Below are 72,089 nucleotides of genomic sequence, written 5' to 3'. Positions count from 1 at the left end.
CATTCGTTTGAAAAATTTTATTCACACCTGACTGTACCCTTGTGGATGAATTAGCAATAGAATTTGACTTTGGTTTATAAAAACCTTTTGAACTATTACTTGAAGTACCTATGGAACTGGAACTAGAAGCATAGTGTGTAGTTTTCTTTTCAGTGTCAGATTTTCTTTTTGGTGTTTTCCAACGCTGTTGACAGTTAACAGCACAGTGACCCTTTTTCCCACATTTATTACAGTTTTGAGTTTCTTTTGTACGTGTTTTTGAACTCAGATGCTTATTGAGAAAAGACTGTTTCATGGGTGGCATAGGCTTCTCAACATGATGTTTCAAGCATGGTCGACGGTTAGGATGCACATATTTAGGCACATTGTTAGTATTAGGGCTCCTTTTATTAAATAGTTCTTCAGGTGCTTGTGTAAGAACATATTCTTTATCTAGGTTGAGTCCCTGCTGATACTTGACAGGTGTCTGAAATATTTTCTTTCCATTAGCGTTCCTAGAGTTTACTTGTTTTCTAGGTGTGGGTTGTCCGCTTTCACTAGCCTTACTAGCATTCAATGGATTTTTCAGGATAGTAATTGGTTTGGATTTTGGTGTCACAAACTCTGAAACTTTTTCATACACTGAATCAGATTTACTGTCCTCAGCTAAGTAGTCAACAATCGGCTTAGTGCTGTCTGATTTTTCATTCTCTACAGGCTTAACACTTAGGATTTCACTAAGGCAAGAATCAGAAGGTTTATTAATGTACTCATTCCTAAGAGGAGGAGGACACTCTTTATAACCTAAACCCTTTTTACCATCATTCTTGTTATAGACAGTATAGTCAATGACATATGACATTCGCTGCCAAGTGTCATTTCTAGCCTTTTCTGACTCATACTTAATCTTAAACTCTTCCTTTTCTCTCTTAGCGCATTCAAGTTGATTTAAGTACATCATTATGGCCTTTTGGTCACCTGAAATTGTAGCTCTTAAATCATGAACTTGATTTTCTAGAGTTTTGATTGTCTCCCTGAATTCCTTTTTATTGTTAAACTGAGTTAAAGTAGTCTCGTATAGGCCTTTTACCTCAAGATAAGCTGCTTTAATAATCCTAAGTTCCTGTTTTACTTCGGGACAATATATACATCCTAAGGGAATATCATTCAGTTTAGAAACTATGGATTCAAGTTTAGCAATTTCTAACTTATGATCAGCACAATCGTTACATACCAAAGGAAATTCAGTTTGTACCTTAGAGTCACTTGATGTGTTTGCCATGAACGCATACTGCTTTTCTTCAGTCTCTGATTCAGGTTCAGATTCTGAACTAGAACTGGAACAGTCAGAATTATTCAACTCAACTGAAATCTTGACATCATCTATTACAATAGTTTCTCCATCTGATGAAGACGAACTACTGTAATCCGTCCATACATCGCCATCATTATGCATTGCGTATTTGAACTTCTCATACACTCTCTTGTTAAGAACACCTCTTCTAACATATCTGATCATTGCATAAGTTCGCTCAATTCTTGCTTCCATCTTGCAGATGTAACACATGCATTCTTTCGCAGTACCAACACAACCAGCTTTCTCTCTTTCTTGTTTCTCACTTTCAGTTTCTCCTTCGGTCTTAGGCATTCTAACAACGTTAGCATGATTTTCATCATCAGCAAATACTGTCCAATCACAACCTTCGTCTGAATATGTTGCAATTAAGCCTTTTGCTTTATCATTTCTGATAGTATCACCGCTCGTTGTTTCAACTGGCACATTAACCTTTGTCTTATTATACTGATTGTGAAATGGGTTGTGAAAACTAGTTTTCTGTGGCCTGGTACATGTTCTTTTGAAGTGTCCTAACTCATTGCAATTAAAACATCTCACTTTTGACATATCAAAACCTAACTTAGTATCTCTAGTAACACCTAAGCTCTGTTGACCTGTCCTTTTCAGAAATTTCTTCGCTCGTCTAATCACACTACCCATAGCCCAGAGGATATCCATCTTTTCAAGTTCATCCTCATCAATCTGCTCATAATCTTCTGCTTCTAAATGAGCATTACCAATTTGACCACCAACCATTTCATTATAAGAATTAACTACCAAAGCAACTAAAGCCATATCTTCCTCTACAACTGAAAGGGGCCTAGTTCTTAAATTCTCAGTGTTGAGAACTACAGTTTTTGGCTCCTGTCTAATGGTGGACTGATTTGTATTACTAGGCTTATTTACTTGGGTTGGAAACATCACATTTTGAGCAGGTTGTGATCTATTTACAGCACTCTCATTAGAAACAAACGCTGTTTGTAGGGGAGCATGAACATTGCTCAATCCAGAAGTACCAGCTTTGTAAATTATAGGACTCTGTTGACCCTCAAGACGTTTCTTCTTGGTTTCCATATCCAAGTCCTTTACCATCAATTTTGATGTGAATTTATCTAGGGTCAGTGATTCACCAGCAGACGAAGCTCTGTCTTCTATCTGTTCAATAAACGCATCCCACTTGTGTGGTAAACCATCTGTTAATTGTTTGATAGCTTTCTGTTCTGTAACTTCTACACCTAAGTTACCCAATTCAGAGACAAGATGACGATAGCGAATGATTGTCTCTTCTAACGTTTCATGACTTAGAGCAGCAAACCTTTTCCATTCACTTTTGATTACTTTAGCTTTCTTTTCACGATACGCCTTATTTCCTTCGACACCTATCTTAATAGCATTCCAAAGAGAATATGAAGTTAAGTTTAACAACCGGTCCTAATCCTCCCAGACGAAGTCATCAACAGTTGGTCCCATCGCGATGATCGACACCAAGTAATGTCCTTATTATGAGCTAATGCACAGCGGAAGACTTAATACGTACCTGAGAATAACATGCTTTAAAATGTCAACATAAAGTTGGTGAGATATATAGGTTTGATGCTAGCAGAGTTATAACTATGGACCACAAGATTTCATATTTATACATAATACTCTCCTCGTGTATGGAAAAGACGTTGAGCACTTGGTAACCATACTTAACTATAAGTCACAGCAGCATACTCTTAAATAAACCCTACACCGTACCAAAGTGTAGTAACGAGAACGAAGTACTGTGCAACCGTTAAATGCTGGTCGTCCAGCCCGGTTGGGGATGTCATCCCGATAGATCTATCAACAGGATTCGCGTTTACGCTCCTCACGTAATTAGCAGTTACCAAGTATAAAGAGATATGCCATGGTACAACTCAACGTAGAATTTAGTTTGATCACTTGTGTCCATAACGTAAATCATTTATAAAAACAGCGCATGTATTCTCAGCCCAAAATATTTAGAGTTTAAAAGGGAACTATATACTCACCTAATGTATTTTGTAGTAAAAATACATATCACACCATTGGTAATTTATAAGGTTGGCCTTCGATTCACGAACCTATATCATTTATGTATATACTTAGTAATACACATAATCGCAATCAAATGAGTTGATATATATATATATCTTTGCAGTTATTTAAGATTTATCCTAAACTTCATCATATCTTAACTATATCTTAACTATATCTTAACTTATAGGTTATATAGAATATTATTTTTAATTATAGAAACTATAATAAGTATCTTTTACAATACAAATATTTATTTGTTAGAAATGGTAGTTTTGATAATATTAAGTTAATAATAATAATAATAATAATAATAGTAATAATGATATTGTTAAAAATAATACTTTTACCTAATTATAAGATTAATAATACTAATGGTTACAAAAGTGGCATTAATACTAATATTAATGAAAATGATGATAACTTGTGTTATTCAAATAATAATATTAATAATATTAATAATAATAGTAAATTGTAGTACTATAGTTATAATAATACTTAGTTTAACAATAGTAATATTAATATATAATTTTTTTTTAAAAAAAATCATAATGATAATAAAAATAATAATTACCACATGTATTAGTAATAATAATAACAATAACAATAATAATTAGTAAGGAAACTACCTTAAAATGGTTTTCTAAAAAGAAAGTCTCAAGCGGGAGTCGAACCCAAGACCTCCCACTCACACAAACACACTCTTAACCACCGCTCCAATCCTGACTTTCTGAAACATTTACTCAACTATATTCATTTAACCAAACTTCGCGTCTCATCATCTTCTCCATTATCATTAAAATCAATTGAATCAAAAATCAGTTCAATCTCAACCATAGTTATCAAAATCGTTTTTAACATTAATATAAATCGTATGTGTGGTTTATTGATAATATTTGGAAAAAGAAAAATAAAAAAAATAAAAAAAGGCAGACAAGCTGCGACGCTGCTTACTTTAAAAAAAAAATTGATTTTGATTTTTATCGCATCTTAGACTATGGTTATATCATGAAAAGGGTTCTAAGTTCTTCCTAGAAGCTTTGTGAATCATCAACTGATCCTAAAATGTTAGCTAGTTTTCCAATTTCTCAAAGATCAATCGGTTTGACTTTTTAAAATAAAATTTTGACTCTTGAAATTCGAGTTGGATACTATGAATTGAGATTTGAAACTTTACAGAGAGTTCGACTATCGGATTCCTAACAACGTTGCAATGTTAGTTTTTGAAGTTGAGTGAGAATTGGTGATATGGCGTTTTGAGTTCAAGAATAGAGGGAATGGGTTTTTTTTTTAATTGAGTTTCTGGTTTAATATCTTTGAATAATAAAAGCAGATGATATCAGTTCCTGAAGGGTCACGTAAAACTATATATAACCGATTTATTTGCTGTTTAGTGGCAAAGAATATGCCAAACCAAGTTCACGAGGAAACAGAAACATAGAAAAAGATAAAGATTAGAATCTTTTATTATTGCGTATAAAAATCTGTATCTAAGTTAATATAAATAATATATTTGTTAATTATATTTTAACGTATATATCTGTTTTCTTAATTTTTATAAACAAATATTTATTACCACTAGTGATAATTAATAGTTTGCAATAGTTTTGAATACTACAAAAAAATAATAATAATAATAATCTTAGTATAATCCAATAACAAAATGTCATAGATAAAATAATCATAGACTTTTAACAGAGATATTTAACACTAAGTAATTATATTAATAACTAATTATTCCTATTTTTAAGTACATTAGTTGTGATAATAATAAAAATACTAATAATAATAAAATTATTAATATTAAACAAATAGTTTGTATTATTTTCTCATAATAATAATTATCAGTAGTAACAATATTTGTAAAAAAAATCATCAATAACAACATATTTGTAATTACATTTAATTATAAATTTTACCTACTTATGATTACACATGTTGGATAATTATTAGGTATACATTTTACATATACATTACTATATAATCATAATTATCATTATTGATAATATTAATAATAATAATTATGAAATTTTATAACAATTATCCTTATGATAGTAGCCTTCATAATTTTTAATGTAACTATAACACTTTATATAATTACCAAATTTGTTACAAAGACACTAGTATTAAAGTACTAACAATATTACTATTACAACAATTATATTTAATATATTAGTATTGCATATTATAGATTATTTAATATAACTATGTAATATACCTAAATGTTCGTGAATCGTCCGGCATGGTCAAAGGGTAATGGATTATCCGAACATAGATTTCAAACTTTCTAGACTCAACATTACAGATTTTTGCTTATCGTGTCGGAGACATATAAAGGTTAAGGTTTAAATTTGGTCGGAAATTTCCGGGTTGTTACAGTACCCACCTGTTAAAGAAATTTCATCCTCGAAATTTGATCGAGATCGTCATGACTAACAAAAAAATGTTTTTATGACGAATATGAATTGATAACTAGAGTTTTATCACCATTTAGTAGTAGTGGTAAAACAATTCGATTATGTGAAGCGTACGAGTGAAGCTATCACAAAAGATTGAGATAGAGATTTATCTTTTTAACGTAGTCACAGGAAATTTCCGGAACTTAAGGGATTTAAAAGAAAATTTTGAAAATCTAAAAGATCTGATTCTTCGGCGAATAAGGAAATTATGATCTTCATTATTTTTCAAAGCTTCATGCTTTCATTTTCTCTTCCCGACTACGAGTCAAGTGAGTAGTGGTCCGGAATTTCGTAGGTATGAAATTTGGAATGAATATAGCTAATGCTTTTGGAAAGAAATGGTAATAGCACGATTTTGATTTGTCAAATTACCAGAATTTCCTGGAAAAGATAGAACTGTCAAGATGATATGTTCCTAATACGTTTGGAGATTGGATAGAATGTAAGAGCCGTGTAACATGGCACATGATGATGGTACTGTAAATCATCACATTCCATTAAAAACTCAACATGACTTACTGTAATATAATGAAGTTGACCAAGTTTCATTATATTATACTAATTCATGCATCAGTTCCCAACATTACTTCAAAACATTCATATTTCAATTTCGAAGGTTTCAGAATTTAGAAACTAACATAGTTTCTTTTATTTTATAACGCAGATAATCATGGATTTAATGAGTCAATAAGATATTAAACTCATTTGATTTATTGTTAATACTGGATTACATGATCTCTAAAACATTATAGATTTCATAATCACCATGTTGAACGAAGATATATGAGGTAGAACGTTACATAAAGCGAAGGTAATCGATGTAAAACGATATATAGAGCGAGGATTATACTTGAAGTACAGATGATGATATTGAGGCGTGTGATGTTGATATCTGAGATACAGATCGTGATGTTGTGATTTACGACGTGATTGTGGTTGGGTGTTAAGAGTATTGTCGGCGTTGATGATGATGATATAGATTATGCTACTGGTGCTGCTGCTGATGTTTGTAACCTTCGCACCGTGTTCTCCAAAGCCGTCACACGAGCACGAAGTTCGTTAATTTCTGCTAGTACACCAGGATGATTGGCGGTTGGGGTGAGCGAATGAACAAGATCCGAAATATGGGATAGGATATAATCGTGACGAGATACTCGAAAAATGAGAGAGAGAAAATGGTTTCTCGAACAGGTTCGCCGGTAAGTGCTTCAGGTTCGTCGTCAATAGGGCAATTCGGTGGGTGAAAGGGATCACCTTCTTCTTGTCTCCAATAATTTAGTACACTACGAACCCATCCCCAATTCATCCAGAATAGATGATGGGAAATTGGTTGATCCATTCCAGTGACGCTGCCTTCGGAGCCCGAATGAAAATCCATATCAGCGTAGCTGTCGGAGTCGGAGGAATTCGAACTGGACGCGGAGTTCATCTTGTATAGTCGGGGAATGAATTTTTGGTTTGGGATAAATTATAGGAGTTGGGTTTGATATTCTTCAATACATAACTTACATATGTATTTATAATACTTAAAATCCCGTGATTTGCGGAGAATCTTTGAAATTCGTCAGGCAATATCTTTAACAACAGATACGCTAGGATACGAATTTTGTCTATACACTATCGATGCACTAAATGCAGTAAGACGTGTCTAGACTTAAGAATACTAAGCAGGAAATTCCTAAGGATGATAAGCAGATGATTTCCGACTAAATATGATAAGCAAAACTTTTGACATATAGACACGGTCAAAGTCCAGACTCATTAATGTATTCTAACAACTACTAGTCAGACACACTAATGCAAGACCTGGTTCACTAAGACCAACGCTCTGATACCAACTTTAACAACCGGTCCTAATCCTCCCAGACGAAGTCATCAACAGTTGGTCCCATCGCGATGATCGACACCAAGTAATGTCCTTATTATGAGCTAATGCACAGCGGAAGACTTAATACGTACCTGAGAATAACATGCTTTAAAATGTCAACATAAAGTTGGTGAGATATATAGGTTTGATGCTAGCAGAGTTATAACTATGGACCACAAGATTTCATATTTATACATAATACACTCCTCGTGTATGGAAAAGACGTTGAGCACTTGGTAACCATACTTAACTATAAGTCACAGCAGCATACTCTTAAATAAACCCTACACCGTACCAAAGTGTAGTAACGAGAACGAAGTACTGTGCAACCGTTAAATGCTGGTCGTCCAGCCCGGTTGGGGATGTCAGCCCGATAGATCTATCAACAGGATTCGCGTTTACGCTCCTCACGTAATTAGCAGTTACCAAGTATAAAGAGATATGCCATGGTACAACTCAACGTAGAATTTAGTTTGATCACTTGTGTCCATAACGTAAATCATTTATAAAAACAGCGCATGTATTCTCAGCCCAAAATATTTAGAGTTTAAAAGGGAACTATATACTCACCTAATGTATTTTGTAGTAAAAATACATATCACACCATTGGTAATTTATAAGGTTGGCATTCGATTCACGAACCTATATCATTTATGTATATACTTAGTAATACACATAATCGCAATCAAATGAGTTGATATATATATATATATCTTTGCAGTTATTTAAGATTTATCCTAAACTTCATCATATCTTAACTATATCTTAACTATATCTTAACTTATAGGTTATATAGAATATTATTTTTAATTATAGAAACTATAATAAGTATCTTTTACAATACAAATATTTATTTGTTAGAAATGGTAGTTTTGATAATATTAAGTTAATAATAATAATAATAATAGTAATAATGATATTGTTAAAAATAATACTTTTACCTAATTATAAGATTAATAATACTAATGGTTACAAAAGTGGCATTAATACTAATATTAATGAAAATGATGATAACTTGTGTTATTCAAATAATAATATTAATAATATTAATAATAATAGTAAATTGTAGTACTATAGTTATAATAATACTTAGTTTAACAATAGTAATATTAATATATATTTTTTTTTTAAAAAAATCATAATGATAATAAAAATAATAATTACCACATGTATTAGTAATAATAATAACAATAACAATAATATTTAGTAAGGAAACTACCTTAAAATGGTTTTCTAAAAAGAAAGTCTCAAGCGGGAGTCGAACCCAAGACCTCCCACTCACACAAACACACTCTTAACCACCGCTCCAATCCTGACTTTCTGAAACATTTACTCAACTATATTCATTTAACCAAACTTCGCGTCTCATCATCTTCTCCATTATCATTAAAATCAATTGAATCAAAAATCAGTTCAATCTCAACCATAGTTATCAAAATCGTTTTTAACATTAATATAAATCGTATGTGTGGTTTATTGATAATATTTGGAAAAAAAAAAATAAAAAAAATAAAAAAAGGCAGACAAGCTGCGACGCTGCTTACTTTAAAACAAAAAATTGATTTTGATTTTTATCGCATCTTAGACTATGGTTATATCATGAAAAAGGTTCTAAGTTCTTCCTAGAAGCTTTGTGAATCATCAACTGATCCTAAAACGTTAGCTAGTTTTCCAATTTCTCAAAGATCAATCGGTTTGACTTTTTAAAATAAAATTTTGACTCTTGAAATTCGAGTTGGATACTATGAATTGAGATTTGAAACTTTACAGAGAGTTCGACTATCGGATTCCTAACAACGCTGCAATGTTAGTTTTTGAAGTTGAGTGAGAATTGGTGATATGGCGTTTTGAGTTCAAGAATAGAGGGAATGGGTTTTTTTTTTTAATTGAGTTTCTGGTTTAATATCTTTGAATAATAAAAGCAGATGATATCAGTTCCTGAAGGGTCACGTAAAACTATATAACCGATTTATTTGCTGTTTAGTGGCAAAGAATATGCCAAACCAAGTTCACGAGGAAACAGAAACATAGAAAAAGATAAAGATTAGAATCTTTTATTATTGCGTATAAAAATCTGTATCTAAGTTAATATAAATAATATATTTGTTAATTATATTTTAACGTATATATCTGTTTTCTTAATTTTTATAAACAAATATTTATTACCACTAGTGATAATTAATAGTTTGCAATAGTTTTGAATACTACAAAAAAATAATAATAATAATAATCTTAGTATAATCCAATAACAAAATGTCATAGATAAAATAATCATAGACTTTTAACAGAGATATTTAACACTAAGTAATTATATTAATAACTAATTATTCCTATTTTTAAGTACATTAGTTGTGATAATAATAAAAATACTAATAATAATAAAATTATTAATATTAAACAAATAGTTTGTATTATTTTCTCATAATAATAATTATCAGTAGTAACAATATTTGTAAAAAAAAAATCATCAATAACAACATATTTGTAATTACATTTAATTATAAATTTTACCTACTTATGATTACACATGTTGGATAATTATTAGGTATACATTTTACATATACATTACTATATAATCATAATTATCATTATTGATAATATTAATAATAATAATTATGAAATTTTATAACAATTATCCTTATGATAGTAGCCTTCATAATTTTTAATGTAACTATAACACTTTATATAATTACCAAATTTGTTACAAAGACACTAGTATTAAAGTACTAACAATATTACTATTACAACAATTATATTTAATATATTAGTATTGCATATTATAGATTATTTAATATAACTATGTAATATACCTAAATGTTCGTGAATCGTCCGGCATGGTCAAAGGGTAATGGATTATCCGAACATAGATTTCAAACTTTCTAGACTCAACATTACAGATTTTTGATTATCGTGTCGGAGACATATAAAGGTTAAGGTTTAAATTTGGTCGGAAATTTCCGGGTTGTTACATTAAGTGCATTTGATATTGATGATAAATATCACCGTCTAAACCCTGGGTCAATTGAGCATAACATCTACATTCTAAGGCATATGTTTCTTTTTCTGTCACGCTATAATCTTCATACTTTTTACTATTACCATCAGTACCTAAAGGCTCTTTATATTCATGTTGTATCAAATCCCACATTCTAGGATCAAGGCCTCTAATGTAATTCATGAACCTAGCCCTCCATCTAATGTAATCATTTGTATTATCAAGTCTAGGAGCACGATTGGCACTGCCTGATTCACTATCAGATAGTAAAATGTTTTGAACGCCAGAAGTAATTGCCATTGCCTGATCAGACATTTTAAATTTTGATTAAGGTTGAATCTGATCCTAAGTCGGTCGACTGTTGGTGACAGTCGGTCGATTAACAGATACAGTCGGTCGATGAACAACTACAGTCGGTCGACTGTCAATGATTACTTGGTCGAAGTTCTGTTTACATTTAGGCAAATGGTAGTACTTTTTCAATCGGTCGATGTTCCTTCAATCGGTCGGTTTAGTACTTAAGTCGGTCGGTTTACAACTTAAGTCGGTCGGTTTATTATATGTCGGTCGGTTTAAAGACTATCGGTCGAACTAATGACAATCGGTCGAAATACACGAAAATCGGTCGATTGTCTCCTAAGTCGGTCGACTGTACTTTCTTTCAGATCCAGAATCAAAACCGAAGGTTTAACGTAAAAGTATACAACATTCAATCCAAAACCAATTTTTTGACCCAAAAATATACCAAGAACTCGTTTAAAACAATTGATTCAGCAAGCCATAGCTCTGATACCACTTTGTAGACGCTGAGAGAGAGGATCTTAGAATCAACCTAACACGATCTAGAGGCGGAATAACAATAGAAAGAGCTTAAACGAATATCTATGGGTTTTCGGGTTCGTACAAGTCAAACCAAGACTAGATCTTGATAAACACGAAGCCTAGACTGACATTCTGTGGTATTTGGACATGAAGATTGAGAGAGACTCGACCCAGAAGAGTTTTTCGTGTGTGTGTAATGTGGTTTGTAGTTAGCCAAATTAATGAAGATTAATTAGGCTTAAATACCTCAGTTCCTATGTCGGTTGACAGTGAATGACAGTCGGTCGACTGACCATGTCAGTCGGCCGACTGTCGATTAATATTACGAAATATATTTAAACGTTTACAAAAATAAAGTAACACATCGACAATCAACGTTTAACAATATTACAGGTTACAACATGATCGAATAAAACGTTAAAGTTCATGAAACGGATTACAAAATATGCACTAACAAATACTAATGGTGTGTAGTTTTGCTAATAAACGGTTGTAATTTTTGTTGTTGTTAATTTCGCTCATTTATTTGTCGAGATGCGTATTTAATTATAAACTATGGAACAATGTTTAATATATAGAGTAAAACTGTGTTGTTGCATACAATTTCTCGTAACAACGTGCGAGCATGCCTTGCTAGTTAATAACTTTGACTAGACAAAATTAAAACAGTGACAAATATTCTACAAATATTCATATATAGAGCTAGGAAAATGAGACCAAACAACAAATATTCTACAAATATTCATATATAGAGCTAGGAAAATGAGACCAAACAACTAAGAGGATTATAATTATAATTTTTATTACACGAACTCTCATAGTTCCATTAGAACATGACTCATACTTTCGCGTGCTCTGCATCGAGCTTCTAGTGGTACCTCCTTGGGCATGGTCAGACCTTTACCTTCCGACAAGTCGACCAGTTCTTCATCAACCCTTTCCCATTCAAAGCATTGGATCAAAGCTGCTAACGCTAACCCAACAACCCTATTCGCCAGCCCTGAACCAGGACACTGTCGACGACCCATCCCAAATGGTATAAACTTATAACCCTCATTTCCCATTTTCTCAAACCTCTCAGGTTTGAAACTTAATGAGTCATCCCATATGGTTTGGTCCCTATGGATAGCCCATGCATTCACCAACACCATCGTTCCACGGGCTACATCAAACCCTCCAATGGTGCAGTCTTCTGATGATTCGTGAGGTACCAATAGTGGCCCAGCAGGGTACAGTCGCAATGTTTCGTTGACGATGCATTGGATGTATGGTAGATTTGGGAGATCAGTCTCTTGTACTAAACGTTCTTTTCCAATAAATTTATCTAGCTCTGTTCTAGCTTTTTCCAATACATCTGGATGATTTAGAAGAAGCGACATAGCCCATTCTATTGTCACTGATGAAGTGTCGGTACCCGCTTGTAGCAATGACTACACATAAGTACGTGTTAGGAAAAATGAATAAAAATCCTGATATTATTATTGAATTGAACCTATCAAGCGTTATATAGTGTTGTTTAAAGCATTACAAATTTTTGATAGATAAACAAATCTTCGTTTTAAGCATATAATATAAATATAACTACGAGCCAATAACCAACACTTTTTAAGGTTTATAAAGATCAATAGTCTTAATTAATTAGCACCATTTGTATAGACAGACAGGGGTGAGGATACATACCAATAGATTGCCTCTGATTAAATTATCAGTATAGTATTGCGGGTCGGATTCCTGCAAAGTAAGCATAGAGTCGATAAATGTCTTATCGTCTCCTTTGGGTGTAGAACTGGACCGTCTACTTCTAATTTCGTCTATCAGATTTTGCGAAAAGCCATCACTTTCACGTTGTAGTTTCAATAGCCACTTCTTATACCCCTTATAATCAATCCACCGTAAAACTGCAATGAAGTCTCCAGGATTTGATGCACCGCTAGCTTCAAATACATCTCTTATTATATTTTTGAATTTAGTAGCTTCTTCAAAATCTTCCACATCTGTCCCAAAATAGCGTTTATTGGCAACCATAATCATGACAATATTAAACGACACTGCTTGAATTCTAGACCTCATTTCTACTTTTGCAAAATCTTGAAAAGAAGAATCTTTAGCAAGATTCTTGATCAATGATCGAATTTCGTCTTCTCTGACACGTGTGTAAGATTTAAGTTTAGTTGTTGAAAATAGTACAAGGGACATGATACGACGAAGGTCTCGCCAGATTTGACCATACGGTGCACTACCAACTGTAACGCACTCAGAGTCAAGATACTTGGCACTCAAAAGGCGTGGTCTATTGGCTAATACGATGTCGTTTTTGGTAAAGCATTCTTCGGCGAGTGACGCTGAGCTTAATACAATAACGGGGCGTGAGCCGAACTGAAGAGCCATGACAGGACCATATTTAGAAGAAAGGTGTTGCAAGGCTCTATGAATTGATCCATTCAATAGATGAAGATGGCCAATTATTGGGATAGAAGGGGGACCTGGTGCAACGTTTCTCTTCTTTTTGTGACCAAACAAATTAAAAATAATAATAATGAAAGACACTAAAATAAAAAGAATGCTGAAGATATGAGTTTCATCCATAGTTTGAAAGTATGTATGTGGTTTAGGATGTTCTTGCAATTTATATGGTCATTTACATAGATATATATATATATATATATATATAGACAGATACATATGGGTTGTAAAGACGAACTTTGTCACAAAAATATCTCATGTCACAAAAATATCTTATGTCGTAATTCTTATGCAACGTGCAAGTTATGAAGATATTCAACTAAACCTACCGACATCCAAAATGGGTCAGTAAACTCAGATAAACCCATTCCTAAAATCTTGTTTATATTAATTATTAATTAATTATTAATATTAATTATTATTAATAATATATATTCTAAATGTTGTATTCTATTTGCAGTCTTATTGGCCAAATGTTCACATACAAAACACATTTTCTCATTTAAACTTTTTTTTTCTAAAAAATATTAAATTGTAATGCCTATGAAGTACAATATTAATTAAGGGTAGTAATAATAATATAGATTAATAAGCCAAACTTTCATTTATTTGTGTATTTAACTTGCAAACCTAATTGGCCAAATGTCCACATACAAAACACATTTTCTCATTTAAACTTCTTTTTAAAAAAATATTAAATTGTAATGCCTATGGTGTACAATATTAATTAAGGGTAGTAATAATAATATAGATTAACTAGTTAAAAAACTCGTGAATTTACGACTTTGTTTAAACCAAATACATAATAAAATTTAAAAGTAAAAAAATTGACTTTAGTGTATTCAATTTAGAGATTATAGCTAAAAGTGTTTATCATCGTATGTTTAGAGTATTAGTCCATGATTGAAATTGTTGAATACATAGAAAAATGAATAATCAAGAAGAAAGAAAAATGAAATTTTGGATATAATTTCTTTCACACATACAAATGAATGGTGTAGATTTAGAGTGGGATGAATTTGAAATGACAGCATTGAAAGGAATGAGACGTACAGAGAAATTTTCAAGAAACTATTCAAGAGCGTGTGTGTTTTTGGATGGTTGGTGATATATCCACCGTCATTTTTACTTTATCCATAAATCATGTATTAACATATTGTACTGTACAGTCTATTAATACACAGTTGTAGTGGATGGAGTAAAATTAATGTTGGATTTATCAATGCCCTGAATAGTGTAATACTTCGTATATTAATCTTAGTTAATTATTTGTACACATTATCAATTTTAAATTAATTAGGATTAATGACATCATGTAGGTGTCTTAGATTTAAAAAAATAAAATAAAAAATTGTGTGTTTTGCTTTGTTTAAATATACAAAATTAAATCATGTGAAATTTTAGTAGCTAAGCGCCGACGTTTGAAACTCGTTTTAAAACTAGTTACTATATACACTAATTTGCGTAATTGAGGTCCAATAGGGACCCGCCAAGTACCCCAAATTAACTGTTATACTCTAGTGCCCTTTTTTTTACTCACAAAACAGGTCAACCACCACATTTAATATCCATCCGCCACCACCGTACCAACCATCACCACCGTAGACAACCACCACCATCACCAATAGTGGCCATCATATGGCAACCACCACCATCACCAAGATCTGAAAAAAAACAATATATATATATATATATATATATATATATATATATATATATATATATATATATATATATATATATATATATATATATATATATATATATATATAAACATATGGAAAAAAAACAGATCTAAAAAAAGGATGTATCAAAAACAGATCTAAACATGAGATTTTGAGACCGTTAGCCACCACCGTTAAAAAGAGAGCTTTAGCCTCCTAAGATCTAACAATAATCACCACCTTTAGACCACCACTTATCAAAAAGCAACTTGTCCCCCCTTTTGTCCCCCCAAAGTCGACGGCCAAAGGGCCTCCCCACCCCTATAAATATCAAGCCATTTCATCACATTTCACACTTGATTTCATTCTCATTTTTCATATTTCTCTCCAGTCTTTCTCACTCTAAAACTTGTAAGTTTCTTGATTTTCTTCTTCTTCTTCCTCTCTTGGTCACGACATCATCATCATTGGAAGATCAAGCTCTTTAGCTTTTAGATCTTGTTTTATCTTGTAGATTCAAATTTGGATTTGAATCCTTCAAGAACTTGGAAGATTCAAGCTTCCTAGCTTTGAATCTTCACTTATTTTGTTAGATCTAAATCTTTTAGCTTATAATCTTTGTATTTTGTTGTAAAGATCCAAACTTGTGTTTGTGGTCTTCATGTAACTTGAAGATCTAGCTTCATGCTTCAAGGATCTCCAAGAACAACTAAGATTCAAGCTTTCTAGCTTTGAATCTTCATTTCTTTTGTTGGATCTAAGTTTTCTAACTTATGATCTCATTATTTTGTTATAAAGATCAAAACTTGTGTTTATGATCTTCATGTAACTTGAAGATCTAAGCTTTATGTTTCAAGATCTTCAAGAACACCAAAGATTCAAGCTTTCTAGCTTTGTAATCTCATAACTTGTGTGAAAAAGATCCAAGCTCTCTAGCTTGGGGTTCCATTACTTTATTTGATCAAGTTTGTGTTCATACTTATTTGATTGAAGGAAAGTTTGTAGCTTTAGTTGTAAATAGAACTTATATTTGTGTTAAGACTAAGAATATGATGTAACCTTGGTTCATCATCCTTCTAAAACTCTTAACTGAGTTGTATTCTTACTTGGTCTTAACATATTGTGTGTTGATGGTTGAATCTTGGTCAAAATGATGCTAACACATCAATGAGTTGTACACTTGAAGCTACAAGCATCAAGGATGAGAACCGTGATGAGCCTCAAGCACCAAGAATCCCACCGGAGCACTTGTTTACTGTTTTTCAGGGTCTGATCAGACTCTCTGGGCTTCTGTAAAGTTGATTTTCAGATAGTTCATTTCGAGTAGATAATTTTTCGTTTAAGACTCACCTAAATCCGATATACGGTTTAGGATTTATAGCCTTTTTAAAACCACTACGCCTTTGTAACGTTGTGCTGAAATTTCTGACCTACTCACACTTAAACCGTCGCCACGGTCAAACGAAGACGAGTTAGGTTCTGAAAATTGGTCAGTGGTTATAGGACTCACATACGGAGCAATGGCCACTGACTACGAGTCTTTTCGATTTGTATATAGGTCGTAACAGCTGTCCAAAGTCAGCCTTTTGTTTCGATCTCTATTCTTGTTAAACTTACTTTAGCTTTGATGATGATGATGATGATGATGACACTTAAACTTAATTTATGCACTTTTAAACTTATGGGTACAACATACTGACCTAGTGACCTTTGATTTAGGTTGACGACCTTTCGGACCGACTTACTACCTGCATACGTTTCATATCAACTTTTACTGCTTATTCACTTTGAGTTATAACATCCCTTTTTACTTTAACTATTTTTGGAACTAAGAATACATGCTCTTTTTACGTTTAACATACTAGACACGAGTACTTAAACTTTATATATGTGTGGGAACATAACGGCACAAAGATTCCCCTTAGCTCGGTAACGTTTAATCATTGGTTTCCTAACCGTGAACGCGAATCTTAGATATGGATCCATAGAGTTTGACATCCCCACTCGGGCTAGTCGCGCTAGCATTCAACGGGTGTTTAATACTTCGAGGACAAACGCACTCGCCAAGTGCACTTTTAGGGGGTGATAATGTGATATACATACGTTAAGTCTAGTTACCGGGTGCCCACGGTTAAGTATATACTTTTCATACTGATTTAAACTGCTGATTGAAGCACTGAAATCTCGTGGTCTACATTACTTTACTGATTACAAACTATAGCTCACCAACATTCATGTTGACTTTTAAGCATGTATTTCTCAGGTGCTTAGACGATATTGCTTCCGCTGTTAGACTTGCTGTCTTGGTGTTATAGACTTGCTGTTATGGACCTACTGTATTAGATTTCCGCTGCATTACTTAGAGATGTCTCAATCATGAAACTTTTATTTTGCATTCGTAACTTATGTTATTTTCAAACAATGGCTTTGTAACGACCTTTGGGTCACATACTTATGTAAACGCTTCTATTCATAGGAAGCACGTTATCTTTTGTAAAACGCTATCTTTTTATGAATGCAAAACTGGTTTCAAACAGCATATAGTGTTTGACCTTGTAATGATCCCTGTTGTTGATGAACCGTACACGATGGTTTTGTACGGGGCGTCACAAGGGTGTTTTGAAAAAAAATAAGGAGATTAAAGATTAGGATGGAGAAAAGAATTCAGATCTAGATCTGTATTAGAGAGGAAAGAGATATGAGAGAGTAGCTAGGAGAGAGAGCGTATCAAGCCCACAGTTTATATGGTTTCCTTTTTGATTTTTTATTTAATCAACATCAATCAAAATTCAATTTAAAAATAATGACACATTTATGTGGTTATACGGATTAGTTTGTAAGACAAAAGATAAGAACTAAACTTAAATTTTAGTTAGTATAATGACATACTACTATTTTTTAGAGATATTTTAATACAATTATACAGTTTTTAATTTCTTTTATAAAAAGTCATCATTTATTTACATTATTTTTCTCCTTTTTTGTTTGAAAAGTTTCATTTCTTAGACGCCTTTTTTTTTTTTTTTTTCATTTTTGTTCGAATTCTTACATTTTACTAAAATCAATCTATGCCGAAACGTGTGTGCTTACCGTCCCGCAATAACGTGCGGCCGACTTACTAAATTTTATTTTATTTTACTTTTTCTTATTCTTTTTTATATAACTTTTTTCCCCTTCCGCTTTTTATTCATTTATTTTTTTACGTTCGATTAGCCGATCATTAACCGACAAAAATCACCTCATTCGATTAACCGACCAAAAATCACTCCGCAGTGAAGCGCGAGATTTTTTTCCTAGTTTTGTCTAATTATTGTTAGTTGGTGACTTGAACCTTCCCATAGAGTTGGCTGGTTACCTCCTATTCAAGACATCTTCTAACTGTTGTTCTACTTTATAAATCAGATCCTCATTCCCTTTCTTAATCATCGAATTTCAAGATTAAACAATTTCAGGTTTCCAAAATTCAATTGTATAAAATCAAAGGAATATGGAACGTGAGGATGAATTGAAGCAAAAACTGCAAGAATTACAAAAATAGCTAGGGAAAAAACAAATGTTCGAAGAATCCGTTTCTTTAATCAGGGCTTTGCTTCATCAGTTTTATCCTTCTGCTTCACCTTCTCTTCATAAATTGGTAGTTTTTATTATTTATCATCATTTAATTCCGTGCATCTACAGCATACTTTGATATATATATATATATATATATATATATATATATATATATATATATATATATATATATATATATAATTTTATTTTATTAGTTTGTTGTAATAAGTTTGATTAATTAATTAAGTAATACATAATGTACCTCTTATCAATTTGAATCGTTCTTATAGGTTTAATTGTTTATTGCATAGCTTGATATACTAGAATATCAATAACATTCTCAACCTTAATCCTTTTATATCTAATTATACATAAAACAGTTACTCTGTATTTAAGGTATCCAAAAGAATCGTACCGCATCAACGAAAATGTAAAGCGTCAACTTATGCCTCTGCAAAGTAATGATTATTGTACCATCACAAAATTTGTTACTAAGTGTTATCTTGATGTGTTATTTATTGAATGAATTATGAATGACACAGTTTTTTACCATCATATCTCGTGTTGCAACCATATTAAAAACAAGATACACCTCACCTGGATTCTGGAGTGCTGGACTAGGGCTATTTCTGGAGGCTGAACAACTTGTATCTGAATCTTCTGAAAAGGAATATTTGAGGACATGCATAGTTAGAGCCCAAGAACAGTTGAGTGAAATTGAAAACTATGCAGATGAATCTCCACAAAACAGAAGAAATCAAGGTCTATAACGTAGCTCATGATGCTAAATGTGAAAGGACCCGTCCTAATCCATCTGGACGAATACATTACATTTGGTTACATCGTGAGGTACTTGACCTCTATATGATACATTTTACAAACATTGCATTCGCTTTTAAAAGACAAACTTTCATTTACATCGAAAGTTAACGGCATGCATACCATTCCATAATGTATCCAACTATAATTGACTTAGTAATAATCTTGATGAACTCAACGACTCGAATGCAACGTCTTTTGAAATATGTCATGAATGACTCCAAGTAATATCTCTAATATGAGCAAATGCACAGCGGAAGATTTCTTTAATACCTGAGAATAAACATGCTTTAAAGTGTCAACCAAAAGGTTTGTGAGTTCATTAGTTTATCATAATCATTCATTTTCATCATTTTAATAGATCACAAGAATTTCATTTCCAGTTCTCATAAATATACGTCCCATGCATAGAGACAAAAATCATTCATATGGTGAACACCTGGTAACCGACATTAACAAGATGCATATAAGAATATCCCCTATCATTCCGGGAAATCCTTCGAACATGATAAAAACGAATTCGAAGTACTAAAGCATCCGGTACTTTGGATGGGGTTCATTAGGCCCAATAGATCTATCTTTAGGATTCGCGTCAATTAGTAGATCGGTTTACTAATTCTTAGGTTACCAAGCAAAAAGGGGCATATTCGGCTTCGATCATTCACCCATATAATGTAGTTTCAATTACTTGTGTCTATTTCGTAAAACAGTTATAAAAGCGCATGTATTCTCAGTCCCAAAAATATATATTGCAAAAGCATTTAAAAAGGGAGCAAATGAAACTCACGATACGATATTTTGTAGTAAAAATATGCATACGACGAAACTGAACAATGCAGAGTTGACCTCGGATTCACGAACCTATATCATTTATATATATATTAACACATATAATAACAACTAACAAGTTTATATATGACATAATTTACATATCATATTACTAAATAAGTTATATTTATCCTATATACTTTAAGTAGTAATTATTTAGTTCTATAATTCATTTATTAATATTAATATAGTAAATAATTATTACAGTAGTTTAATAATATACTATTTATCATTTATCATAATCATAATATATTAAAAGTAGAAGTTCATTTCAATATTTATATATGATGAAAATATATATGTATATTTATATTATTGATATATTTTATATATAGTTTACTTAATATCATTTTAATAATAAAAACTTAGTAATATGTAATATTAATATATTTGTAATGTATTTTTGTAAAATAATATTTATTTGTAATAATAACAATAATAGTGGTAAAAATAATGATAGTACTAATAATAAGAGTAATAATAAATACTACCTCACAAGAAAAGCTCCAAAAAGAAGTAAACTGCCTCAGCCCGAGCTCGAACCCGAGACCTCTCGCTCACCAGACTCATCCCTTAACCATTGAACTATTTTCTGTTTTCCCTATTAAACTTACAGCATCAAATTATTTAACCCGTCTGCTTCATTTCGGCCCAACCAGATAATATCACATCTTTCGGCCCAAAACATAATATTGTGATATTCGGCCCAATGAAAGAAGATCCAATAACTTAAGAAGGATCTGGTTTCCATAATCCTTATTACCATAACTGTATTGTCTCCATTATTATAATCATCATCAAGTTAACACATAAAATCATGATTCTTATCATCATCGATTTCCTTCTTCTTTGCTATCAATTATCATCATAATATCTTTATCATTCGAAATCATGGTAAATAATAATCATCATCATCGTTATACTCATCTTCCTCGTCATCATTGTTCCTATTCGTGATCATTAATATCGCTATCACCATTAATACATCATCGTTGTGACAGCGAGTACATCATCAATGATAAATCGTCACATATGATCGTGATTTCATGCTTAAACCTCATCGTCAATCTATCATAATTATCATCTTGTTCAACCATCACCATCGACTAATTATTCTACGATCATCATTATGGCTCTCCGTAATTACCGGCCCAACTACTAAAATATTATAACTAATATCATTACGTGTTCTCACATGGGTCGGTCTTTTTTAAAAAAATAAGCAAGATGTCCCAATTTGGATATGTACAAGGATTAGTTTATTTGCAAGTTGGTTATTTGGTTTCCCTTTAATAATTTAGTGGGGGTTGGTTGCTTAATAATTTGTCGGTCCAAATGAAAAAGGAACGAAAATGAATAAAGTGATTTTGGAAAGGTTATTATCAAAGGAAATCAACATGTAGCAATCAAATCATGGTTTCTTCGCTTGGTTTATAACCGAGATACAATTGGGTTTTGGACAGGAAGTAGGAAGACAGAAAAACAGATACATTTGAACATAAATAGAAATAAATATTGTGTAGTAGACTTGGGGTGTTTGAAGTGGGTTTGTGGTTGTATGGGTCGAGCCGAAACAGAAACAAGTCAGATGCAACAGAATTTGTAGCATGTTAGACCAAAACAATTGAGTAAGTGCGTGAGTGGGGTACCGAGACTTCGTAGAAAAATGGAGTTATATATGTTGGAAACTTTTGGCTAAAAAGGTGAAGGATAATTGCGTATATAATCAGATTGTTGGTCCCAACAACACTCATTGTCATAACTTTAATCATCTTTACATATGAGTTTTTTTTTTTTTGGATGGTGTACGTGTACATAGAAACAAGGGGAAGTAAAAGGAGCAAAAGAGTAGTCTATTACTAACCCATGATGTTGTCTGTTTGTTTCAGCAAAGTAGAAACAGAAAATAATCGAGCATAAGCATTCATTATTTAAATCATTCTATACCTTTATCAACCAAGTGGGGTTTTATAATAATGAATGGAATTATGGCTTTTGCAAGTGGATTATGGGATGGATTTTTGGTTCGGTTTATTATATAACACATCATACTCCATTATCAATCAACTAGTAGGTTGTCTACACTTTAATAAAAGAGGCTTTGTATTATTATTTAAGTAGGGTTATCGGTATCCTCTTCTCCTCTATTATATGTTTTTGTTTATCTCCTTTATCAGAATATTCAATCTAGAGCACGGAAGGAACTGCAGTAGCAGTTGTGGGTTCTAAATAAAAAGAAACAGAAACAAATAATAGTGTAGTTGCAAAAGTAATACAAGAGTAATGAATGTGGTCGTTATGATGATGGGTTATCAGAGAAAAAGAAGAAAAGAGGGAAAAAAAATATGGAGGTGGTGATATGGGTTGTTGAGTTCGTGGTGGTGATTATCGTTCGTCCAAAACAGAAATATAATAAAGTGCAGTGATTGATGGGTGTTCGGTTGAAGTGAGGATCGATGGTGGAGTTTGATATCAAGAAGGTTATGTCTTATTTTCTTAGTGTGTTCAATACGCATATATATATATATATATATATATATATATATATATATATATATATATATATATATATATATATATATATATGATTTAGGGGAACGAATATAATAAAGCAGAAACAACTCGATTTAATATCTTCTCTTGGATCTGACACCAAGTTAACTTCTAGTGTATCGACATGGAAGAATCGAATCAAGAATGAAGCTAAGAGATTAAATTTAAAACTGGATAGTGACCTGCAACCGACTTCGTTCTGTACTGAGATTAATATTCCAAATTGGAGTAGACAGGAAAATAATGGATGAAACTGACTGCTAACAGATTCATGGATTTATTCAAGTGATTGGATTATGATTGGTACGAGCTTAGAGACAGAAACACAAATCAAATACAGTTAGATAACGATATGAAACAGATTTTGGACTCTACTTCTTATTTATCTGTATTTTATCATATATATATATATATATATATATATATATATATATATACATATATCTGCATTCTGTAAATATGTATGTATTTATATATAATCTGCATATCGATTTTCATATACCTGTATTTATATCCGAAGTTGTATATCTATTATATCTATTTATTTATTTTTATAGCTTATAAATTAATCTTATTAATAAATATAAATATGATAATAATACTCTTAATATTATAAATAATAGTAATACAAATGTAATAGTAATAATAATAATATTATTACTAATGATAATGATGATAATTACTATAAAATATATAACACTAATATTATTAATAACAATAATACTAATTATAATCATACTAATATTATTGATAATAACAATAATACTAATAATAATATCTCAATTTATATATATATATCAACTTTCCTATCTATATATTATCTATTGCTAATAATAATATATCTAACACTGATTTTAATAATGATAATAAAAATATTAATAATATTAATAGTACTAGTAATATTATCAGTTATAATAATATTAATTTCATTGATAATAATAATATTGACAATAATAATATAACAACTTATACTTATCAAATATATATATATATATATATATATATATATATATATATATATATATATATATATATATATATATATATGTATATATATATTGTATTAAAAATAATAATATTAATTATACAAATTTTAATATTGATAAAAGTAATGATAATAATATTAATATAACAATTATTTTAAATCTTGCATTTAAATGTAATATTATTTTATATAACGATATTTATTGAATTATATATATATATATATATATATATATATATATATATATATATCATTCATAGATTCATAATAACATATATTTATATATTTACATATTTATTTACACACAATTGTTCGTGAACCGTCGAGCATAGTCTAAGAGTAATTGATTATATGAATATAATTTCAAAATTTTCGAGGCTCAACATTACAGACTTTGCTTATCTTGTCGAATTCATATAAAGATCAAGTTTAAATTTGGTCGGAAATTTTCGGGTCGTCACAATACCTACCCGTTAAAGAAATTTCGTCCCGGAATTTGAGTGAGGTGGTTATGGTTAACAATAAAAATGTTTTCATGACGAATATGAGTTGATGAATAGAGTTTTATCATTATTGAGTAATACAGATAAAACAATTTGATTATTCGAAAAGCACAATTGAAGCTATCACAAAAGAGCAAAATGAATAAATAAAGTTTCGTCTTAACTGGTGACGTAGTCACGACTGATTTTCAGAAATCAAGGAAATTAGAGATAGTCTTCAAAATCTATATAAGATTTGACTCTTCGGTAATTAAGGAAATTAGGATCTGCTTTGATTAAATGTAATAATCTATTCCGATTGCTCTGTCGGATATTTTACTATAAATCCACTTTCTTCATTTCCTTTATACTTTGGAGTTCCATACTTTTGTTTTCTCTTCCCGACTTTAAGTCAAGCGAATAATGATCCAAAATTCGTAGGTGTGAAGTTCCGAATGAACATAACTAACGTTTTAAGAGAGTGATTTTAATAGCATGATCTTGATTGGTTAAATTTCCAGAATTCAAGAGAAAAGATAGAGTTATCAGAAAGACATGTTGTTGATATGTTTGAAGATTAGATAGAATGTAAGAGTCGTGTGACATGGCACATGATGATGTTATAATCTGTGAATCATCACGTTCCATCAGAAACTCGGCATGACTTATTGTAATATAATCACGTTGATCAAGTGTCATTATATTATACTAATTCATGCATCAATTTCCAACATTACTTCAATAACATTCATATTTTAAGTTCGAAAGTTTACAGAATATAGAAACTAACAGTTTCTATATGATGTAACAATGATAGCACGAAGATATTAATGATTTCAGATAAGAATAGTTATGAAAATATCTTCAGAAATATGGAGGATATTGTAATGACCCGCACTTTTTCGATCATTCTATACTTGTAAGATTAATATTTACATAAATTAAACCTTACCAACATGATAAGCAATCCAAATTGTTGAGATTTATGTTTTTGAAAAGAGTTTTACACAACGTTTGACCGTCTAGTTTGACCGATGATATCACGAACTATATAACATATGATAATTATACGTTTGTGTATATATATGTATATATACATATTTAACATGATCTAAGAATGTTTTAATATCTCATTTTGTATTAATAACAATAAGTTATATGTATATTTTGAAACTACTAACTTAAGTTTTCAAAACGATAACCATACGCAACGTTATTTGACTTAAATACTTATGACCTATAATGTTTATACATATATCGTATAAGTAATGAATTTAATCACTTTTAAGAACTTAAATACATAAAACCATATAAGTGTATTCACAAAAGATAGCTATATTTGAATCCTCATTCCATTTTTCACAAAATTTCTATACGTATATCTAGAGTATATGTACTCGTATCATACGCAGCTTCTAGATGTATTTACTATTGGTATATACCAATAAAAATCTGCTCCTTAGCAGCCTTAAATGATTAAGAAACATGTGGAACCAACCATTTGTCAAGTAGCATGAATTATTTAGCAAGAAAACAAAGTTAGGTATCTTTTTTTTTCCTTTATAACCTAAAAACGTTTTTATGCATGCACACCATTTCTTCACCCCATTTTCTCATACTTACACTTCCATTTCTCTCTCAAAATACTCTTAACTTCATACTTGATCATCTCCAAGCATTTTCTCCATCATTTAGCTTCAAAAACAACACTTAAATCTCATAAGAAAACCTTACAAAAACACTTCAAGAAATCCTTCCAAGAACACAAACTTACTTCCAATCTTTCATCCAATTCCATCACCCTTTTGGTTCTAGGTTCTTACTCCTCTTTTACAGAAACCTTGTCCAAGGAACTTGAGGTAGTATCTATGTTCATAACCTTATTCGATTCATATATATATAGCTATCATATTTTGTGGTATACAATTTTAACAACAAGAACATAGTTTGAATGTTTTCAAACTTGTTTGCAAACTAAATAGATCCTTCTAACTTAACTTTTAAAATACTTCAAGACCTGTAATATAACTTAAATATATGCTAATTTAACAAGGTATAACTTGGTTTTTCAAAGAACACCTTAAAAACTATTTTTACGACGTCAGAGTGTAACCGGGGGCTGTTTTGGGTTGGATAATTAAAAACCATCTTAAACTTTGAATTGAAGGTTTATGTTCTGGAAAAATGATTTTTACTATGAATATGGTAACACATAAAAATTTCATGATTTAATTCAAAGTATAAGTATTTTTAGAAAAATAATCATTTAAGGTTGCCTACATAAAGGAAAAGGTTTAACTTCATAAGTTTCACTAAAGTTTCACCTATGCCGTGTGATTTTGAATACAAACTAAGATATTTACAGTTCATAGTCTTAAAGAGGAACTCGATCCAAGGAGATGGCAAGTTGAATCAACGAAAACGGAGTTGTAACGAAGAAACTATGACCGAAACAAAATTGGCTATCCAAGACTAGTTTAACTTCGGGATTAATTGGAGAAAATTAAAATAAATCACATCTTTTTAAGATAACATGATATTTTATATATATGTACTCATAATTCAATTTTATATGGTTCAGGATCACCCGTAAACAACACGAGAAGATTAATCATAAGATCCCATGTTTGTACGCAACACGTCATTTGACAACACCGGTACTTTATGTACGCAACACGTCATTTGACAACACCGGTACCATGGGTCAAGATTAATCTCGACCAATACATATACGTTGGGGGTTTTATTTATTTCGTTGGGGGTTTATTAAACATCTAAATATGAACCATTAAAATTGAATTACTAACAACGAACTGCTAACTACGGACTAAGGAATTATAAAAAGTATTAAAAGTATAACAAGAATATATATGTGACGTTGTTTAAAAAGAAAAGGTATTGATATATTATATATGGATAGGTTCGTGATATCAACCGGGAGACCAAGTCAAAATATATATATCTTCAAGACGAAAGTGAGTATATAGTCCCACTTTTAAACTCTAAGTATTTCGGGATGAGAATACATGTATTTTATGTTTTACGTTATGGACACAAGTAACTGAAAAATATATTTTACGTTGAGTTGTACCACTGGCATACTTCCCTGTAGCTTGGTAACTGTTATTTACAGCGGTATTGTAAACGCGAATCCTGTTGATAGATCTATCGGGCCTGACAACCCCAACCGGACTGGACGACCAGTATTCAACGGTTGCACAGTACTTCGTTTTGTGACTACACTTGGTACGGTGTAGTAAGATTTCATAATAAAGGGAATATGCGACGTGATTAAATGTTAAGTATGGTTACCAAGTGCTCAACCACTTAGAATATTTTTATTAAAATGTTTATATATGAAATCTTGTGGTCTATATTTATATCGCTGCCGGCATTAAACCTATATCTCACCAACTTTATGTTGACGTTTTAAACATGTTTATTCTCAGGTGATAATTAGAAGTTTCCGCTGCATTATGTTGAATTTGAGCAGGATCTTGCGTACGCATATTTGTGTCAAAAATAAGACTGCATATCCAAGAACTTGTGTTGTAAAATATGCTAGAAATCGTGTTGTTATCATCATTTGTAAAGTTTGTAAGTCGAAGATTATCGCTAAACGATAATCATCTTTATTTCGTCCAAAGCTTGTATCAAAAATAAGAATCATGGTTTGTAATGTATAATATATGCAGTTTTTCTTTTAAAAATGTCGCATATAGAGGTCAATACCTCGCAATGAAATCATACGTTATCTAACACGTTCTTACGGTTAAGGACGGGTTATGACATGTGGTATCAGAGCGGTGGTCTTAGCGAACCAGGTTTGCATTAGTGTGTCTAACCGATAAGTCGTTAGGATACATTAGTAAGTCTGGACTTTGACCGGGTCTGATTTAAAAACCATTGCTTATCATTGTTGGTTAAAATTTATATGTAAATATTATGTAGTACTAATGGGTTAGTTGTTGTGTGATAGATGTCGGGCTCAAAACTTGTCATCACATTCAGCGACTCCGAACCAAAATCTTCAGATGGTGTTCCAGTCATTAACCTATCCGATGACGAAAATAATATCTTTGGGGAAGACTCACAAATTCCGGATGAACCGACTATAGAGAACCCGGAAAGTGAACCCGAGGAGGAAAGTGAACCCGAGGAGGAAAGTGAACCCGAGGAGGAAAGTGAACCCGAGGAAGAAATACAGGAAATTACAAAAGACGAGTTCGAACTAGGAAAGAAACGAAAGGCTAATGAATTAGAAAATTCAAATCCCGAGTTTAGTAAGGATGATGTGGCACCAACTCCACTAGACACTACCACCCCTATTCCCGCTATTCCTATTCGTTCTATCCCGGCATCCAGTTCTTCAGTCCCACGGCCAAAATATAGGCAGACAGCCAGGATAAGCGTTAAGCGATTCTTTGAACCTAAACATCCTAGAAAGTAGACCAAACGATGCGCTGCCGTATTAAACCATGGGATCATATAATGTTTTGTATAATATTATTAGTGTGGTTTGCTTAATGTTCGATGTAAGATAAGCATATGTAAAATAGTGAAGTGTGAAATGCAATAATTTTCCATGGTTAAGTATTATTTAGATGGTAGTAATTGATTCTGTACTAAGCTATTAAGTATGGACATTAACGGGTAGGTACTACCCTAGATATAATTATAAAACGCTAATAAGAAGAAAAGGCTTTTATAATAATACCTGGTTCATATTATTAATAAGCTATAATGTACTGTAAATATACACTACATCTATAATATTCCATGTGAATAATTATTTTCTTTTCATTCTTATAGAAGAATATGGCGCGATTGAACCGAATGACGGAACAAGAAATCCAGGAACTCATCAATCAGCGAGTGAACGACAGAATGTTATGGGTCGAGGCTGCAAGAGGTGCTGCAGTTAACCCAAATCCTCGTGTGGGGTGCACTTACAAAACTTTTCAAGCTTGCAAGCCCTCATCATTCAGTGGAACAGAAGGACCAATCGGTTTAACCCGGTGGATAGAAAAGATGGAAACTGTGTTCAAAATCAGTGGTTGTGTTGAAAAGGACATGACCAAATACGCATCGTGCACTTTACAAGATAGTGCACTCACGTGGTGGAAAAATTATGTGAAGGCTGTAGGAGGAGATGTAGCTTATGATACTCCGTGGGAAGAATTCAAAACAATGTTAATCAATGAATATTGTCCAAGGAACGAGGTTAGGAAGTTGGAAGATGAGTTACGAAGTCTGAAGGTTATTGGTACTGAAATCACCAACTACAATCAGCGATTCATGGAATTAGTTTTGCTATGTCCTGAATTGGTTCCAACCGAAGAACGGAAGATTGAAATGTACAAAGATGGTTTGCCCAAAAAGGTCAAGGTAAATGTTACAGCATCGAAACCTAAGACAATTCATGAAGCTATAACCATGGCAAACGAGCTAATGGATCAGGTCATCATGGATAAGAAAGTATCCAATACTGATGTGAAGGTATCAGGTAACAAAAGAAAGTGGAATGGAAATTATGATCGAGGTAACCAACAACAATCTTTTAAGAAACAAGAAAACACGCAAGGTATGGGTAGTGGTTTAAGCTTTGGTTATAAAGGACAAAATCCTTTATGCAACCGATGCCACAAACATCACTCTGGTTACTGTAATGTGGTATGCAACAAATGTAATCGAAAGGGTCATCTTGCTGAAGATTGTAGGGCTCTCGTTACAAATACAAATGGTACCAAGACTCCTGCCACCAATGCAAATAGAACTGCTTTGGCTACCATTACTTGTTATGGGTGTGGAAAACAAGGTCACTATAAGAGCCAGTGTCCGAATCCAGAGAAGAATAATGGATCTGCACGTGGAAGAGCATTTGTTATTAATGCTAGAGAGGCGTGTGAAGACCCGGAGCTTGTTACGGGTACGTTTACCATTAATAACTTATCCGCATCTATTATATTTGATACTGGTGCCGATAGAAGTTACGTGAGTAGAGGCTTTTACGCTAAATTGAATTGTTCATCATTACCTCTAGATGCTAAGTACATGATTGAGTTAGCTAATGGTAAACTAATTAAAGCCGATAAAATTTGCCGTGATTGTAAAATAAATTTAGCCGGAGAAACATTTAAAATTAACTTAATACCCGTAGAATTAGGAAGTTTTGATGTAATAGTCGGCATGGACTGGATGTCCAAAGTAGGAGCTGAAGTTATGTGTGCCAAGAAGGCAATTCGCATTCCTTGTAAGGATAGAATGCCGGTGATGATTTATGGAGAGAAGGGTAACTCAAAGCTAAAACTCATTAGTTATTTGAAAGCTCAAAAGTGCTTGAAGAAAGGGTGCTATGCTATCTTAGCACATGTTAATAAAGTCGAAAAGAAAGAAAAAGAGAAGTGCATCAACGACGTGCCTGTGGCAAGAGATTTTCCTGAAGTTTTTCCGAAAGAGTTGCCGGGATTACCTCCATTTAGATCTGTAGAATTTCAAATAGATTTAGTACCAGGAGCCGCACCAGTGGCTCGTGCTCCATATAGACTTGCACCGTCCGAGTTAAAAGAACTTCAGAGTCAGTTAAAAGAATTACTGGATCATGGATTCATACGACCAAGTACTTCACCGTGGGGAGCTCCGATTCTATTTGTTAAAAAGAAAGATGGATCTTTTAGGATGTGTATAGATTATCGTGAATTAAATAAGTTAACTATCAAGAATCGGTATCCACTACCGAGAATTGACGACTTATTTGATCAACTCCAAGGATCATGTGTGTACTCAAAAATTGACTTAAGGTCGGGCTATCATCAATTACGTGTCAAAGAAGAGGACATTCCGAAAAATGCTTTTCGGACACGTTATGGTCATTACGAATTTTTGGTCATGCCGTTTGGGTTGACAAATGCGCCAGCTGTATTCATGGACCTCATGAATCGAGTTTGTAGTCCATATTTAGATAAGTTTGTTATCGTTTTCATTGATGATATTCTTATCTATTCCAAGAGTGAGCAAGAGCATGAGCAGCATTTAAGGTTGATATTAGAGTTGTTGAGAAAAGAACAGCTATATGCTAAATTTTCTAAATGTGCTTTCTGGTTGAAAGAAGTGCAATTTCTTGGCCACGTTGTTAGTAGCAAAGGAATTCAGGTTGATCCAGCAAAAATTGAAGCCATTGAAAAATGGGAGACTCCTAAAACACCAATGCAGATACGCCAATTTTTGGGTTTAGCCGGTTATTATAGAAGGTTTATTCAAGATTTTTCCCGAATAGCTAAGCCGTTGACAGCATTAACGCAAAAAGGGAAGAAATACGAATGGACCTCGGAGCAGGAGAACGCATTTCAATTACTGAAGAAGAAGTTAACTACGGCGCCTATTTTATCGTTACCAGAAGGGAACGATGATTTTGAAATATATTGTGACGCTTCGCGACAAGGTTTTGGTTGCGTTCTTATGCAACGAAAGAAAGTTATTGCATACGCATCCCGACAATTGAAGATTCACGAGCGGAATTATACGACGCATGATCTAGAACTGGGAGCAGTCGTGTTTGCATTGAAGATATGGAGACACTACTTGTATGGGGTTAAATGCACTGTGTTTACTGATCATAAAAGCCTTCAACATATTTTTGATCAGAAACAGCTGAACATGAGACAACGTAGGTGGGTCGAGTTAATAAACGACTATGATTGTGAAATTCGTTATCATCCCGGGAAGGCGAACGTGGTGGCCAATGCTTTAAGCAGAAAGGAACGAGAACCAATTCGAGTACGAGCGATGAACATAAAAATTCGCATGAATCTCAACTCACAAATCAAAGAAGTTCAACGAGAAGCACTTACTAAAGAAAATATAGGAAATGAAATAATGAAGAAGTATGAGAAGCAACTCGTTATGCGGGAAGATGGAATTCGATATTTTGCAAATCGTATTTGGGTACCGAAGTTGGGTGGATTAAGGAAGTTGATATTAAATGAGGCACATAAGACAAGATACTCGATACATCCTGGAGTTGGAAAGATGTACCAAGATCTTAAGACACATTATTGGTGGCCTAATTTAAAGACAGACGTTGCAACATATGTTGGGGAATGTTTAACTTGTTCCAAAGTCAAAGCTGAACACCAGAAGCCGTCAGGGTTACTTCAACAACCAGAAATCCCAGAATGGAAATGGGATGGTATTACCATGGATTTCATCACGAAGTTACCAAAGACTGCCTGGGGATACGACACCATTTGGGTGATTGTTGATCGTCTCACCAAGTCTGCACACTTCTTGCCTATAAAGGAAACGGATAGAATGGAGAAACTATTACGATTGTATATAAAGGAAGTTGTTTCAAGGCATGGAATACCTATTTCCATTATATCCGATCGTGATAGTAGATTTACATCAAAGTTCTGGCAATCACTACAGGAGGCCCTAGGAACTCGTTTGGATATGAGTACCGCGTATCATCCGCAAACCGACGGGCAGAGTGAAAGAACAATTCAGACTCTTGAAGACATGCTCAGGGCATGTGTGATCGATTTTGGAAACGGATGGGATAAATATCTACCATTAGCAGAATTCTCGTATAATAATAGTTATCATGCGAGCATTAAAGCTGCGCCATTCGAAGCATTGTACGGAAGGAAGTGTAGATCTCCTATTTGTTGGAATGAAGTAGGAGATCGACAATTAACTGGTCCCGAGATCATACATGAAACGACTGAGAAGATAGTGCAAATCAAGGAGAGATTGAAAACAGCCCGTAGTCGCCAAAAGAGCTACGCCGATGTTCGAAGGAAACCATTAGAGTTTCAGATCGGTGACATGGTTATGTTAAAGGTGTCACCTTGGAAAGGTGTAATACGTTTTGGAAAAAGGGGTAAACTAAACCCAAGGTATGTAGGCCCGTTCAAGATCATCGAACGCATTGGACCGGTAGCTTATCGACTCGAGTTACCACAACAACTCGCCGGAGTACATAATACCTTTCACGTCTCAAACCTTAAGAAGTGTCTTGCAAAGGAAGACCTCACCATTCCTCTTGAAGAAATCCATGTCGACGAGAAACTACAATTCATCGAAGAACCAATCGAAATCATGGATCGTGAAGTTAAACGGCTCAAGCAGAGCAACATACCGATCGTTAAGGTTCGTTGGAATGCTCGTAGGGGTCCCGAGTTTACTTGGGAACGAGAGGATCAAATGAAACAAAAGTATCCACACTTGTTTCCCGATGACGCAAAATAGGTACAATTTTAAAATTTCGGGACGAAATTTATTTAACGGGTAGGTACTGTAATGACCCGCACTTTTTCGATCATTCTATACTTGTAAGATTAATATTTACATAAATTAAACCTTACCAACATGATAAGCAATCCAAATTGTTGAGATTTATGTTTTTGAAAAGAGTTTTACACAACGTTTGACCGTCTAGTTTGACCGATGATATCACGAACTATATAACATATGATAATTATACGTTTGTGTATATATATGTATATATACATATTTAACATGATCTAAGAATGTTTTAATATCTCATTTTGTATTAATAACAATAAGTTATATGTATATTTTGAAACTACTAACTTAAGTTTTCAAAACGATAACCATACGCAACGTTATTTGACTTAAATACTTATGACCTATAATGTTTATACATATATCGTATAAGTAATGAATTTAATCACTTTTAAGAACTTAAATACATAAAACCATATAAGTGTATTCACAAAAGATAGCTATATTTGAATCCTCATTCCATTTTTCACAAAATTTCTATACGTATATCTAGAGTATATGTACTCGTATCATACGCAGCTTCTAGATGTATTTACTATTGGTATATACCAATAAAAATCTGCTCCTTAGCAGCCTTAAATGATTAAGAAACATGTGGAACCAACCATTTGTCAAGTAGCATGAATTATTTAGCAAGAAAACAAAGTTAGGTATCTTTTTTTCCTTTATAACCTAAAAACGTTTTTATGCATGCACACCATTTCTTCACCCCATTTTCTCATACTTACACTTCCATTTCTCTCTCAAAATACTCTTAACTTCATACTTGATCATCTCCAAGCATTTTCTCCATCATTTAGCTTCAAAAACAACACTTAAATCTCATAAGAAAACCTTACAAAAACACTTCAAGAAATCCTTCCAAGAACACAAACTTACTTCCAATCTTTCATCCAATTCCATCACCCTTTTGGTTCTAGGTTCTTACTCCTCTTTTACAGAAACCTTGTCCAAGGAACTTGAGGTAGTATCTATGTTCATAACCTTATTCGATTCATATATATATAGCTATCATATTTTGTGGTATACAATTTTAACAACAAGAACATAGTTTGAATGTTTTCAAACTTGTTTGCAAACTAAATAGATCCTTCTAACTTAACTTTTAAAATACTTCAAGACCTGTAATATAACTTAAATATATGCTAATTTAACAAGGTATAACTTGGTTTTTCAAAGAACACCTTAAAAACTGTTTTTACGACGTCAGAGTGTAACCGGGGGCTGTTTTGGGTTGGATAATTAAAAACCATCTTAAACTTTGAATTGAAGGTTTATGTTCTGGAAAAATGATTTTTACTATGAATATGGTAACACATAAAAATTTCATGATTTAATTCAAAGTATAAGTATTTTTAGAAAAATAATCATTTAAGGTTGCCTACATAAAGGAAAAGGTTTAACTTCATAAGTTTCACTAAAGTTTCACCTATGCCGTGTGATTTTGAATACAAACTAAGATATTTACAGTTCATAGTCTTAAAGAGGAACTCGATCCAAGGAGATGGCAAGTTGAATCAACGAAAACGGAGTTGTAACGAAGAAACTATGACCGAAACAAAATTGGCTATCCAAGACTAGTTTAACTTCGGGATTAATTGGAGAAAATTAAAATAAATCACATCTTTTTAAGATAACATGATATTTTATATATATGTACTCATAATTCAATTTTATATGGTTCAGGATCACCCGTAAACAACACGAGAAGATTAATCATAAGATCTCATGTTTGTACGCAACACGTCATTTGACAACACCGGTACTTTATGTACGCAACACGTCATTTGACAACACCGGTACCATGGGTCAAGATTAATCTCGACCAATACATATACGTTGGGGGTTTTATTTATTTCGTTGGGGGTTTATTAAACATCTAAATATGAACCATTAAAATTGAATTACTAACAACGAACTGCTAACTACGGACTAAGGAATTATAAAAAGTATTAAAAGTATAACAAGAATATATATGTGACGTTGTTTAAAAAGAAAAGGTATTGATATATTATATATGGATAGGTTCGTGATATCAACCGGGAGACCAAGTCAAAATATATATATCTTCAAGACGAAAGTGAGTATATAGTCCCACTTTTAAACTCTAAGTATTTCGGGATGAGAATACATGTATTTTATGTTTTACGTTATGGACACAAGTAACTGAAAAATATATTCTACGTTGAGTTGTACCACTGGCATACTTCCCTGTAGCTTGGTAACTGTTATTTACAGCGGTATTGTAAACGCGAATCCTGTTGATAGATCTATCGGGCCTGACAACCCCAACCGGACTGGACGACCAGTATTCAACGGTTGCACAGTACTTCGTTTTGTGACTACACTTGGTACGGTGTAGTAAGATTTCATAATAAAGGGAATATGCGACGTGATTAAATGTTAAGTATGGTTACCAAGTGCTCAACCACTTAGAATATTTTTATTAAAATGTTTATATATGAAATCTTGTGGTCTATATTTATATCGCTGCCGGCATTAAACCTATATCTCACCAACTTTATGTTGACGTTTTAAACATGTTTATTCTCAGGTGATAATTAGAAGTTTCCGCTGCATTATGTTGAATTTGAGCAGGATCTTGCGTACGCATATTTGTGTCAAAAATAAGACTGCATATCCAAGAACTTGTGTTGTAAAATATGCTAGAAATCGTGTTGTTATCATCATTTGTAAAGTTTGTAAGTCGAAGATTATCGCTAAACGATAATCATCTTTATTTCGTCCAAAGCTTGTATCAAAAATAAGAATCATGGTTTGTAATGTATAATATATGCAGTTTTTCTTTTAAAAATGTCGCATATAGAGGTCAATACCTCGCAATGAAATCATACGTTATCTAACACGTTCTTACGGTTAAGGACGGGTTATGACAGATATTTATAATGAAAGATACGATGATATCTTGGAATTTCTAATATCGAAGGATGGTGAAGAAAATTTGTCCGCAAGAGTTTGGAGTCAGAAGCAAGGTATTCGCTAAAGATTTCATCAGAAATAGAATCATCAGGATTCTTAATGTACAAGTTTAGTCCTTGTAATTTGTTCAGAGACTCCTTCGTAGTTTGCTCAATCAGTTTTTCAGTTTCAAACTTTTTCTGAGCTTTGCCAACATACAATTCTTTATCATCAACTTTTGGCTGTTGAGGTTGTTTACAGTTTTTGTTGCTTCATTCAACTTTTCAAAATTCAGAGCATTAATTCGCAGACTGGTTGCTTTTCAGAATTTTAGAATGGAAGATCATAGTTCTAAGAGATAAATGTTATATGGATACATATAACTATTGGTGTGAAAACTTTGCGAGACTCACAATACAGATTTGCTGATTCCCGGTAATTGGTATGGCAATCTTGTTACAAGATGCGGATGAGTACATGATGAGACTTCAATAGACAAATATAGTGATTTGTCGAAGAGATTTAAGCCAAGGAGCAACGAGGTTGCAGGTATGTCTGCTGGTAATATGATGGAATATAAAAGGTTCCCCGGTAATAATAAAAAAGCACGCATATATATCAAGGTTATAATAAGGTTGTTTAGAACGAAAAGTCGAAGTTGACTTGTTGGAGCTGTGACAAAACTGGCTATCTCGAACAGAAATTGCAAAGTTATTTTCGGTAAAAATAATGCTAAATGAATTAACACAGCTTTGTGTTAAACGTTTACTCAGTTTTCGAGTGTTTTCAGGTGCATAACTGTATGCATAAATCTTTCCTTCCGTAGATGAAGTGCGGTTGATTCATCCTCCCGATTGAGGTGTTTTCAAGAATCATGAAAGGTTTGAATCGCAGATTGTAATCGTCAAGATACAAATGAGGTTTAAGATGAAATCAAGTGGCAAGCTTGAAGCATTGTTTAGTTTCATATGTTATAATCAGTATTTTAATTCATTTTAATTGTCTAATGTTATTAGTCCACAGTCGATAGTCCACAGTTAACAGTCCAATAATTCATATATAGTTTAATATATAATATTCGAATTAATTAATATGTATCGTGACCCGTGTACATGTCTCAGACTCGATCACAACTCAAAGTATATATATTATTATATAATCAACCTTAACCCTGTATAGCTAACTCGATCATTACTGCATATAGAGTGTCTATGGTTATTCCAAATAATATATATAGATGCGTCGATATGATATGTCAAAACCTTGTATACGTGTCCTGATATTTAAATGCGTAAATAATAGTATTTAAATAACGATAAATAAAGTGCGTAAAATAAATAACATAAATTAAATGACGATAAATAAAATTGCGAGAATATAAATTGCGATAAATAAACTGCGATAAATAAATTGTGATAATAAAATGTAATAAGGAATTAACAGTTAGCTAGGAACAGTTAGCTAGGATTTTGTTAGCGTGGATTCTTAACAAAATTTTCTCATGGTTAATTTGTTTGTTTCTAACAAATTTTATTTTTGTCCAATGTTTTATTCATTATGCCACTTGTTGGATTCTGATAGATCAAAATCCAAATATGAAATTGAATGAAAATGGTTATTCTGTGGTGAACGGATACATATATTGGTGGTTGTAATTAGGATAGTAAATGACTGTTGAATTAGATTTGAAAGAATGTACAGTGTATTTATTAATGTGAAATCTAAATATTCCTCGAGTATTACCTACCCGTTAAAATATTTTCACTATTAACAGTTTGTACAAAAGAATTTTTAATTACAATCTTTATGAAAACATATATACATATATATTTTCTTCAGATGTAATCATGGATTTAATGAGTTAACATGATATTAAACTCATTTGATCTACCGTTAGAATAAGAATATATAATCTCTAAAACATTAGAGATTACATAATCGCCATGTCGTACGAAGACAAATGATGTAGAACGTCATGTAGAACGAAGATAATCGATGTAGAACATCATGTAGTATGATGATTATGCTGTAGGTACAGACTGTGAGTTTGAGACGTGTAGTGTTGAGGCTTGTGCTGTGGATGTTGTTGTTGGTGGTCCTGGTGTTGCCGGTGCTGTTGTTGAAGCTGGTAATTTTTGCACCATATTCTCCAAATTGATTACTCGAGCGCGAAGTTCGTTGACTTGTTACTCCGGGATGATTGTCTGTAAGAACGAGCGAATGAATAAGGCTTAGAATCGGAGTTATGATATAGTCGTGGCGAGATATTCGGGAAATGAGGGTGAAAATGGTGTTACAAACAGGTTCGCCGGTAAGTGCTTCAGGTTCTTCATCAAGAGGTGAATTTGGTTAGTGTAAGGGATCGCCTTCTGCACGTCTCCATTGATTAAGTTGACTACGAACCCATCAGATGAATTGGGGATGGATGATTGGTTGATTCATTCTGGTGACACTGCTTTCGGAGCTTAGGTGAAACTCCATATTGGAATAGCTGTCGGAATTCGAGGAATTCGAACTGGTTGAGGGATTCATCTCGTACGATCAGATGAAGGATTTTCGATAAGAAATAGGTTATAGGATGTAGATTAGTACCCTGCAATACATAATTTACATATGCATATATGATACTAAAATCCCATAAGTTACGGATGAATCTACGGAAGCTGTTAGGTAAAGTCTATAGTAACATATACGCTAAGATATGAATTTTGTCTATACACTATTGATGCACTAACTGCAGTAAGACGTGTCTAGACTAAAAATGATAAGTATGTAATTTTTCTAAGGATGATAAGCAGATGATTTCCGACTATAAATGATAAGCAAAACTTTTGACATGCAGACACGGTCGAAGTCCAGACCCACTAATGCATCTAAACAACTATCAGTTAGACACACTAATGCAAGACCTGGTTCGTTAAGACCACCGCTCTGATACCAACTGAAAGGACCCGTCCTAATCCATCTGGACGAATACATTACATTTGGTTACATCGCGAGGTACTTGACCTCTATATGATACATTTTACAAACATTGCATTCGCTTTTAAAAGACAAACTTTCATTTACATCAAAAGTTAACGGCATGCATACCATTCCATAATGTATCCAACTATAATTGACTTAGTAATAATCTTGATGAACTCAACGACTCGAATGCAACGTCTTTTGAAATATGTCATGAATTACTCCAAGTAATATCTCTAATATGAGCAAATGCACAGCGGAAGATTTCTTTAATACCTGAGAATAAACATGCTTTAAAGTGTCAACTAAAAGGTTGGTGAGTTCATTAGTTTATCATAATCATTCATTTTCATCATTTTAATAGACCACAAGAATTTCATTTCCAGTTCTCATAAATATACGTCCCATGCATAGAGACAAAAATCATTCATATGGTGAACACCTGGTAACCGACATTAACAAGATGCATATAAGAATATCCCCTATCATTTCGGGAAATCCTTCGGAAATGATAAAAACGAATTCGAAGTATTAAAGCATCCGGTACTTTGGATGGGGTTCGTTAGGCCTAATAGATCTATCTTTAGGATTCGCGTCAATTAGTAGATCGGTTTACTAATTCTTAGGTTACCAAGCAAAAAGGGGCATATTCTGCTTCGATCATTCACCCATATAATGTAGTTTCAATTACTTGTGTCTATTTCGTAAAACAGTTATAAAAGCGCATGTATTCTCAGTCCCAAAAATATATATTGCAAAAGCATTTAAAAAGGGAGCAAATGAAACTCACGATACGATATTTTGTAGTAAAAATATGCATACGACGAAACTGAACAATGCAGAGTTGACCTCGGATTCACGAACCTATATCATTTATGTATATATTAACACATATAATAACAACTAACAAGTTTATATATGACATAATTTACATATCATATTAATAAATAAGTTATATTTATCCTATATACTTTAAGTAGTAATTATTTAGTTCTATAATTCATTTATTAATATTAATATAGTAAATAATTATTACAGTAGTTTAATAATATACTATTTATCATTTATCATAATCATAATATATTAAAAATAGAAGTTTATTTCAATATTTATATATGTTGAAAATATATATGTATATTTATATTATTGATATATTTTATATATAGTTTACTTAATATCATTTTAATAATAAAAACTTAGTAATATGTAATATTAATATATTTGTAATGTATTTTTGTAAAATAATATTTATTTGTCATAATAACAATAATAGTGGTAAAAATAATGATAGTACTAATAATAAGAGTAATAATAAATACTACCTCACAAAAAAAGCTCCAAAAAGAAGTAAACTGCCTCAGCTCGGGCTCAAACCCGAGACCTCTCGCTCACCAGAATCATCCCTTAACCATTAAACTGTTTTCTATTTTCCCTATTAAACTTACATCATCAAATTATTTAACCCATCTGCTTCATTTCCGCCCAACCAGATAATATCACATCTTTCGGCCCAAAACATAATATGGTGATATTCGGCCCAATGAAAGAAGATCCAGTAACTTAAGAAGGATCTGGTTTCCTTAATCCTTATTACCAAAACTGTATTGTCTCCATTATTATAATCATCATCAAGTTAACACATAAAATCATGATTCTTATCATCATCGATTTCCTTCTTCTTTGCTATCTATTATCATCATAATATCTTTATCATTCGAAATCATGGTAAATAATCATCATCATCATCATCATTATACTCATCTTCCTCGTCATCATTGTTCCTACTCGTGATCATTAATATCACTATCACCATTAATACATCATCGTTGTGACAGCGAGTACATCATCAATGATACATCGTCACATATTATCGTGATTTCATGCTTAAACCTCATCGTCAATCTATCATCAATATCATCTTGTTCATCCATCACCATCGACTAATTATTCTACGATCATCATTATGGCTCTCCGTAATTACTGGCCCAACTACTAAAATATTATAACTAAGTTCATTACGTGTTCTCACATGGGTCGGTCTTTTTAAAAAAAATAAGCAAGCTGTCCCAATTTGGATGCGTACAAGGATTAGTTTATTTGCAAGTTGGTTGTTTGGTTTCCCTTTAATAATTTAGTGGGGGTTGGTTGCTTAATAATTTGTCGGTCCAAATGTAAAAGGAACGAAAATGAATAAAGTGATTTTGGAAAGGTTATTATCAAAGGAAATCAACATGTAGCAATCAAATCATGGTTTCTTCGCTTGGTTTATAACCGAGATACAATTGGGTTTTGGACAGGAAGTAGGAAGACAGGAAAACAGATACGTTTGAACATAAATAGAAATAAATATCGTGTAGCAGACTTGGGGTGTTTGAAGTGGGTTTGTAGTTGTATGGGTCGAGCCGAAATAGAAAAAAGTCAGATGCAACAGAATTTGTAGCATGTTAGACCAAAACAATTGAGTAAGTGCGTGAGTGGGGTACCGATACTTTGTAGAAAAATGGAGTTATATATGTTGGAAACTTTCGGCTAAAAAGGTGAAGGATAATTGCGTATATAATCAGATTGTTGGTCCCAAGAACACTCATTATCATAACTTTAATCATCTTTACATATGAGTTTTTTTTGGATGGTGTACGTGTACATAGAAATAAGAGGAAGTAAAAGGAGCAAAAGAGTAGTCTATTACTAACCCATGATGTTGTCTGTTCGTTTCAGCAAAGTAGAAACAGAAAATAATCGAGCATAACCATTCATTATTTAAATCATTCTATACCTTTATCAACCAAGTGGGGTTTTATAATAATGAATAGAATTATGGCTTTTGCAAGTGGATTATGGGATGGATTTTTGGTTAGGTTTATTATATAACACATCATACTCCATTATCAATCAACTAGTAGGTTGTCTACACTTTAATAAAAGAGGCTTTGTATTATTATTTAAGTAGGGTTATCGGTATCCTCTTCTCCTCTATTAAATGTTTTTGTTTATCTCCTTTCTCAGAATATTCAATCTAGAGCACGAAAAGAAACTGCAGTAGCAGTTGTGGGTTCGAAATAAAAAGAAACAGAAACAAATAATAGTGTAGTTGCAAAAGTAATACAAGAGTAATGAATGTGGTCGTTATGATGATGGGTTATCAGAGAAAAAGAAGAAAAGAGGAAAAAAAAATATAGAGGTGGTGATATGGGTTGTTGAGTTCATGGTGGTGATTATCGTTCGTCCAAAACAGAAATATAATAAAGTGCAGCGATTGATAAGTGTTCGGTTGAAATGAGGATCGATGGTGGAGTTTGATATCAAGAAGGTTATGTCTTATTTTCTTAGTGTGTTCAATACGCATATATATATATATATATATATATATATATATATATATATATATATATATATATATATATATATATATATATATATATATATATATATATATATATATATATATATATATATTGATGTCGAACGAGGTGTATATAAAATAGTTATTATTTTACTAGAAAATACTATTAAATACGATACAATTTTACACAAGATATTTATTTATTTATAGAATGGATATACTTAAACCTTGCTACAACACTTATAGGCAGTGTACCTAATCGTACAGTAGTGTAGTTTTTAGTAAGTCCGGTTCGTTCCACAGGGAAATCTTTAAACAAAGCTCAACGCTATATTAGTTTACTTTTATAAAAATACAAATATATATATAAGTAATATTATTATTATAAAGGGGGGGTTTTTACCGTTTAATGACCGGTTTGTCGATTTTAAAACTTTAGTCGCAGTTAAAACCTAATGTAAAATATAAAATAAATACAAGACTTTAAATTAAAGCGTAAAGTAAATAACGATAATGAAATTGCGAATAATAAAAATGCGATAAAAATTAAATTGCGATAATTAAAAAGTACGATAATTAAAAGTGCGATAAAATGAAATAACAATAAATAAAAGTGCGATAATTAGAAGTGCAATTAAATATAAAATAAAGGAAATAAAATATGAAATAAAAGAATTATGCTTATTTAAACTTCCGTAATCATGATGTTTGACGTGTTGATTTTAGTTTTATGCCCATGGGTTAATTGTCCTTTGTCCTGGATTATTCAATATGTCCGTCTGGTTTTTGTCCATAACAGTCCATCAGTCATAAATATAAATTGCAAGTGTCCTTGTCAAATTATTATTATACCCGAAGATAAATATTCCAACTAATTGGGGATTCGAATTGTAACAAGGTTTTAATACTTTGTTTAATGAATACACCAGGTTATCGACTGCGTGTAAACCAAGGTTTTACTACTTTGTTAACAATTACACCAATTACCCTTGAATGTAATTTCACCCCTGTTTTAATTATTCTAGTGGCTATTAATCCATTCCCGTGTCCGGTTAAATGAACGATTATTCGTACATATAAATACCCCGCCCATCGTGTCCGATCGAGTGTATATGGTAATTTATAGGGACGCCCAATTGTAAATCTTTATATTAACATTAACAAACTTTCATTTAGTTAAACAAATATAAAGCCCATTAATAGCCCATAGCCTAGTTTCCACAAGTGTCGTTCTTTTGTCCAAACCCCAATTATGGTACAAAGCCCAATTACCCAATTTTAGTAATTAGCCCAACATCATGATTACTTCGTTTTAAACAAGCATAATAATAACTTAGCTACGAGACATTAATATAAAAAGGTTGAACATAACTTACAATGATTAAAAATAGCGTAGCGTTACACGGACAGAATTTCGACTTACACCCTTACAACATTTGCTAACATACCCTTCTTATTAGAATTATAATTAAAATTAAAATATAAATTATAAATATAAATATATTACGTATATATTGAGAGAGATTGAGAAAATAAGATGTTTAATTCGATCAGAATTCGGTTTGCTTTATAGCCAGATTTGGAATTTGGGGCTCCGCGACTCGCGGCAAAAAGCCCTTCAAACTCCGCGAGTCGCGGAGAGGCATTTTCATTTTACACCCTTGGAGTTTCCTGCTGCCGACGGTTTTAAATATATATATATAATATATATATAATTAATATAATTAATTATATATTATATTATATTTATATACATAGTTAACTTGTAATTTTTAGTCCGTTGCGTCGAGCGTTAAGAGTTGACTCTGGTCCCGGTTCCGGATTTTCGAACGTCCTCGCGTACAATTTAATATCTTGTACTTTGCGTTTTGAATCTTGTACTCTTGTGATTTCGAGACGTTTCTTATCAATAATTGGAACCTTTTTGATTGTCTTTTGTTCTTTTGAGCTTTTTGGTCGTTTGCGTCTTCAATTCGTCAAATCTGTCTTTTGTCTTCACCTTTTATTATTTAAACGAATATCACTTGTAAATAGAACAATTGCAACTAAAAGCTTGTCTTTCTTGAGGAATAATGCTATGAAATATATGTTCGTTTTTAGCATTATCAAATATTCCCACACTTGAGCGTTGCTTGTCCTCAAGCAATATTGTCTTGAAATACTAGAATCACTTCTTTATTCTTCACACTTTGTACATCAGTGATTTCTATACGGCGGTATAAACAATGGTAGTAACGATATGGTTTACAGTCCCACATGACTATAAAAATTTAGATCCATTAAGGAAATTGGATCTTTATGAAAACATTTGATCTTTTGAAAATTAAATCTAGTTTTTACCCTAGATAAGTTTTCCGGAATAACCCTTTACCGGTGTTTGCAAAATATTTTTGTGGGTTTGGTGGGTTTCAGATTTGAAAATTTTTAGCTCAAAACTTGCGGTTTTGTGTCACCCACTTGCTAACCTTGTATTTGGAAAGCAACACGTCCAGTTTACTTGTCCCGTATATTACCTTTCGGTAAACTACCGTCCGGTTGTAAAGGAAAGCGTTGAACAAGCAACTGTTAAGGCAATGTCCCGTGACATGCTTTTGTTTATGGTCTATAACGTGTCGGACGCAATTACTATCCTTGGTAGGAGCAATAGTAAAGCTCACCCTTATAATTTGTCGGTCTGGCACAAGGTCCTGTCTTTGACCATGCTATGCAACCACCGTTCTTACGGTTGACACCCGATTTGGTTCAGGTGACCTAATGAATTCCAGGTGAATTCCTAGGATTTTACGTTCAATGGTAATGAACGCATTGAAAATAGGGTTTTCAGAAAACAAATCGGTTTATAATTTTGATCAAAATATTTTCTCGTTCAAGCTCGAGTTTAGATATCATTGAATTCCATGAGTTTGAATTCTCAATCTTTAAGGTCAATCTCTAGGATTGAGTAATATCAGGCTTAAAAGCTGATTTTTGATCTTTAAGGAGATTATCCTTTCTGGGGATCTGATTCATTAGTCTTATCCAGCTAATTTGCATAGTGCCCCCCCATTGTACGAGATAAATCCTTCTCATGGTTAGGATAAATCTGACCACTTGGCGACCCTGTTTAATGCTGAGGTCCGTGGATTTCCTGCTGATTTTAGTGATGACTTTTCTAGATTTTTCGTCAACCTACAGCTGGTCTGGACGACAACTTCATGACCTAAATCAAGAAGCGCGTGTCTTTTTCGGAAGACTTTACTTCCTTTTAATGATGGAATTGATTCATCGTGTAGATCCATCTCTTCTTTTCTTTCATCGGGTAAAACAGTTTAGTTTAGTCCAAAGCAAAAGTATTTTCAGTTATTTGTTACAAATATATGTGGCATATGTTTAAAATAACTTGGTAAATTTTCCCACACTTGGCTTTTTATTTTTCTTTTTATCGTCCTCTATTCCATTTTAAATGAATTTTAACATTTTAGTTTGTTTCTCAATTTATGTCCTTTCCGAGGTAACAATAATTTCGGTGTTAAAACCTAGTTTTATCGTTCATAAATATGTATAAACATGATTTTAATTCATTTAATTGAAAATTTCGAAAAATTTTACTAGAATTGGGTAGTCAGTATATAAGACTAGGGCTGTTCTTTTTATCAGAGAGCACTAGATTCTAATACAACTACTGCTTTACTAGTATTTTTAATGGTAACCAAGTGTTTAATATAAAAATTTTAAAATCCGAAAGAATTTAATCCCTTCCCACACTTAAGATCTTGCAATGCCCTCATTTGCAAGAAATCAGTAACAATTTAAATTATTGAGGGTGATTTGTGTGAAAATGATTAAATTTTTACCAAAGTTTCCAAATATATTGGCGTTTGTTTGCTGAATGATAAATGGTGCACGTCATTTGTTCATTCCGTCTTGTTGTTATTTCACATGTATTTTGCATCATTGTCGTCAAAATTACTTGTTTTTGCTGAACTTAATGCCAGTCTTTGAAAATGCGTTGTTTTACCCTGTTGTGTACATAAGATAAACTGCAAACATATATACATATTTTTGAAGTTTGGTTTATTACCCCACATTCAAAAATTATTAAAATCTAAGAATAAAAGTTAGATAATTATAAAAATGATTACAATATTAACAAAAGTATTAAACATATCAATAAATACAAATTACAAAATAAAAATAAAAATAAAAAAAAAAAACTAAGGATGATATTGGTACCAATAGGGGTTCCACGCATAACCATAAGTGCTATAGAATGCCTCGGCAGGGTCATACGTAGGATATGGTGGCTGCATCTCTATCGACCAAGGAGGGAAGACGGGTTTCGGTGTAGGAATATAGTTTCTACCTATGTGTTGGCAATGCGCTATGATCTGGTTCTGATGAACTTGCCAATCTTCAAATGCTCTCTGTCTAGCATTTTCGTATTCCTGAGAAGCTATAAACCTATGAATTTCTTGCCCCCCTCCTACATTACCTTGTTCCTGGTTTCTCTCTACCTGTGGATGTCTACCATTGTATCGTACTGCGGCGTTATTTCGCCGCTTCAACACTTTCGCACCATGGTATACATTTAAACCTATAGTGTCGCGGGGTTCCGGCTCTTCTACTAATAATCCCCCCCGACTTATATCCACACCGAGATATTCACCAATCAAAGTAATAAAAATACCACCTCCTATTATGCTATGTGGACGCATCCCTCGAACCATAGCTGATAAATAATAACCCACACAATATGGTATACTTACAGCGCTGTGTGGGTCTCGAATACACATATGGTAAAACAAATCTTGTTCATTTACCTTTTCTTTGTTTTTACCCCTTTGTGTAATCGAATTAGCTAAAAATCTATGTATTACTCTTAATTCGGCTCTATCTATATCCAAATAAGAGTAGTTTCCCCCTTTAAAACGGTGATGGCTTGTCATTTGACTCCACACACCGTGTGTATCAAAATTCTCATCTATTTTCCTACCGTTTAGTATCAATCCTCTACAATCGGCAGACGCTAATTCCTCAGGCGTATATATACGTAAAGCCTGAGCCATGTCCAGTAAAGACATGTGGCGCATCGAACCGCCTAACAAAAATCTAATAAAAGAACGATCGGTTAAACTGGCTACCCGATCATTCAACTCTATACTACATAACAACTCTTCACACCATACTTTATATACAGGTCTGCGTATGGTGAATAAACATATCCAGTCATTAAAAGAAGAATTACCATACCTCTGTACCAGTAATTCCCTAATTGGCCCGGCCAATTCTACAGCTTCCAAGGGTCCCCATTCTATGACCCTCGGTACCTCAACAACCTTTGAGTGAAGAGTATGCAAACCCCGTTGATATTTTGGATAATCTATCCAAAGTCTGTCAAATCGTAGGTTCGGGTGCAACTGTTCCAAGTGCATATCTGAAAAGGTCATGACTGGATGAGGTACATCCTGCTTGTAGTAGTTATCTACCTCCTGTTGTTTCAAGTTCTCAGCAGGAGCATGGCGGGCTTGGGATGAAGATTCACCCCTTTCAGTCTGCAAAACACATCAAACACAAATTTTGTGCATCCAAATATGCATTAGTGTCAGCAAAATCATCAATCAAAATAATTACAATGACATTATTATTTTATATCAAACTTAAGCTCATTTTCACATTTTTATCAAATCTACACTTTTTCAAATAAGCATATACGAAAATTTTCGCCAAGTTCATAAGCATTCAACTCAAATAACATGTCAAAATAATCATTACTAGCAAATAAACAAGTCTCAAATGGCATTATCTTTCAAAAATCAAGTTCATGAATTTTGGACTTGAAAAAGTCCACTTTAATTCTCAAAATCATGTTTAGGCTCAAAGTTTGGATCATTTAACTACCTAGACATGTTACACTACTCAATTTAGCAACAATTCATGACAAAAATCGGCCATAACCTGTTTATATCAAAAAGCCCCAAATTGCTCAAGAACACAAACCCTAGATTCTAAAGATTTTGAAGTTTTTGGCTTCAAATCATGTTAACAAGCATCAATCTAGGTTATACATGCATAATATACTAACAATTTAACACTAATTACACTAAAAATTAACAAAATTCAAATTATGAAAATATGCTCAAGAACACACTAAAATTCGGATTTAAAGGTGATTTGGGGTGTAATTGTACCTGTTTTCTTGAGTAGTTCCTAGATATCATCCTTCTCAACATGATTGTAGTGAAAAATTTGAAGATTAACGGTGAAAAATTGAGTTTTTGGGATGATTTTTGTGGGTTGTTTCGGGTTTTTTTCGAAGTGCAGTATGTGTGTGTGTGTTATTCTGTTCGTGCAGCTGGTTATATTTTTTTTCTGTAATTTTGTCCCTCCGCGAGTCGCGGAGGTTTTCACTTAAAACTCCGCGAGTCGCGGAGTTATTTTTTTTTTTTTTTTTTTTTTTTTTTTTTTTTTTTTTTTTTTTTTTTTTTTTTTTATAATCTTTAACTTATAAAACAATTAAGAAATTAATTTTAAAATTTTGTTTCCCTTGTTATTTAGGACGAGGTCGTTTCGGATCGATGTCCTAGTCCGTCCCTCGACAAAATTTTAAAATTTGTCTCTTTGTAGCGATTGTTTTAAAAGCTAAGATTTTTGGGTTTTTTAATGTTTTTGTATACTTTAAATCAATAAGATTAAAAATAATGATAATAAAAGTTCTCGTCCCTCCCTCGGGTAAAGCAATTTCGGTTCAAAGACCTAGTCTTCAACTTACGACGAATTTTAAAAATCATATTTTTAACTTAATGAGATAAAGTAAATTTTTGTTTTTTAATTCACACAACTTAAATATAAAATTCAAAATTAAAAAAAAAATTAAAAATTAAAAATTCACACCAAACTTAAAATTTGAAATGCATAAAATTAAAATTCATATTTTAAAAATTAAAAATTCACACCAAACTTAATTTAAAAATTTATATTATAAATTCACACCAAACTTATATTAATTTTTCAAATATTTACAATTTTAAAAATATTGTTTTTACAAAGTTTACAATATTAATTTAAGATTTAAATATTAAGATTAAAAACATGGTAAAAATAAATTAAAAATCTTTTTGTCTTTTTATCCCACTTTAATCAGTCAAATATTATCAAAAATATGCGCCCCTCTTTTCGGTAAAGTAATTTCGGTTCCAAGACCTAATTTAACTCATGACGAATTTTTTAAATATTTTGGTTTGATTGATTAAAGATATTTATACCTTAAGAATAAACGTTAAATTTCGCAGTGATGTAATAAATTTTTGAATGATATCAATAATTTCGGTCGCCAAACCTAATTTTATTCAATACCAATTTAATACTTTTTAGCGAACAAATTAGCGTTTATTATCAAAAGGTTAAAAATAAAAATAAAAATAAAAACTGTACAGACATACCTGTGAAATAGATTTCTTAGTTATATGATCTATTATATTCATAAGATAGTCGGTTTAATTGGTCTTCCATGGCTGCATAGGCGTAACCTCGAGCATTCATTGTCTTTTCTTCTAAACATATGAACGGTCCGTCTCTGCATAAAGTAACAAATTCGGTATTTGAATAGGTTTGATTATTTGAACATTTACCTCCATGTGACCATTTTCCGCATTTGTGACATTTTTCTAGGTGTCGTGCTCTTCTTTTCGCTGCGGATTTTGATTTTCCTTTACCAAATTGTAACTTATTATCTTCGCATCTGGATCCTTTTCTAACTCCGTCCATTCTTTCTCTGATTACTGATACTAATTCACTCGGTAGTATATCATTATTTCTTTTAGTGATCAAAGCGTGTAGCATTAGACCATGGTTTAGTTCACAGGCAGTCTTCATTTCGTAAAAACCTAAAAAAAATAAAAATTCAGAATGGGGGGAGAAGACTAGTTCTTTAGGGTCTGCTAGGGAAAGACCATACGTGTTCCATTTTTGAGAACTACACGAAAACAGACAATCTAACTCTAACAGAAATACATATTATCCTTTAAAGACTTGATTCTCCCCACACTTAGTTAGCTGTGGTGTCGAAATTGTGATTAACTTCGTTGTCGACTTCCATCGGACCATGTATGTAATGTTTAACTCTGTGACCATTAACTTTAAATTCAATCCCATTTGAATTTATCAATTCTATCGTTCCGTATGGGAAAACTCTTTTGACTATGAATGGTCCAGACCATCTTGATTTCAATTTTCCAGGAAATAGCTTGAATCGTGAATTGAAAAGAAGAACTCTGTCTCCTTCTTTAAATTCTTTTGAACTTCTGATTCTTTTATCATGCCATTTCTTCGTTCTTTCTTTATAGATTAACGAATTATCGTATGCTTCATGTCTTAATTCTTCTAATTCGTTTAGTTGACTTAATCGTAGACGTCCGGCTTCATGTAAATCAAGATTACATGTCTTCAAAGCCCAAAATGCTTTGTGTTCAATTTCTACTGGAAGATGACATGCTTTTCCATACACAAGTCTAAAAGGTGTGGTTCCAATTGGAGTTTTGTAGGCTGTTCTAAAAGCCCAGAGTGCATCCTCCAATTTAATGGACCATTCCTTCGGATTTGATCCTACGGTTTTCTCTAGAATACGTTTTAAAGCTCGGTTGGTATTTTCAACTTGTCCACTTGTTTGTGGATGATATGCGGTGGAGATTTTATGAGTTACTCCATATCTTTTAAGAACTTTCTCAAGTTGATTATTACAAAAATGAGTACCCCGATCACTTATTAAAGCTTTCGGTGTTCCAAACCTTGCAAAAAGACGTTTTAAAAAGTTAACTACAACTCGTGCATCGTTAGTTGGGAGAGCTTGTGCTTCCGCCCATTTAGATACATAATCAATGGCTACGAGTATATATAGATTATTTTGAGATTTTGGAAATGGACCCATAAAGTCAATACCCCAAATGTCAAATACTTCACATACTTGGATGACATTTTGTGGCATTTCATCACGTTGACTTATTTTTCCGGCCCTTTGACATGCATCACAGGATTTGCAAAGAAGGTGTGCGTCTTTGTAAATTGTAGGCCAATAGAATCCAGCTTCATAAACTTTTCTTGCTGTTAGTTGAGGCCCATAATGCCCTCCTGTTGGTCCTGTGTGACAATGGTTTAAAATTTTACTAGCTTCATCTCCAAATACACATCGGCGTATTATTCCATCGGGACAACTTTTAAACAGATGTGGATCTTCCCAGAAATAGTGTTTTATATCACTGAAGAATTTCTTTCGTCTTTGGTACGATAATCCTTTTTCAAGGAATCCACAAACTAAGTAGTTTGCATAGTCTGCAAACCATGGGATTTCTTTATAATCTATCTTCAATAGATATTCATCAGGAAAGTTGTCTTGTATGGCCGATTCATTTAGAACTTCTAATTCGGGATTTTCAAGACGAGAAAGATGATCAGCGGCGAGATTTTCTGCTCCTTTTTTATCTCGGATTTCAATATCAAACTCTTGTAAGAGTAAGATCCAACGGATTAATCTTGGTTTAGCATCTTGTTTTGAAAATAGGTATCTAAGAGCAGAATGGTCGGTATAGACCACCGTTTTTGCTAGAACGAGATATGATCGAAATTTATCAAAAGCAAAGACAATAGCAAGGAGTTCTTTTTCAGTAGTTGTATAGTTCGTTTGTGCTCCTTGTAATGTCTTACTAGCATAATATATAGGTTGAAATCGTTTTTCAATCCTTTGTCCTAAAACGGCTCCCATTGCAAAATCACTTGCATCGCACATTAGTTCAAATGGTAGATTCCAATTTGGTGTTATCATGATCGGTGCATTAGTGAGTTTCTCTTTAAGAATATTAAAAGATTTGATACATTCATCTGAAAAGATGAATGGCGCATCCTTTTCTAGGAGTTTATTCATAGGAGTGGCAATTTTAGAAAAATCTTTTATGAAACGTCGGTAAAAACCGGCATGCCCTAGAAAACTCCTAACTCCTCTAACATTGGTGGGATGTGGAAGTTTAGCAATTACATCTACTTTAGCTCTATCCACTTCAATTCCTTCTTTTGAAATTTTATGTCCAAGAACGATGCCTTCTTTAACCATGAAATGGCATTTCTCCCAATTAAGTACTAGATTTGATTTTTCGCATCTAATTAGCATTCGTTCTAGATTAACTAGACATGATTTAAATGTATCACCGAAGACTGAAAAGTCATCCATGAATACTTCCATGCATTCTTCTATCATGTCGTGAAAAATTGCCATCATACACCTTTGAAAGGTTGCAGGGGCGTTGCAAAGTCCAAATGGCATGCGTTTGTAAGCAAAAGTACCATAAGGGCACGTGAATGTGGTTTTCTCTTGATCTTCGGGTGCTATTGGAATTTGAAAATATCCGGAAAATCCATCTAGAAAACAATAGTAACTATTTCCGGCTAATCTTTCCAACATTTGATCTATGAAAGGTAAGGGAAAGTGATCTTTTCTGGTGGCGTCATTTAATTTTCTATAATCAATACATACACGCCATCCTGTTACAGTCCTAGTAGGAATAAGCTCATTTTTCTCATTTGTAATGACAGTCATGCCACCCTTCTTAGGTACGCATTGAACTGGGCTTACCCATGGACTATCAGAAATTGGATATATCAAACCTGCATCTAGCAGTTTAATAATCTCTTTCTTAACTACATCTTGCATATTAGGATTTAGTCTTCGTTGGCGTTGCACATACGTTTTATGACCTTCTTCCATAAGGATTTTATGTGTGCAATACGAAGGACTTATTCCTTTAATATCATGAATCTTCCATGCAATGGCTGGTTTATGAGCTTTCAACACAGAAATGAGTTGTGATTTCTCATTTTCAGTAAGAGAAGACGATATTATTACAGGTAATTCAGATTCACCATGTAAATAAGCGTATTCCAAATGGTTTGGAAGTGGCTTTAATTCTAATTTCGGAGGTTCTTCTATCGATGATTTATATCGATATCTGTCTTCTTCTTTTAGCATTTGAATTTCTTCTGTTGTTGGTTCATATCCATTAGCTATAAGTGTAGCTAACATTTCAGCTTCATCAATTGGTTCATTGCCTTCTCCTAAAGAACATTCTCCTGTTCCTTGTAATTCTGGAAATTCTTCTAATAATTCTGCATGTGCATCTATAGTTTTAATATAATAACATGTATCATCTGCAGATTGTGGTTGTTGCATTGCTCTATCCACTGAAAAGGTAACACTCTCATCCTCTATACTTAGGGTCAGTTTCTTACCGAACACGTCTATCATTGCTTTAGCCGTGTTTAAGAATGGTCTTCCTAATATGAGAGGAACTTGAGAATCTTCTTCCATGTCCAAAACAACAAAATCTACTGGAAATACTAAAGTACCAACTTTAACTAGCATGTTCTCCATTATCCCTCTAGGATATTTTATTGATCTATCGGCTAGTTGTATGCTTATTCTGGTTGGTTTCAATTCTCCAAGGTCTAGTTTAGCGTATAGTGAATACGGCATTAGATTTATACTAGCACCTAAATCTGCTAATGCTTCTATTGAACTAAGACTACCCAGAAAACATGGAATTGTGAAACTTCCTGGATCAGATAGTTTTTCTGGTATCTTATTCAACAGCACTGCTGAACAATTAGCATTCATAGTAACAGCCGAGAGTTCTTCCATTTTCTTTCTATTCGTGATTAGATCTTTCAAGAATTTAGCATACCTTGGCATTCCTGAAATTACATCAATGAAAGGAAGATTTACATTTATCTGTTTAAACATATCCAAGAATTTGGATTGCTCGGCTTCAAGTTTTTCTTTCTTCATTTTACTTGGATAAGGAAGTGGTGGTTGATATGGTTTAACATAAGGTTTATCCTTAACTGTGTTATCTTCATTAACCTTTTCAACTACCGGTTCTTTTTCCTTATCCTGATCAGGTTGTGGTTCTTGTGTAGTAGGAATAGTTTCATCAGAAGTTACAGGTATTTCAGGTGGTTTAAGTGTTGTACCACTTCTTGTGGTAATAGCTTTAGCTGTTTCATTCCGGGGGTTAGCGTTTGTATCGCTAGGTAGACTTCCCGGTTTTCTTTCACCTATTAACCTTGCTAGGTTACTTACTTCTTGTTCCAGATTTTGAATAGAAGCTTGTTGATTTCTAAATGCTTGAGCATTTTGTTCATTGGTTTGTTTTTGAGATGTGAAAAACTGCGTTTGAGTTTCAACTAGCTTTGTCATCATATCTTCTAAATTTGGCTTTTTATCTTCGGTTTGTTGTGGTGGTTTGTTTTGAAAATTCGGTCTTTGCTGATTGTAAGTATTATTGGATACTTGTTGATTGCTAGGACCTTGTTGGTTGTTGTATGGAATATTTCGGTTATAATTCTGGTTTTGGTTGTAAATCGGTCTTGGCGGTTGATAATTATTCTGATAATTATTTCCAGGCCTTTGGTTTATGTATGAAATATTCTCTCTTTGTTCCATTGTTAATTCAATATTGAGACAATCTTTTGTCAAATGTGGTCCTCCACACTGCTCACAACTAATTCGTATAGTATGAATATCTTTAGTCATCTTTTCCATTCGTCTCTCCACAGCATCTATCTTTGCTGAAATGGAATCTAAGTCATGGCTAGAATCGGCTCTAGCTGCTTTAGATGATCTAATGATATCTTTTTCTTGGTGCCACTCATGTGAGTGGGAAGCAGTATTATCAATAATTTTGTAAGCATCAGTTTCGGTTTTCTTCATAATAGAACCACCAGCTGCTATATCTATGTCTTTTCTTGTAGTGATGTCGCATCCTCGGTAGAATATTTGTACTATTTGACAGGTGTCTAAACCATGTTGCGGACATCCTCTTAACAACTTTCCATATCTTGTCCACGCCTCATATAGAGTTTCATTTGGCTTCTGTGTGAACGTAACAATTTCTGCTTGAAGTCTTACGGCTTTTGATGCAGGAAAGAATTGTTTAAGAAATTTATCAATTAAAACGTCCCATGTATCGATCGCCCCTTCAGGTAACGATTCCAACCAATCTTTGGCTTCTCCCTTTAAAGTCCAGGGAAATAACATGAGATATATCTGTTCATCCTCCACTTCTCGTATTTTAAATAGTGTGCAGATCCTATTAAAGGTACGTAGATGTTCATTTGGATCTTCCTTCGGCGCACCACTAAATTGGCATTGATTAGTCACCATGTGTAGAATTTGTCCTTTGATTTCATAATCTGGCGCATTAATGTCTGGATGAGTAATTGCGTGACCTTGGCCAGTGCGTTTAGCTCTCATTCGGTCTTCCATACTTAAAGGTTCCAGATTCTCCATAATTGAATTTGTTGACTCGGTATCACTAGATGATTCTGATTTAATAGTTCGTTCCTCAACAATCTCTGTTTGAATGATTGGTGGTTCCGGAGGAAAGTTTAATGGTTCAGGATCTATGAACCGTTCCTGAATATTTTCTGGATTCTCAATTGTGAGGTTTGTTTCAAAAACTGGATTATCGGAAATTTGAACTGAAGTACTTGGTCGACTGGATGACGATTCTAAAGAAAAATCAACGGCGGTTATATTTGTTAAACGATGTCTTGATCGAGTTACAGGTGGTGAACGTACAAAAGATGATGAACGTCTTGCTCGGTGCATTCACAGAATATCCTATTAGTTTTAAAAAGGAAAGAAAAATTATAATAAGTTATCCAATTAATAGACTTTTCTGATTTTGCCCACGTTTCGAATAGCCAAAAGATGCAGCAGAGGGGCAGGATTCGTTTGGTCTCAATATAATTGAGGACTGTTTGGCTCCAATAACCCGGTCCACGTACAAATCCAACTATTACTACGAACCAGAAAATTTTGATGTCTATTAATTTAACCACTTAAAATAAATTTTCGTAATTTTATGAAATTTAGATAAGAAGTAGAAAAAATTCTAAGTCCTAAAAACTAGAATAGCGAGAAATAAGAGAGAAAAAGAGTTCGTCGAAAAATGTCGAAAAAGAAAAATGGTTGAAAAATAAAAGGTGACGGAAAAATAAAAGAAACTTATAAAAACTTAAAAATACTTAACTAATTTAACCTTATTACTACAACTAACTTAAAATTATAATCGCAAATTGAAATTACTAATTGGAATGATAATTGGTACATAGTAAAAGGTGTCTAAAAATATTAAAGCTTACAAGGAAAAACTAAATCCCAAATGGAAATAACTTAAAAAGAAACTAAAACTTAAAAAGGCGTCGCAAAATTCTAAAGCACCTAAATCTTAGTCTAAAGAAAAAGCACTTAAGGAATTCTACGGCAAAGCCTAAAAATCTAGGAGTAAAAATAACTATAGCTAAAACTAAGTTTAAAATTAAATATGAGCTAAAAATACAAATTTTACGCTACAACGATTAAAAAGGTACAAAATATCAAAATATATAAAAAGTTGTAAAAAGTACAATTTTTATAAAAAATATTATTTTTATATTATTTATTTAATAAAAACTACTAATTTTACAATTTTAATAAAAACTTATTAAAACTAAATACATAAATATAAAGTAAAAAGTAAAAAAACTAAAATTAATATTAATAATAATAATAATAAAGTTAAATAATAATAATAATAATTAAAACCCCGTAATCAATGCGAAATTAGGGTTTTGTCCGTGTGTCAGAGGCCCTCCGCGAGTTGCGGTGAATAAAGAGGAAAACCCCGCGAGTCGCGGGGTTCAGAAAAACAGTTGACAGGTTTCACTTTTTACGCGTTTTCTTTATTTTTTTTTTTTTTTATTATTTTCTTTTTTTCTGTTTTTAGTTTAAATAAACGATTTTTAATAAAATTTATATTTTTATAAATTAAAATAAAGATAAAGAAACTTATAAAACTTAAATATTTAACAAAATCCTAAAAATACTTATATTTTTGTTTTTCTTTTTATATTTTTCAATAATTAAAACGTATTTTTACAAAAACGAATTTTAATAAAATTAAACTAAAAAAAATCTTTTTTTTTTTTTATATTATTAGCGTTGCGCTTCCGGCTTTTAAAATGAGTTCCCCGGCAGCGGCGCCAAAAATTACTTGATGTCGAACGAGGTGTATATAAAATAGTTATTATTTTACTAGAAAATACTATTAAATACGATACAATTTTACACAAGATATTTATTTATTTATAGAATGGATATACTTAAACCTTGCTACAACACTTATAGGCAGTGTACCTAATCGTACAGTAGTGTAGTTTTTAGTAAGTCCGGTTCGTTCCACAGGGAAATCTTTAAACAAAGCTCAACGCTATATTAGTTTACTTTTATAAAAATACAAATATATATATAAGTAATATTATTATTATAAAGGGGGGTTTTTACCGTTTAATGACCGGTTTGTCGATTTTAAAACTTTAGTCGCAGTTAAAACCTAATGTAAAATATAAAATAAATACAAGACTTTAAATTAAAGCGTAAAGTAAATAACGATAATGAAATTGCGAATAATAAAAATGCGATAAAAATTAAATTGCGATAATTAAAAAGTACGATAATTAAAAGTGCGATAAAATGAAATAACAATAAATAAAAGTGCGATAATTAGAAGTGCAATTAAATATAAAATAAAGGAAATAAAATATGAAATAAAAGAATTATGCTTATTTAAACTTCCGTAATCATGATGTTTGACGTGTTGATTTTAGTTTTATGCCCATGGGTTAATTGTCCTTTGTCCTGGATTATTCAATATGTCCGTCTGGTTTTTGTCCATAACAGTCCATCAGTCATAAATATAAATTGCAAGTGTCCTTGTCAAATTATTATTATACCCGAAGATAAATATTCCAACTAATTGGGGATTCGAATTGTAACAAGGTTTTAATACTTTGTTTAATGAATACACCAGGTTATCGACTGCGTGTAAACCAAGGTTTTACTACTTTGTTAACAATTACACCAATTACCCTTGAATGTAATTTCACCCCTGTTTTAATTATTCTAGTGGCTATTAATCCATTCCCGTGTCCGGTTAAATGAACGATTATTCGTACATATAAATACCCCGCCCATCGTGTCCGATCGAGTGTATATGGTAATTTATAGGGACGCCCAATTGTAAATCTTTATATTAACATTAACAAACTTTCATTTAGTTAAACAAATATAAAGCCCATTAATAGCCCATAGCCTAGTTTCCACAAGTGTCGTTCTTTTGTCCAAACCCCAATTATGGTACAAAGCCCAATTACCCAATTTTAGTAATTAGCCCAACATCATGATTACTTCGTTTTAAACAAGCATAATAATAACTTAGCTACGAGACATTAATATAAAAAGGTTGAACATAACTTACAATGATTAAAAATAGCGTAGCGTTACACGGACAGAATTTCGACTTACACCCTTACAACATTTGCTAACATACCCTTCTTATTAGAATTATAATTAAAATTAAAATATAAATTATAAATATAAATATATTACGTATATATTGAGAGAGATTGAGAAAATAAGATGTTTAATTCGATCAGAATTCGGTTTGCTTTATAGCCAGATTTGGAATTTGGGGCTCCGCGACTCGCGGCAAAAAGCCCTTCAAACTCCGCGAGTCGCGGAGAGGCATTTTCATTTTACACCCTTGGAGTTTCCTGCTGCCGACGGTTTTAAATATATATATATAATATATATATAATTAATATAATTAATTATATATTATATTATATTTATATACATAGTTAACTTGTAATTTTTAGTCCGTTGCGTCGAGCGTTAAGAGTTGACTCTGGTCCCGGTTCCGGATTTTCGAACGTCCTCGCGTACAATTTAATATCTTGTACTTTGCGTTTTGAATCTTGTACTCTTGTGATTTCGAGACGTTTCTTATCAATAATTGGAACCTTTTTGATTGTCTTTTGTTCTTTTGAGCTTTTTGGTCGTTTGCGTCTTCAATTCGTCAAATCTGTCTTTTGTCTTCACCTTTTATTATTTAAACGAATATCACTTGTAAATAGAACAATTGCAACTAAAAGCTTGTCTTTCTTGAGGAATAATGCTATGAAATATATGTTCGTTTTTAGCATTATCATATATATATATATATATATATATGATTTAGGGGAACTAATATAATAAAGCAGAAACAACTCGATTTAATATCTTCTCTTGGATCTGACATCAAGTTAACTTCTAGTGTATCGACATGGAAGAATCGAATCAAGAATGAAGCTAAGAGATTAAATTTAAAACTGGATAGTGACCTACAACCGACTTCGTTCTGTATTGAGATTAATATTCCAAATTGGAGTAGACAAGAAAATAATGGATGAAACTGACTGCTAATAGATACATGGATTTGTTCAAGTGATTGGATTGTGATTGGGACGAGCTTAGAGACAGAAACACAAATCAAATACAGTTAGATAACGATATGAAACAGATTTTGGACTCTACTTCTTATTTATCTGTATTTTATCATATATATATATATATATATATATATATATATATATATATATATATATATATATATATATATATACATATATCTGCATTCTGTAAATATGTATGTATTTATATATAATCTGCATATCGATTTTCATATACCTGTATTTATATCCGAAGTTGTATATCTATTATATCTATTTATTTATTTTTATAGCTTATAAATTAATCTTATTAATAAATATAAATATGATAATAATACTCTTAATATTATAAATAATAGTAATACAAATGTAATAGTAATAATAATAATATTATTACTAATGATAATGATGATAATTACTATAAAATATATAACACTAATATTATTAATAACAATAATACTAATTATAATCATACTAATATTATTGATAATAACAATAATACTAATAATAATATCTCAATTTATATATATATCAACTTTCCTATCTATATATTATCTATTGCTAATAATAATATATCTAACACTGATTTTAATAATGATAATAAAAATATTAATAATATTAATGGTACTAGTATTATTATCAGTTATAATAATATTAATTTCATTGATAATAATAATATTGACAATAATAATATAACAACTTATACTTATCAAATTATATATATATATATATATATATATATATATATATATATATATATATATATATATATATATATTTTGTATTAAAAATAATAATATTAATTATACAAATTTTAATATTGATAAAAGTAATGATAATAATATTAATATAACAATTATTTTAAATCTTGCATTTAAATGTAATATTATTTTATATAACGATATTTACTGAATTATATATATATATATATATATATATATATCATTTATAGATTCATAATAACATATATTTATATATTTACATATTTATTTACACATAATTGTTCGTGAACCGTCGAGCATAGTCGAAGGGTAATTGATTACATGAATATAATTTCAAAATTTTCGAGACTCAACATTACAGACTTTGCTTATCTTGTCGAATTCATATAAAGATCAAGTTTAAATTTGGTCGGAAATTTCCGGGTCGTCACAAAATGCAGAAGTGGTAAAATGGGTGGGTAGCAGTTGATTAGTAAAGGGTCAAAATTGTTGATTCTGACACTTTTTATCAAAAAAATTCTACTGTCTTTTATAAATAGTCTATTTCTTCGATGCATTATGAATGTGCTTTGGGTATCTTTCAACCCGGGCAACATTTGACCTATTCCCCTAAAGCTAGCCTTCTTTTTGGGTATTTACCCGTGAGAGAATAAAACACAACCTCGATCTGCCCATTTGTTACCATAACAGAAATTTTTTCCCCCTCTAGGATCTTGCTATATGTATAGTAGACATTGTTACTTTCACATTTTAGAGGTGACATGAAATTACATCAACCGTCTTTATCTCAAGCAAATTACACCGACTGTCCCTCCCTTATTGATTGGTAGTGCACGGTGGTCGCCCCTCTGTTTTAACGACATTACACCAATCATCATTATCTATTAGAAATTAGATCGTCCCCGACTTACTTAAAAGTGTACGTTGATGGTCCCTGACATAATCAAAATGTGTGTTACTAAGAGGGACGGGCAACGCGCATTTTATGTAAATTAGGGTGCATCAACCTACTATTAGGGTTAAGTCAAGATGATTGGTGTAATTAAGGACAATTGGTGCAATTTCATGTAAGCGAGAAAGACTTTCGTTGTAATTTTCTAAAGATAAGGACAGGTAGTGTAATTTCATATAAACCACAATAGTATAATTTACTCTTATCATAATTTATTGCAGGATATCTGTTTGAAGGGCATCTAACTGTGGACCAAGAGCCTCCACCACCTCACTGGCTGGTTCAATCCAATATGATGTCAGCCCTTGCTGCTATTATGTCTCAAGCTCAAACATCTCAAGACGGCACATCAGATGGATCCAATAATTTACCGCAAGAGCTGTTGGATAGAATTCATGAGCTTATTCCAAACATATCAGACGAGTCCAACACTCTACCTCAAGAGATGATCGACAGACTTGTGGCAATGGTAATTTACTCCTACTAATATGCATTTCTTCTTATATCATTGTAGATTTTTAGATGTTGATGGGTGACTCAAGTAGGGGTGTGTGGGTTAGTAGGTAATGTCTCAGAATAGGGTTTCTGTTTAGAACGGGTAATTCGATATGAGTTGAAGGGGTCAGGCTGACTTGAACACTTTAGGTTCAAAAATGTTCTATGGGTAATTAATGTCAAATATGATCACAAAATATATATTATTTTGATTTTGATGGTAGTCTATTTCTGTGTGGAATGATTCAGTTGTTGTTATGCATCAAAAATACAGTTTGGGCTGACTCATTTGATATGTTAGAGATAAAACATAACCGAAACTATTCACAGTGTTGCAGAAATCATCCAACTTGGTCGATAACTTTGGGACTTGTCGGTTTCAAATGGCTAGCGAGTTCACCGGCCCAGACTCGGCCAATCGGTCAACGGACGAAAAATTGGTTAAAAAATCAGAAAATTGGGGAAAACTCGGTCAACTAAAAGTTGCGATTTTTATTTGAAATTGACTTTTAACCCCTTGTACTTACCAAACTAACCCTTTACTCGATTTGAATTTACACTTTTAACCCTCTATTTTAATTTATTTAATGAAATTTTATACTGTACCATATATTTATAAACTTATTAATTATATACGGAGTATCTAAAAGTCAACGTTTGTCAACATCTGAGTTCTACCCCAAGAACTATCTGAGTTGCCGAGAACTCCTTCAAAAGTCTCTGCCGAATTCTGCCCAAGAAGCGATTTCTTCAATGTTGGCTATTCATTTGTATGTAAATGGGTTGAAATTTCCACCTTCAAACTAGTCATGATATGAGCTAGAAGATGTAATCTTTTATGAAAATTAGGAGTTTATATTATATCCATGACTTCTGATACTATACATCAATATTAATATGCAGTTCCCAGAGGGGGATTCGGCCCCAAAAGCACCACCAACAAGTAAAGAAGTTGTTGCAAAGCTTCCAGTTATCATTATTACATATGAGATTTTGGCTAAACTAGGGGCGGATGCCGAATGTGCCATCTGTAAGGAGAATTTGGCAGTAAACGATAGTATGCAAGAGATGCCATGCAAGCATACATTTCATCCTCATTGTCTCAAACCATGGCTGGTAATTAGTTGCTTCCTTTTGAACCATAACGAAAGTCTTTGGTGTTGGATATATTTAAATAGTTTTTATTTTGAAACGGTTTTCACAAATGCTTTTTTACAACTCATCATTACTGTTGATCCTCTAATATGGCTTATCTAACGTTGCATTATAATAATAAGTTTTAAAACACACTTCCAAACACCTTTGGAGACATTCAGACTACGGTTTCTAAATTTAGAAATAAATGTGGGTTCTGAGCCTTTTCTTTTATGCAGGATGAGCATAATTCGTGTCCAATTTGTCGGCATGAATTGCGGACAGATGATCACGAGTATGAAAGTCGCAAAGAGCGAGAGAAAGAAGCTGAAGAAGAGAGGAAAGGAGCTGTTAACGCAGTTCGAGAGGGTGAATATATGTATGTGTAAATTGGGAGAACTATATTTTGTGATTTATTCATATGACATCATGTTACTTTTTACATCTTCAAATTATAATTTATAAATTGTATTGTGTACCAGCTCGTTGCTGGTTGATGAAGTTCAAGGTTTATATTTCAGTTACAGTTGATTGTTTTGTTTGGTTGATAGAAAAATTATTATGGCCAGTTAACTATGCATCCTCATCCTCAATCCTAGTATCACCTTGGTTACGATGTTTAGTTTTGTCAGTAGAAACAAATAATTTGCCTGTTTTTGTAATAATGATGTTCAAGTGGATTGATAAATTTAAAAGGTGACTGAATGTGAGCAATTTCTCGAGTTTTTGATGCATTCAGATTTTAAATGCTTATTAGCCTACAACTGCAGTGTTTGCATGCATGCCAATACCATACACATATAAACCCTTGCATGTGCACATTAACTACGACCATACAGTGGAGATATGTTTTGTTATGACTATGGTTCTTGTTATTTACTACTCCGTATTATTACTTATTACTATTACTGTTTTACTATTACCAGAAAAGTTGTAATTCGGAAATCAGTAAATGTGTACTGGTGCAATAATTGTTTTAATTAGTTGTGGAGTTGTGATTTACTATAAATATAAGTATAATCAACACGTTCGAAGAGTGTAGAATGTACGTTCGTGAAAAACTAACTCGATTTGTCGTGTAAATAGTGGATGTCAAGAGACGCAGCCCCTTATGGGGTTTTAAGGGCAGTGCCCCAAACTGTATATGTCAAACAACTATTCCTGCCAAATATGAACTGATCCTTCACACCAAAATACCAACTGGTATTTCTTGCCAAATTAAAGAGTTAGCACCCCTTTGTATTCCAATGGAAACTATTTTTTTCACTAGAAAAAAAAAACATGAGGATGCGTTTGTACTAAAACATAGAACACATACCAAGTCTATTCAAATTTTGTAATCTTTTTTTTTTTTCTAAAAACAAAATATCATCCTAATTTTATCATAGTTAAGATTTCGTGAACTCGATGATTGATAAAGTCGAAATATTTAACTGAGAAAATGTGACACAATTCATAATCCAAACTAGATTATCTGTTTTTATGCAATGTTTTTTTAAGGGCAAAATTACACATCCAATGCAAATTTATCTATGAATATATAAATTCATACTACGAGGCTTGAACCTCCTAACCTCTCAATTAAAATTGAAGGGGATCTTCACATACCGCTAGACTATAAGCTCTTTAGTTCATACACTATTTTTTAACAATGCGTTCATCATGGGCGCTATGAAGCGTATGTGGTTGAAACATGGACACAAAATGGCTAGCAAACCGAACCAAGAACCTATTTCCTCTGATGTAAAACAAAGCCTTACCATTGCAACTCTCTTTTCATAACTTCCTCGGAACTTTGTCACAGAACCTTTACAGCCCTACTACCATCTTGTCTACAAATGATCTTATTAATGAAAGTTGAGAAGACGTAGATACTGTTAATATGTGAGGTGAAGCACCCAACTCCTATTGGACCTCCATACCCTGCGCACGTGGCACCACCTCTCCATCGTTGTGCCTTGTCACATCAACATATGTCCCACCCTTTCCATTTGCAAATTTTGTTTTACATTTACATTTACATTTACATTTTCAATATTAATATTAATATATTAATATTAATTAAATCAAATGTAAGAGTTCTGCAACTAATAAAAACTAAATAGTTTTATTTTCTCCACAAGAATTGTTTACTACGGTAACAAATTACTTACTTTTACGGTACATGTTCATAAACGAACTTTTTACATATTAGAGAAATATGTTATTCGTTGGAGTTTTTCAAGTTTAAGTCTTAGTAACAACATATTGAAACTTCAGCCTACAGTACACCACCACCATCTTAATTTTTCTTACTTATACCACTTTTTTAATATATGTATGTATTTATGTAGAAAAATAAACATAAATGGTCCTACACACTTTTGTAAAAAAACCCGATTACTCGTCGATTAATTCCTGATTAATCATTTTTAAGAGCAATCCGTTTCAATTTTCAAAAACCCGTTTAATTAAACGGTCAACGTCAATTGATGGATCAAAATCGAATTCAGTAATCAAAGTCGGTCAAAGTAAAACATGGTTAACATTTTAACATGAATTTAACTAGAATTTTTTAGTTTTTGAGCAAAATGAATAATTTTAGACAATTATGTTAAAGTTTATTTTTACATTTATGGTTTTTTTCTATATTTACACATATAATTATTAAAATTTAATATTTAAATGTATAAAGTACAATCCGATTAATTCTCGATTAATCCTCGAATTGCCGATTAATCATTCTAAAGTCCTGACCGATTAATCTCTGAATAGAGAATTTTGAAACCTCAGTCCTACATAATCAATTGTCTACTTTCTTCGATCTCATGTCATTGTCGACATCCTAAATGAACGATCTACCTCTCGATTTCAGGAAAAAAGAATCCATCTAAGACCACTTTCTATCATAACTAACACTCTATTCGTTATAAATACTACATCATTGTCACATCAGCATCAAAATTTATCTCTCCATCTCACAAAAAGAGTTCATATTATTATTTATATGTGACCCAAAATTAATGTCCCCTACCTAAAATAATACAGAGTACTAATAATGCATTAAAGTTACCACCGAAGCTTGGTTTGAGTGGCATGAGGGTGGGATCCAACTTGGAGTACTGCCAACCTAGGTTCAATTCTCACTCTAAGCAGGGAGTTTTCAACTTTTGATGGTAATGACAACAACAATGCGATTTGGGAAGGTCTCTGGGGGTGGTTTTTGTAACACCCCAAATTTCAGAAAAAGGAACTACGTTCTAAAAGGAGGAACGACGTTCCAAAAGGGGGAATGACATTCTAGAATCATAGAACGACGTTCTGCAATGAAGAAAATGTAAAAGTTGAACAGAACATGTTTAGGGGCAGTTTGGGGAACGACGTTCTCCTAAGTGGAACGGCGTTCCATAGTCACGTTATGAGGAACGACATTCCTATGTCTGGAACGACGTTCCTGTTGCCAGATCAGAATTTTAAACTCGTTTTAAAGGCTTTAAATGAGGGGTGTTATGGTCTTTTCACACGGGTTTCGGGTTTGTGGCCATAAAACTGATTCAACTTCATCCTTATCCTCATTTTCACCTTCATCATACCTTATCACTTAGAGAGAGAGAGAGAGAAAGAGTTCTTAAGAGAGAGAGAGAGCTTAGATTTGGGAGGAAGGAGCTTGATTCTCAAAAAAGTCCAAGCATTAAAGTTGTTCATCCCATTCCTACCTACATTTTGGTAGTGGTGGTAAGTTCTAACTCCGAATTTCATTTGTTGATTTGATATTCAAGTTAGGGTTTGAGCTTAAATTGATGAGAAACTCATTGATGCTCATGAAGTGAGTTGTTGTAGCTAGTAATTGGGTTAAAACCTATTGTTGGTGGGTTTTGAGTTGAAAGACTAATTGGCCATGTAGGGATTTTAATTTGGGTATAATCACTAGGATTAGTGATTATGTTAGTGTTGGAACCCAAATGGGTGTGTTTGGAAGCTTGATTTTGAAATGGGTCAAAATTAGAGTTTGTGTGTTGATTTTGGAGAAGACAAGTGTTTAACACTTGTGATTGGGTTAGTTGGTTTTATAGGGCCATTTTCGCTAGTGTTAGTGATTATTGGTTAGTTTGGACACGGGTTATGTTTGAAAGTGCAATTGGGTCACAATTGCGCTAATTATCAATTTGGGTTGGTTTGTAATCCACCCTAATTGTGTTGTTTGTTTATGTGATAAATGGAATAGGTACTTTACAGTGGCGGATTGTGGATTTGGTTTGCATTGATCAACGCAAATAGGTGAGTGTAAATATATTATATGTGTATGTATGCATAGGATGTGTGCGGGTGGGGTAGAGTGATCCTTGTGCGTTCAAGTTCACTTTACATATGTGTGGGATGATGGACCCCTTGAGTTTAGGGTCCACTTGGTACGTTTGTGCATTTTGGATTACCACCCTTGGGGTAGTGAATCTCATGAGTTTCGGATTCACATTGACAAGTAAGTCAACCCCGTTGACGTTGTTGAGGTTATTTGGGTAGTGAATCTTGTGTGGTTTCGGATTCACAATGTTGCGTGTGGTTTTGTACATTCCCATTATTGTTGCTATGACTTAGGGTAGTGAATCTCGTGTGGTTTCGGATTCACTAGGGCGTGTGTGGTTTCGGCCAACCCTATTATCATTGAGGTGAAGGTAGTGAATCGCGTGTGGTTTCGGATTCACTAGGGCCGTCTACTTAGGTCCCGTTGGGTGGTCATAAGTCTTTAAAATAACGTTTGACCAAAATATGTCGCATTCATTTCAATTATAAAGATGTTTCAAAGTTTACAAGGTAGTTCGACGACCAAACAATTGAAACCTATGCGACACAAATTAAGTTAAGTCAAAAGACGCTCCACGTATGCATGTATACTCGACATCCAAGCAAGTATCAAAAATAATGTGCGGAAGCATGTATCAACTAGCGTTCAAGGACCTGAGAAAACATATAGAAAACTGTCAATGAAAAATGTTGGTGAAATCATAGGTGTATTAGTAACGTTGTTTTTGAACCACAAGATTTAATATAGTTGATTATCCAAATCGTTTGTATTCCAAAAGTATGTTCGCGAGCACCCAATTATCAAGACTTAACTGTTTTGTACCCTGTTATGTAGTGTTAGAACATACACTATACTCGAAAATATATTTCATCCACTAACGGTAGCAAACCGTCCGAATGAGGGTTCGTCAAGCCCAATGTGATCACATAACATAAGTTCACGTTTACACCCTGCAAGTGTAACTAATGATAATTGAATTGAGGCTTTCTGTTCTAACTCGCTGTGGAATGTTTGTTTTTGTACTTGTGTTCAAAGCATAAAAGTATGATACGTATATGTTTCTCATCCCATAATTCAAAAGTAAAAGTTGTTGGAAAGGTGGGACTATGATCTCACCTTGAGTGCACGAGTAAATAAGGTACTTCACAAAGTAACGTGCGCAAGAACGAATGTTAGTCTTGACCTAAACAAATAGGTTGTATCAATATCGGTAAACGCGGTCGGTCAAAGTGTTCAATTAGTCCTATGGCTCGTTACGGCTCGATTAATGTAGCATGTGAATCAAATTGTCAAGTTTAATGCAAGATACAAGTATAAGAGCAAGTTAGAATGATTTCATAAGTATTTGGTTAGGTTTGACTAAAAGTCAAACTTGGTCAAAGTCAACGGGGTTAGGTCGGGTATCCGAAAATTTTTCCATGATGAGAAAATATATATGAGCATGTTATCCAAATCTCATGTTAATCGGAGTTGCGGTTAAGCGGGAAAAAGTTTGTGAAAAATAAAACATCCAAGAAAATTTAGCCTGGGGATACGCGCGGCGCGCGAAGGTGTGCGCGGTGCTCAGTTAGGCGTGGAACCAGGTCAGAAGTAGTCTAAGGGGGTTAAGCATCTGAACTTCACATTTGCGCGGCGCGCATTGCTAAAAAAAATGTTGTTTGCAATATTTGTTAAGTCTCGAACCAAAACTCAAATCAACATAACTCATGAACCGAAAACATTCAAAATGCATGCCATACATCGTTGGAAAGGTAATTTAACGAGGAACACAACTAAACACATATCATCAATCAATTTTCGCATTTACAACAATCAAAAACCACATTAAATGTTCATCATTAATGATATTCAAGCTCATAAATGCAACCAATGAGTCGGAACCCAAATGCACACATATAGTACGCCGTTTCGTAGGTAATTACGCATACAATATAACTAAGCACTTACAATTAACATTGCAAAGCATTCAATGCATCAAAAATCTATTTTACTTCTATCAAACCCTAATTCAAAATCACAAATTTAGCAATTAAGTTTATGGAGTCTTTCTAAGTCAACCTACACACCAAATTGAAGCTAGTGATCTTGGTAACACATTTAATACATGCACTTTTAACATCTAACAACATTTAAGCAACCAAATCATGCAATCAAACACACCCACTTTTAGGTTCAAGCTAGTTACTTAAAATAACAAGATCGAGCATATAAATCACGTATTCATGTTAGACTTGAGCCATAGACACTAATTAACACTTTTATAAGTCAAAATTATCAAGAATACAAAATCTAGTGTTTTTAAAAAGTTATCCAAATGCGATGAAATTGGTATGGAATCGAAGAGGAAGGTGCAAGGATTTCAAATATGTAATTTGTTTTGTGAAACACTTGCTAGATCGGAAATAGATGATGATTCTTGTTGAGTGAGTTGAGAGAAAATGAAAGTATCAAAAGTTAGAACGGGAGGTGAATGGATGAGTGGAGGAAAAGGGTTTGACTAGTTGACCTAGTCAAACCTTTTATCCTTTGGCAAGTTTCGTCCCTCAAGTTTGAAGCGGGTGCGTGAGTTACCTAAACAAATTATTTTAAAATGCGTATTAACAGAAGATGTTATAACTATATAACGGACTTTAAATAAATAAACGGAAAGTAAACGGAAAAAGGCGGGATGTTACATTACCTACTCCTTAAAAGAAATTTCGTCCCGAAATTTAAGTAGGCGTAGTAGTCGTTGTTTCTTCCTCGGGACCTTGCGTTTCCAAATCCACGAATAAATGAGGGTACTTCTTTTTCATTTGATCTTGCCTTTCCCAAGTAAACTCGGGTCCTCTTTTGGCGTTCCAACGGACTTTGACAATCGATATTCGGCTCTGTTTTAGCCTTTTGACGGAGTGGTCCACAATTTTAACCGGTTCCTCTACAAAATGAAGTTTGTCATCAATAGTAAGCTCTTCGAGAGGAACGACGAGTTCGAGTTTGGCAAGACACTTCTTTAAATTTGACACATGGAAAGTAGGATGAACGAAGCTCAGTTGAAGCGGAAGATCTAAACGATAAACAACGATTCCATCACGCTCCAAGATTTCGAAAGGACCAATATACCGCGGATTTAGCTTCCTGCATTTTCCGAAACGGATTACACCCTTCCAAGGTGCGACTTTAAACATTACGCAGTCACCGACTTGAAATTCGAGGTCGTTGCGTCTTTTGTCGGTATAGCTCTTTTGACGACTACGGGCCGTCCGGAACCTATCTCAGATTTGAACGATCTTCTCGGTTGTTTCATGAATGAGTTCGGGTCCGGTGATTTGTGTATCGCCTACTTCGGCCCAACAAAAAGGAGAACGACATTTTCGGCCATATAAAGCTTCGAAAGGTGCGACGTTGTTACTCGCGTGGTAACTATTGTTGTAAGAGAATTCGGCGAGAGGCAAGTGCTTGTCCCAAGCGTTTCCGAAATCGATAATACAAGCTCGTAGCATATCTTCCAAGGTTTGAATTGTGCGTTCGCTTTGTCCGTCGGTTTGTGGATGATATGCGGTGCTCATGTCTAAACGCGTTCCCAACGCTTCTTGTAAAGTACGCCAAAATCTAGAAACAAAATTTAATGACCTGTCCAAATCCATCTGGACGAATACATTACATTTGGTTACATTGCAAGGTACTTGACCTCTATATGATACATTTTACAAATATTGCATTCGTTTTTAAAAGACAAACTTTCATTACATCGACAGTTGACGGCATGCATACCATTTCATAATATATCCAACTATAATTGACTTAGTAATAAT

The 72,089-nt window shown here is 32.8% G+C and overlaps 1 protein-coding gene and 1 pseudogene across 1 annotated transcript; one reads left to right on the top strand and one right to left on the bottom strand.

Moving 5' to 3' along the window:
* Nucleotides 1-12,171: 12,171 nt before the first annotated feature.
* LOC139894302 (cytochrome P450 81Q32-like) lies at nt 12,172-14,129 on the bottom strand. Its single transcript, XM_071877520.1, has 2 exons — nt 13,179-14,129; nt 12,172-12,928 (listed from the first exon to the last, which is right to left on the bottom strand). The coding sequence occupies exons 1-2, from the start codon at nt 14,082-14,084 to the stop codon at nt 12,314-12,316; spliced, it is 1,521 nt and encodes a 506-aa protein (XP_071733621.1). The 5' UTR covers nt 14,085-14,129; the 3' UTR covers nt 12,172-12,313.
* Nucleotides 14,130-19,112: 4,983 nt separating this feature from the next.
* LOC139890707 (E3 ubiquitin-protein ligase AIP2-like) lies at nt 19,113-64,402 on the top strand (annotated as a pseudogene).
* The last annotated feature ends 7,687 nt before the right edge of the window (nt 64,403-72,089 follow it).

The sequence above is a fragment of the Rutidosis leptorrhynchoides genome, chromosome 2 (genome assembly GCF_046630445.1).
Source record: "Rutidosis leptorrhynchoides isolate AG116_Rl617_1_P2 chromosome 2, CSIRO_AGI_Rlap_v1, whole genome shotgun sequence".
Taxonomy (NCBI): Eukaryota; Viridiplantae; Streptophyta; class Magnoliopsida; order Asterales; family Asteraceae; genus Rutidosis; species Rutidosis leptorrhynchoides.
Note: the sequence above shows the minus strand (reverse complement) of the source record. Positions and strands in the feature narration are given on the sequence as shown.

Coding starts and splice junctions, on each gene's coding strand:
- LOC139894302 (XM_071877520.1), bottom strand. CDS start 14,084: ATGGATGAAACTCATATCTTCAGCATTCTTTTTATTTTAGTGTCTTTC. Junction 12,929..13,178: donor TAATCAGAGGCAATCTATTG/GTATGTATCCTC, acceptor ACTTATGTGTAG/TCATTGCTACAAGCGGGTAC.